Source organism: Larus michahellis, chromosome 5, assembly GCF_964199755.1.
Source record: "Larus michahellis chromosome 5, bLarMic1.1, whole genome shotgun sequence".
NCBI classification, from domain to species: domain Eukaryota; kingdom Metazoa; phylum Chordata; class Aves; order Charadriiformes; family Laridae; genus Larus; species Larus michahellis.
In genome coordinates this window covers 22141960-22214048 of record NC_133900.1, presented here as the reverse complement: position 1 = coordinate 22214048, position 72089 = coordinate 22141960, and positions in this window count along the sequence as shown.

Below are 72089 nucleotides of genomic sequence, written 5' to 3'. Positions count from 1 at the left end.
TGCAGAAGAATAATGGCCGTGATGATAATGAATAGTTTATTCATATTTGAGATGTGAAATTCCAACAGCATGCTAATTAGAGGAGGTCAGAGCACATGGGAATACAACATGAACCTCTTAACCTTGAAGAACGATTAAGGAACTTTTATCTTTTGTTAGGAAATTCTAATCAGCCTTGGAACGGGCCGCTTGATGTTCTCCTCTGCACACCATCCCCCAAATCCTTTTCTAGGTCACAGCTACTTCCTTGTCTTGCCGGAGTGCAGCTGGACCCAAGGGCCACATGTGCTCTCAGGTGGCCCGAGAGCCCCTCAGACAGCTTAAATATTTGTGAAAATGAACCAGATCAAAGAAGGAATAGCTTGGTGCCCCTGGGACGAGAGAGAATAGGAAGACCAAAGAAAGGAGTTACAGTCCTGGTGCACATCCTTCATGCCATATCGGACAGAGCGATTTGCACGGGGAAGCCCAGCCCAGAGCTGGAGCCCCTTCCCAGCTTGGGGAGGACAAGATAATGCCTTATCTCTGGCAACAAACTCTCCCCTCCTGAGGGTGATGGAGCAGGGCTGAACTGGCGCCCTCCAGGATATAACTCTGATTTGCAGCCATCAGGGCAGAAATTTTGCAATCCGTTCAGAGGGAAGCCCAAAAGCCATCCAGCTTATGACAGATAAGAGCAATGATAGTTTTCAATTACCAGTGTCACCTGCTTTGACTTGTTTATTAGCTATGCCAAAAAAAAAGAAAAAAGTTATTTTCCCTGAAATGCTCCAGTGGTTATTATACTAACTGGCTTATTTGCTATTTTCGTTTAAAGGTTTGCAGAGGTCTTTTATTCAAGTGTCAGAGTCCCATATCTGACTCTCTACATCATAATTTCATATTTTCAGTCTAAGGCTGTATGGTTTTCAAAAGCTGAAGCAAATCTGCTATTTTGGAATCGTCTGAGCATGAAAATTGTAACGTTTACACCCCGGGAGGTCTGATCTAACCTCCATTAAAATCGACTGGAAAACTCCCACTGATTTTAAGTGGGAGCTGGGCTGGGTCCCCACAAAATGTCTCTGATACCTTTTTGTATTTTGACAGCTCAAAAGTGGCATGGATTTAAGTTTCAGAGATGACAAATGGTATAGAGCGCTCAGTCTTCACTCAATAATGTAAAGGAAATTTCCCAGTCTGGAAATGATTGGCATGCAAAATCAGGAGCTACAAGCTTGTGAGGAGGAGTGACTAAGGTTCTTTTTCTTTTTTCCTAGGCTATTAAAGAGGCTGAAGCAGGGAACCGAGGTGGCCCGTTAAGTGGGAGACAGCAGTAGGAGAAGCAGGCACCCCATCCCAGGAGGAACGGGTGGAAGGAGGGAGGTTCACATTTCCTACCCTCTCTATGTCTCCTGCCTCTAAATCAGGTGTGGGGAGGTGGTGGGTGGGTTACGACGGGAGTGAGAGCTGGTTCATTCCGTCAATAAGTGAAATGAGTTACCTGTTGGTTACAGAAAGTGCAGAGGTTAATTAAAATTGTAATTGCCGTAGCCTTGGCAAACAGGTCAGAGCTTTCAATCAAGTGCGTGGCCGGGGGCTGGTGGTTTATGTCCCTGCTGTTGGCTTGTGTGAGCAGCGTACAGAAATGCCTGGCCAGCCGGTCCCCTCAGGTAGTCTCCTGTGCAGAGGCAAGCCGACGGCTTAACGCACGAATGGAAGAAAATTGGTTTCTGACCCACTGCAAAAGGATCATCATAAAGGGAACAGAGGTGAGCCGGGTCAGCTGGCAAACGCGGTCTTTGCAGCAGGCTGCTCCCTCTAGTCTGTACAAAATTGCTTCTCCTGTCTCTGAAAATTATCCCTGGCCAGAGGGAAGAGGAGTGGGGCAAGAAGCAAAGATGGGTATGCTAGAAACAGTGGTCCCTAGCTGGTTCTCCCATGACTGGGAGATCCTTGGGACCTACAGCTATGAATGATTTAATGTTGCCTGAAACACAATTTTCACAGGATCCGTCGCTTCCCTCTCCCCACACTTACAACACTGCAACCAAAAATCTGGGCTCGTGGTTGCATGTTGGTGTGAGCCCACTCACCCTCTCAGCCTTGAGCTTGCTTTTAATGGCTGTGGAAGCCACCACTGGCAAGGCACCGTCACTTGGAGGTGTGGTGATGGGAAAGATGTTGAGAAATCTCGGATCGCTCCTGGTTAATAAGTGAGGAATATTTCACTACATAAAAATATAAACTCTTCTTCCCTCTCATCTACTAGATGATGTGCTGTCCCATACCACCTGGATCCCGACTGGCTTAGCCTGCTCTTAGGTCTGACCTTCTCAGAAATGAAAATGGTTACGGGAAGTAAACAAATTTCCCTGCCGTAGAGGTTATTTACCCGTATCAGAAGTACTTTCGGCAAAGCTGAGTGAAGAAGTTCAGGTTTTTCTTTTCAGCAGAAAGGAAAAGGAAAAAAAAAGTTAAAATGCCGAGAGCCATTCAGAAAGAACAAAAGGGCATTTAAGACAAACAGAAAGCTTTTGAACTACATTTTCAAAGTGGCCTGAGCCGGGCATAGAGGCTGTTGATTTTTGCTACTCATGGATAGAAAAAAACAAGAGGATCCATGTACGCAACATTGATTTTCACTTGAAGGGTACAAGGTAGCGCACAAAGATTTGGCCAAAAAAAAGAAAAGTCTATCATTTAGGTGCACAAAGAATAGTAGCAAACCACCACGTTTGAATGTGAGGGTGAAGGTACAGAAAAATGAAGGAAACTTTTTGTGAATTGGAATCTTGGAAGCAAGTGGGAAAACACATATTAACGCATGGGATGAGTATATGCTGGAGTGTGGCTTTGATTAAGTTTTGGTTTATTAAAAAAATACCTTTAAAAATAAATTACTCCGCTACTGCTAAAAACAAAAGGCATCCAGTAAAACAGTACTTATTATTTATTGCACCTCCATAAAAATGACTAGCAAGTGGTGAAATTTGGTAATGGCTTCAACCTTTGTTACCAGCATACTATAATTATATTTTTTGTTATAATTCATTTACTGTCCAGCTGGCAATGAAAGATGTTATTTCTAGCAAAATGGAAAGTTCCTTGATTGAACAGAATGGTTTGGAATACAATGTTCCTCCCACAATAGGTCGCGAACCTTCCCGAGGGTCAAGGTCTAATTGCAGTAAGCAGTTGCTTAGACACCCAAGGGCACAAAGTATAATCATGGGACCCAGCTTCTCCTCATGAAAGATCCTTGGTCTCTGCAGCATCCTAAGGAGGAGTGGGGGGGGAAAAAGGTATACACAGCCTGTGTTTGCCATGCAGATGTTACGGCATTAACAACAGGTCATTTACAGCCCCCAAGTGAATGTCAAAGCTTTTGTTTGCATGCAGTGAGCACTCGGCGTCGGTGGAGCTGCCAAAAGCAATCTGTAAGGAGCTGGGAACGTCATTGACACCCAGCGCAAAGCCAGCACCAGGATCAATACCCACGCGGTGGCTTTCATGGCTCCGCGCTTGCATTAGAGCCTCCTTCCGCGACTTTCCTTTGCTGTAAACAGCAGCAGAGAAAAGCATATTGTTTTTGCAAGTCATACCACAAAACCTTTCTCCTCGGAGCAACAAAATGAGTCAATCGATATGTTGCTTTTCCCCTGCCTGGTGAATGCTCGCTCTTCAATATTTAATAGGCTCCTGGCAGCTGTGCATCTGGTGCCCTCAGCCAGGAGACCGTGACCGACAGGCTCCTTTCCCCTCCCGGCATCCCTCGTGTCGCAGGACGGCATCCACCAGCAATTCCCTTCTGGCAAACCTCTCTTTTGCTGCCTGCTTTGGGTTCCCCCATGCCTCTCATTTCCCTCAAACCCTGGCTGCTGCCAGGTGAAGGGTGCCAGGCTGTTCAGATGTTCAGATGCGACCTTTCCTCACCACGTTGTGCAGAGGTTTCAGTAACTCTTCCACAAGGCTGAAACCCCAGCCGTGGTCCCCCTGTGCCAGCTTCAGCAGCCAAAGCCCCTTCAGATGTAATTGCTCCCAAGCCACAGGTATTTGCCTGTAACTGATGGGGTCATGAGTTGAAGTGTGAAGAGGCCAATGTCTGATGCAACTTCTTTGACCTTATCGCTCTCTACAACTACCTGAAAGGAGGTTGTAGAGAGATGAGGATCGATCTCTTCTCCCAAGTGACAGGTGATAGGACAAGAGGAAACGGCCTCAAGTTGCGCCAGGGGAGGTTTAGACTGGATATTAGGAAAAATTTTTACACTGAAAGGGTTATTAAGCATTGGAACAGGCTGCTCAGGGAAATGGTTGAGGCACCATCCCTGGAGGTATTTAAAAGACGGGTAGACATAGTGCTTAGAGATGTGGTTTAGTGATGTTTTTTTGTCAGAGTTAGGTTGATGGTTGGACTAGATGATCTGAAAGGTCCCTTCCAACCTGTGTGGTTCCATGATTCTATGATTCTGTACCAGTACGGTCAGTGGAAAAAATCCTATTGACATGATTGGCTACAGATCAGGTCTTACATGTTCGAAGGAAACAAAATACATTTTACGTGATATTAGTAAATTCCTCAAGTACCTGGGCTGAGTTGTTCCTGTAATATTTTACTAATAAAGCCTCTTTACATATTTCTCAGAAAAATATAGCATCAATGCTAGCGCATATACCAATTAGCTGTGGAGTTTATTCAGCATATATGCACATTTATGAGAAAGATTTATGACATGCTTAGGAATTCCCTTAAAGAAATTATGTGCAAAACCCCCTCACATTGCTCTCAGGTGAAAAGCATAAAAGCTACAGAGTATGTATACATGCTCCAGACGTGGTTAATTTTACTGAAATCAATGGACTAGCTGTGGATTCGCAGCAGTGTAACTTAACAAAATTCAATGCATGTAACTTACGCAGTGTGCGAAATTTTCTGGAACACTTCAGAACAAAAGATGTTGAGTTATCTCCACTACACGGAAAATGTGTGCTTGAAAACTGTTTTTCTAGGGAGCCACAGATCTAAGGGAGAAAACAAACTACCTGTCCAACTGGAAGTAGGTGCTGGCCTGAGAGTCATCAGTTATCATAATCCTCTACTCAGCGACAAGACTGGATGCGTACGAGGATGGATTTATTGCCGCTGATGAGATCTCAGCCAGAGCGTTGTCAGAGCTCAGGCAACAGATGGTTCTCCAAGGAGCTTTCCCTAAGAAAACAGTACATATAAGTAAACGGTGCCTCTGTGTGTATATATGTTTATTCACATGCACATATATATACATATATCTCATTTAGTGTGGCTCTTTTTTTATCACCTATGAGTCTCTGAATTTTAAATAAACTGTGGACTAATGGTTTGATGGATAAAACACACCTATGCAACTGCAATAAAATTTTGCCTTTTTCTTGTCCCTGAGGTGGTCTGATACAGCAATGTTTCCCATCAGTTTTCCCTTCATTTGCCTATCTTTCTGGTAGAAAAGAGAAACTGCTTTTGACCTATATAATTTTGCATGCCTTTTCTGGACTGCTGATGACCTGCAGTTCCTCCAACCTGGTACCTTGCTGATAGCTGCACCACCCTCCCACACCCACACACTTAGGTGTCTCCATGCCTGGTTTTCTCTAACCTCAATGACAACAGTCTCTGTTGGTCTCTGCCATGTCTGTTTGGAATAATTTTCCCAGAAATGCCCCAAGTCTAAAGCGCTGACGCCAGACCACTTAAAGAACATCAACTCCTGCCTCCGTCCTCTGTAATATTACCTGTAACTCCATTCATCCTGAATTATTGCTGCCTTAAGTCTCATGCAACTACTTAACTACGTCTCCCTTGCCCCTCCTCACATCCATGCATGCTGGGGGAGCGTCTCGGCCTGAGACCCAGGGGAATATCCTCTGTTCTCAACGGCTCACCTGGGATCAGGCCAGACTGGTTCTCAGGTGTGGACAATCCTCCCCGTGGGACCAGACAAGCAACATCGTATTCATTTCATTTTGGCCATAACTCAGACCTCTGGGCTGTTCGCGTTATCTCTCTATGCTGTCACAACTCAACGGATCTTTTCCCAAAAGTCTCAAGGCTATATTTTTCAATCTCTTTCCAAGCCTATTTGCACTGTCTGCTGCCTTTATTCTCCTGTAAAAACGAATGACCTATATGTTAAAAGACAGCTGAGCAACCACAACAGTTCTTGTTTTCTGAAGCCACCTGCTATAGCAGCTAGGCCTGGTCTTGGCTCTGCTGCCTTGGTGGAGGTGGGAGTATGACTACAAAGCTGAGATATTGGGATTCCTCCCCTCAGCGTGTTGCACGTATGACTGCATCATCTATAGGACATCCTACATCTCGCACATGCGAGGTTGTCCGTGCCCAGCGGGTGCCACACCATAGCTCGGTGCAGGTCACAGATTTCTAATGTCATCCCTGATATTAGGGCGACAGTATTTGCTTGGCATAAATGGAAAATGCATCTCTTCTCGGCATAGGTAATAAGGTGGAGCATCCTTAAAATGGAGGATTTCCATCCATAATCACTTTATGATGGCCATGGAGTTGTCACTTGGGGGATTCGGTTGCCAATTTGCAACTGTCTTTATTATATTAGTATTTATGGAGCCCGATTAGTTTGGCTCTTTGGCACTTTCTTGACAGTTTGGAAAGAATATCCCACTGTGCAAGGAGAGACTTCACTTAGGTGCTGACACACAGCAAATATTTTTTAATCTCGCTACCTACATGTCATTAAAGGCTCTGGTGCTGAGGCTGTGACAACTGGGAAACAGAGAACTCAGTTTATAATTAAAGATCTCTTTTTATTTCCAACCAGCACCACATGTTAAGCACTGAATAATCGCTATAGTACCAATGATTATTTTTTTTTTAGGTATTGTTTCTATTAGAAATAAAATTTCTCCTGGGTAATCATCACTCTGCTATCACCTCTTTCTTCCTCCGATGCTGCGAACCCCTATTTGTGGTACTGATGTCACTCCAGCAGGAATGAATGGTGTGCGACAGATAACAGCAAATGTTTCCAAAGTCTGTTAGAAGGGGAGAAAGTGTCCCACTTGACGTATCTGCATCCAGCTCTCCATAGCCATCAGCAGGCCATAGAAAAAAATTCAGACCCAGTACCAGAAAGCGGAAGACTGTTCAATACAGAGTGTTTTACGTTTAACATATTATCACTTACTTCAACTGTAGTAAAGATTTTTGTAAGCTCAAATAAAAGTGGATTTTGTCCTCTGCTATACTTTGGTCTTCTTTCACTGCAAGGAAACTCTTCATGCAGGGTTTTATCTTCTGGTTTTAAATAATTTTCACATAAGATAGACATGTAATAAATTCTACTCTGAACACAGGGATAACAATGTGACCGGCATTCCTGCAAGTCCATCCAAGACCTGCTCTCAGCCTGGCAAAAACATCCTCAAAAGCTCCGAGTGCTTATTGACTTAGAGGGAAAGGATTTGGCCCTGAGATGATCTTTGGGTGGTCATTTTCTGTCCACGTGGCAAAGCATCGTAGTGCTTTTGATAGGCTAGAAGAGAGATTTCCCACAGCACGGGTATTCCAAGGTCTGCCACTCTTGGCAAACAACATATTTATTAGCAAAACATTGTTTTTCAGGATAACGTCCAGCACTTTGACCTTTCCCCCTCTCTCTTATACAGTCATTTTTCATCTCCTTTTCTTCTTGCCAAGCTGAAGACACTGTCACAGATTTTCCAACGCCGTGTAACAACTGACCAGCGCAACAGAAATTGTGGTCAACGCAGTTCAGGCCTTTGGGAACATAAAGGCATCTTCTGGATAAATAAACCAAAAATAACAGGCAACTCACAAGAAGGCTCTAGAGGCAGCTGGAATTTAAAACTGCAGAGAAATGCAGAAGGGAGGGGCCCGGGGAGCAGGGGGGGACACACTATGAAAATAGCCAGTAGCTTTTTTTTATTCATACCACTCCTGCGTCTGATGTGAACTTCTCACAGATGGAGGCATGTGATAAGCTGGCACCAAGGACAATTTTCTCTGTAAAGCAGAAATCCAACGATTTTCACATACCACCAACTAAATCATGCTGATGGAGCGATGTTGCAGACTAGATGTCTTTTTTTATTATGTCTTTCTTTTCCCCCCCCCCTGTTTTTCTCCCTGGCCTCTCTCTCCCTCTCACACATGGCCACCCTCGCACGCTGACAGCCCAGTCCCTGGCTCAGCTGCTCTTGGACACAGGCGCATCTCACAGCTTGGGATCCAGGCTTTGCCCCTGCCAAGAATTCCTCTGGGCTGACCGTAAAGCGTGGGGCTGACCCAAGTGGCACGGAAGACCCAGAAATGTCTGGGAGCACATTAATCTTCTGCCAGGAGGGACGGGGTGGCCCTGCCAAGCACCTATTGAATTACAAGCACGTGCCATCTTCTGTGGCGGTCCTGCTGCTGTTCAGCGGGCAGGACAAAGCCGGATCCAAAGAGGCAGTTGTCGTGGAGTCGGGCTGCGGATGCTCCGGCGGAGATGGCTGCGATGACAGATGGAAGAGGGGGAAGCATGTTTTCCAGATAGATTCCAGTCTTTCTACATCTTTGCTTTTTTCCATCTCTGCACGCTGTCTGTTTGCTTTCCTACTCGAGTCAGTCCAGAATTAGTAAAAGATAAGAAATCTCTTCTGTTAGAGTTGCTCCAGAAGCAGAGCAGGGTTTCACAGGCAGGTTTTGATGCTTGTTTTACACTGAACTGGCATGTACCAAGTAAACCTGTCTGCAAACATTTCTCCCTGTGTGCATACAGACCCGTAACAATGCCAGTCTCTATCCCGCTGGAAAACTGCTCTGTCCTACTCCCGCAGGGGCAGAAAGGCATGTGAAAGCCATATTTATTACATACATGAAAAAAAAAACAGAAAAAAGGAAAAAGGAAAAACGTTTGTAGATACTGAAGCGATACTTTGGCCGTGAAAACACTTCTGCACTGACTTTACTTCTGGGTTATATCTTAGCTGTCACTAGATACACGAAATCATACTCTCCCTACTTCATAGCCATCAGCCCCTTTCCTGCATTTATTTCACTGCTCTTCCAGATGGAATTCTTCCCCCCCACTTTTGTTTTAACTTTTCAGTTTCAATAGACAAGTCAAGAAATGTACTCACCAGTAAGGGAGGTCACTCTTTAAAGTGCATCGTTGTATTTCATTTAGAACTACAGTAACATTTATCGTCTCCATGAATTAGGAACTAAAAGTAATAAGTTTAATAACAAGTAATAATTATAGTGTATAATAATGCTGTTAAATTAACATAAATGATAAACAATATCTACAAGTAACTGCTAAAAAGCATGGGTTTTTTTCCTGTGTTAAGATTACCACATTATAAGGAGAAGAATCCTGTAAGATATTAACCATGCAAATCTATAATGCTAAAATATGATCGAAAAACTGCAAAAACAGTTAGGTGAATGAAAATGCAAAATAATAGTTCAAAACTACCCTTTTGCTCTGACCTTTTTTAATGTTGGTTTAGTTGTTTTTTTTTTTTAATCATACCTCATGCCTGACAATTTTCAAGGAAAAGCAGGGCTCTTCGAGGAGAAAGCCTGGGACAGGCAGCTGTGACAGCTGAATCAACTTTATCACGTAGGGACCAAGCTCTATTTCCTTTCTCTTGCGAAGAAATGTTTCCGATAGCAGAAACACTAATTTATATGGAAACAGCCGTAGAGTAGACACAAACCTGCTTCTTTTCCCACACACTTATTTCGTTATAACCAGAGTAATTACTACATTTTGATGTCAGTGTAAGTAGCAATTTGAGTCTTGTGCCGTATAATTTGAGAAGGCGGAGAACAGAATTTGGGAAACATAACTCCGGGCAAAATTAATGCTGATCATTGCTAATATTATTTTACGTGCTTTAGGGCTTGGGGTGCTTTTTCCTTTACTGTTTGTAGCTAATACACGGGAATGCGTGGCACTTCGCAATCCTCAGAACTTGCATGTACATTATTTAGTTCTATACAAAAGCCACTTCATCTGTGCAACTCTGGGATGAACTACATACATAGAAACTCAGGAAAGCTCTGGAGAAACTGAAGATGAAAATAGGGCGCAGTATACCAACGTGTCTATGCCAATATCTATACCAGCAATACCAGCATGATTTTACCTAAAATAAGGATTTGAAAAGAGATACTTAGAAGAGGAGGAGGAAGTCATGGGACAATGAATTAATGGCAAAGAAGGGGAGAAGAATAGTAGAATTAGTCACTCAAGGTGGACTATATTAGCAATTCTTCATATATATATATATATAAAAATTATATCACATATATATATAACTCTAATGTTATATATGCATATATATAAAAATCCACATTATATCACATATTTATATAACTCTAATGTTTGCCTACATATCAGAAAATATCAGTCAGAACCAAAAAGCTATTTCTCTGCTGAACCCTACAAGCATCAGGCTGCGTTCCTGAGAAGCCAACGCCGTCCTGATGTGCCTGTCCAGCACATACATGTTGACACCCTTCTTTGGCAAACTGTTCAATCTCATTTCTCCTGGCAAAGCAGGGGTTGACGGGGCCTTAGAAAATACTTTTCAGATGTTCTGTTTTTATCCTTTCTAAGGGTCTTACACGTTGCCTGGGCTCCCAGTGAACTCTGCAAAATGAAACTGTATTTGCTCTGTATGAGTATTTCAAAAGGACCCAATCTTCCAAAATAATGCACAGATGAAAAGTGAGATTTCTACGCTGGTGTGATGGCTTATCAGTGCTGCCCTGAGCTGGGATAAACAGTACCTAAAGGAGCAGGAATGGGAGGTGAGGTCCCAGGTGGCATCAAACCTACCGTTTTCCAGCCTGTAGCCTTCTTCCTACCGGGACATGGAGGCTTTGCTTCCATCTACTGAGGAACCGTCTGCTTCTGGCTTTGCACAGGAGGACCTCAGCATTTCCTAGCATCCAACCTGCCTGGCGTTTATCTGGTGCTGAGCAGCCAGCTGTCATAGAGCAGCATGCGGGGAGCTGATCCTGAAGATTTATGATGCATTTTTTGGTCTCTCTCTGGTCCATTTCCTTAATCATGATGCTGATTACTAGGGCAATTGTTTTTTAGTTATTGTTTCGTTTCATTTTACTTTCCTTGGAAACCATAATGAATCTTTGTTGTTTTTTTTTTTCTTCCCCTCCAACCTTTAAATGAGCTGCTCTTCTCCCAGGCAGCCGTAGGCACAGAGAACACCTTGCAGGCACTGTTGTGTTAAAGGCACCCAAGTGTGAAGCAAAATAATTAAGTGGGGCTGACATGGCTTGCAAAGAGGTTTGCTGATCTATCCATGACAATTAGACAGCCTCCGAGTGCTGCCCAGCCACTCGCAAGCAAGGCGAGTGTGTTCAGAAGGTAGGCTTTAGAGTATTACCCAGCAGAAGACTCATTTTCCTCCCAAGTATTGTGGTTTTTTTCTGAAGAAGAAGGGGCCGGAGGCTGGCAGAAGGTCAACCTTTGATGCCAGCCAGAGAAGGGGAGGGAAAGGTCTGACTCAGGAGTGCCCTCCCAATTATTTAGTTCTGCTTTTTCATTCCAGCTTGATCTTTTCTGCAGCTAAGGGCTATTTTTCAGGCCACGTAAGCATATCCACCATGCCAGGGAGACGTTGGGGGAGCTGCAGCAGAGCAGGTCAGGGCTGGCTCAGGATAATCCATGGACGAGCTGCTGGACAGGGTCTTGGGGCAGGAGGATGGGGGACAACCTCCAGCATCATTTGCCCCACATCCTTCCAAGTTTCCCCTTTCGGCCTCTCCCTGACATCTTCATCACCCACAATGGTCTGGTACAAGCCAACTGGCGTGTTCCTGCCATGACTGGTGCCTACGGGTTCCTTCACCAGACGTTTAGGCACCACGTGCCTCGCGATCCTGCAGAGGAGACACCGCCCACGTCAGCCGGGGAGATGTGGATGTCCTGCTGGGGGTGCACGTGGCCCCTTCCCCATACCCGCCTGCTGCCAACGTGTCATGGTTAATGAGTATTTTGTTATGGCGTTGCACCAAAATGTGAACATGATCCTCTCGGCACCACAGGATCGGAGCACCTGAGGCTGCCAGCGTAGCTACAGCTCTGCTGATCAGGACAAGGAGACAATTAACCTGCAGCTAATTTTGCAGCAAGGCTTTCGCTTCAACTTCTTGCCCCCAAAAATCAGGAAACTCTTGTATGTAGCTAATGAAAGGCGGCGGAAGAAAGGGTTACTAATAGGGCTAATTAACAAGTGGGGCTGAAAAAGAATGTCATGTGCTATAAATCAAATGAAATACAGCTTTTAAGCATCGTCCATTAATTACATGCTTGAATTGAACTGTATATGTATGTTACTCATTTATGGGGCAAATACAATGGTCCATCAGGCTCTTACTGAATACAAAGCTAAATTTGACTTCGGGGATAAAAATAGTTTTTTGGTGAAATTCCTGATATGAAGAACCAAGTGTCAGCATCCAAAAAGGGACAGGGTGCCTGCAATGTCCTTTGGGTAGAATTTAATCTCTCTTTAAGTCTAAAACCAAGAGGTATGTGTATACAGACAGGGATGGGTTAGATACACAGGGAGGATACAGTTGTACAGTCATAGTTCTATCTACCTGGATAGTATATTTGCAAATGCAAACATATATATATCTCCATATGTTAATTTATATTATACTGCAGCCAAAATAGCAGCGAATTTGCCAGTGTTTTACTGTACAGCCTTGGTGTGAATCTCCCACCCTCCCACCAGAGCCCCCCATTTCAGTGGGCAGGCAGAGAACACCCCTGCATTCAGACCGGCCTGGGAGGCACCCCGTCTCCCCCCGGCATACCGAAGAACTGGTCAGTGTGGCTTCATTTGGTGCTCAACCCAGACATCAGGTGTCTGATGTCTGAAGAGCTTCCCCCAGTATCTCCATCAACCAGTGTTTTTACCCTAATATTCAGGACGGTAAGGAAATTGCCAATGAAGTTTGCGTTTTTGTCCCAAACCACAAATTTCAGGAAAGACTGAAAGCACCATAAACAGATTATATATGCTAGCCAGCTATTCAAACATATCTCAAGAGTGGAGATTTTTTCCTGAGGAATTCCTAGGCTATAAAGGTAGAATAAGCATCTCTCAGTATATAGGTGTAGTATCGTCCTGTCCCGAAGCAGAAGCTCAGCTGGCAGATGCCACAGAATCTGGCTTGACAGTTTTATTCATTAAACTTTGCAGAGATACTGCTTTTTGTCCTGTGGATAAAAACACCATAGCACTAAGTATGGAAAATGATGATTCTAGGTTGAATTCTATTGAGCTCTATGTGACTTTTATAAAAATAGCTGTGTATGAATTATTTCTCTCCTTTTAAGACTTTGAGATGGAATTGCCACAAGAAGTTCTCATTTGTCATGATGAGATACCTCTCACCTCTCTCACTTTCACTGGCTGTTTTCAATAAAGTCAAGTTCTTCCTGAGGTTTCTAAGCCTTGGAGTTCCCATTGATGTCCACCATTTGCCAACAGCTGAGGAAAAAGAGGCGGCACAGATTTCCTTCTGTCCTCCCTGTACTTGGAATTTGTTGGGTAATTTTTAACTCATCAGTAACACTTGCTGAAAGATCATATGTTCATGTGTCATACCTCCCAATGACACGGACCTAAAATCTCAAACCTTTAGCAGCTTCTCTTTCCAGAAGACAATCTTTCAAAGAGCTGTTCTTCCTATTTTCTTACTCCTCTTCTCCTGATCCATTTAAGAGGAGAAAATCCCAAAGGAAAACAAAGAAAAAAACTTGACCCATTAGCACAAAAAATTTTCCTGGGAGGTGCTGCTGAATTCAACCAGTAGATGAGTATGAGGGACCTTAAAGGGTGCTCAGAGGGCTCGTTCTGGTCCTACAGAGATATATTTGTCACCTCTGCAGTTCTACTAGTGAAAGTAAGATGACTCCCGGTTTACACTGGTTCAATTCCACCTTGCCCCATGACTAAATGATGGCAGAGCCATCCAGTGGGACGTAATGGAACACTTCTTAACAGCTGTATCAGAACAAAAAAATATGGAAAACTGTGTAGGATTACACACCTCCTTAGCTGTATCCCAGCTTTTGTTGCTGAAATCCTTCCCAGGCACTCCAGCCCATGCCTTGGTGCATTTCTCCTCTCCCTCAGACTTTCTGAAACTCAATAGTTTGGAAAGACCAAAAATGCTTGAGCTAAAAGGTGATGAATTCTAACAATCTAACAAAATAACACAATTTCTGAAGTGTTGCTTTTTGTTTCAAAGGATTCCTTTTTTATTTATGTCAAGGAAGCGCTCTGAACTCCACGAATTCTGAAGTGATTTAGCCAAAGTTAAACTACTATCAGTTTCTGACAAGTAATCTTCAAACAGTAACATAGTGTTGGAAGAGGTATCTGGTCTATTTGGCAGGAATTAAGCAGTTAATGTTTGATCAGCTTGAAGTTAATGATATACATGCTATTAGTGCTTCTGCCTGCGTTCTCATAAAAATTTCAATATATCACCCTGGAAATGTCTGATTTGGTCCTGTGAGGGTAACTCTGTTAATTCAAGTGCCAAAAAATTTAACTAAATGTTCTTCCATTACATATATATATATATATATATATACACATATATATATATATGTTTTAATGATAAGCTGATGGGGGAAAGGCAGAGGAAAACTGAGAAAAGAGACTGCAGGAGTTAGTGGAAAGTATTCCCTCTGTTCCCTCTTCTTTGTGGCACCTTCCCTTGAAGGAAAGGAGGGCATGGAGATAAATAAGCCTCAGGTGAGCCTAAATTCTTCCCAGAGTTCTTCAGGTGGGGCTGTAGGCGTCTCCCTGTGGGGATGTCCATGCCCGGTGACATTTCACCGGTGGCAGATCACATCCAGAAATGCTTCCGCGAGCAGTGGCTGTGAGTGAGGACCAGCCCTGTGAGGTCTGTTCCTGCTTTCTTCATTCTAAGTGCAGAACTTCCTTTATCGTTGGTGGGACAGCTGCAAAATGCACACGTAATCCTAGAGGTGTTCCAATTAAGTTAATCAGCAACAGAGGGCAAGAGAAAAAGGTGACCATAGCCAAGTTTTTTTATTGTTAGGTTTTTTTACGTGAAGTTAATTGTCTTCTAAGGTTTGTGTTAAGAGTTTTATTTGTGGGCAGTAGGTGTAAGCATGCCCAGAAGTCTGGATTCTGATTGAATCGTTTTGGGAGAGTCTTAGTGGAGTATGTGAGCACGTTTCGCTCAGATGTTTTCTTTCCCTACAGGATGGATGAAAATTCAGATCTTCATTTACATGCTGAATCAAACTGCAGATCAGAATGAATGACTGATGAGATCCTGTACTTATTTACTGAGCTATTTATTCAGCTGTCAGAGGCATGGTATCCAAAATTAACCGTGCCACTACAATTTCAAGATCCTTGATAAAAGACAGTAGGAGTCTTGGGAGTTATTTCCCTTTCTGAATCACACACACAACTCCCACCTTCTGCAAATTTATGTTTCTTACGTGCTGTGGTTCTATTTTGACTGTGGTTAAACAGACACAGCAAACCTCACTTGGTATTAAAACCCTGACACAAAGGAAGACTAGCGAGTGTGTTCAAAATGAGCATTTGCTGATCTGTTATCCCTGATAACAGCCTAGTGATGTGAAAACCTGGCAGGTATGATAAGGAATGTGAGGCCTTCCCTGAAACCTTTGCAATGGCAAAGGCTTTCTGCAGTCCGTCGGTTCAGGGTCACATCTGAAACACAGTGAATGCAAAAGTGATCATTTGTCTTGACTCCAGAGAGGTTTGGATTAAGACCTGGGAGAGGGAATGGCAGCCTTAAGCAGATATTGGAGATATATCAGGGATTTTTTCTTGGCCTTGAGTCACAGACAGACATCTTCATATGGACGATTCTGATTTTCTGTGCTCTTAAGCTGGCTGTATGCCCAGCAATAGGCAAGCTGAGGACAGGGGGACTACAGCATTCCTGTCCTTCAGGCACATTTCCGAGACGCTGGGATATTTGTGTTCCCTATTACGAACTTGTGTTACATTTAGCGGAGAAGCAAGCATGAACTGCAGGGAGCATTGTATGTTGTTATTATTTTATAAAACACGGTGGCTAACGATCTCCTGTGAGCAAGCGTGGCAGCTTCTTCATCTTCTGGGCTGCATCACAGCCAACTTTCCTGCGCTTGGTGCTTTCCTCTGCTCCACTCACTGCTTGGTAATTAGCGCCTGCTCCTCCGAGGTGCTGGGCAACCACAGATTCCATTTGCTTCCATGGAAATCCAGGGCATTAAGAACCCAGCAGAACCGTGCTGTTCCACCATATGCCTGTGGCTGCCCCACCGTTGCGGAGTGCCACTTCCAGGGCAAAACAAACAAAAGGCAATATAATAAATCATTAATAACTCAATAGGACACAACTGTTCTTGTGAGCAGCTCGTATTTGTGCTGTTGAACCCATCCGGAGGGTGTTGGACACCCCAGCTGTCAGGTCACACGGAGCTATTAATGTCACCACCATCAAGACACATCCTGGAGCCGAGATGGGTGATGCTGCCATCTCCCCACTCAGAAAAGGGCTTGGGTGCTGGGTTTGTGGCTTTCTTCTTGCTGAGCCCACCAAGCAAGGCCAGCTCTTGCAATCAGCTGGATTTTGAGGGGGGAAGCCCTGGGAAAGTTGTACAAAGCTGCTTGCGAGCACATTGGCAAGCCAGAATGTATCTACACACACACATTTCTCCTTGGTCTGCAGACAGCTGAGTAATTGTCTCTCGCTTAATTGTGCGATACACATGGCTAACAAGTAATACTCTATTTAAAGAAACGGGCAATCCTCCTTCCCAGAAGCTGTTGTAGCACTGTGAACAAATATCCATAGGGAGAATGTTTTTTCTTTCTTTCTTTCTTTCTTTCTTTCCATTTCCTTTTTATTTTAGACTAATCAGAAACACTGCAGATTCAGACACCTATAAAAGCATGCCTCCAAAAGGAATTTGATTTATTTTCACGAAATGAATGTGTGGGTTTTATTATGCATGGCAGGTATGGTTGGCATCCAAGTATGAAAATTGCATTTTACACTGTAGACCCTTGGGTAATGAATTAAATGGCAACACAAACATATCTGCCATTGAAAAACGCCACAATATGATGGCCCTTTCAAAAAAGCTAAGTAAACAAACTGTAGGAGAAGTGCAGATAAATTTGTTGGTTTTTTTTTTTCTGTTTGTACCGCTATTATTCAGTGCTATTTACATCCTTTTTTTCTATCGAGGAAGGAGATGCCTGCATTAGAACAGAAGCTAAATTCTGGTCTGTCTCATCCCCGCAGCATCCTCAGACTCTGCTCCTTTGATTGTCCGAATGCAGCCTGGAGCAGACTGGGCCTATCTCTGATATCTCTGCTGGCGGTTCAGAGCCTTATCCTGAAACACCACCGACCCTGCAACCTTTGGTGCCCAGTCACCGGGCTGGGATGCCGGAGGGCACTGCCTTCAGTACAACATCCTCACAGTAGTTAAGGTGTGACTGACAGCAGGTGGCTGTCCCCCTGGTGTCCGCCTACCAAAGGGAAATTGTCCTCTCCCTTCTCTTACCTGTAGGCTGACTGCAGGTTAGTGTAATGGCAGTGTTATAACAGCACATACAAATGCATACGTCCCTCAATTTGTATGTTGGCTGTGACGGCCTGAGTTGGTGCTACCCTTCAAAGCACCACTTTGCTCTTAATCGTTAATATTCTTCAGCAGGAAAGCAAAATTTTAGCACCGAGCTCACACAATAAGTCATTTAATACAGAATCAACAGTGCTTTCGGGTTGGTAGATCTTTGTTTCACACTTCAGCGTTGGAGACAGTGAAGAGGGAATGAAGCAAATTAAATCGTGCTTTCTAAATTGTATCTTTCCACATTAATAAGCGGGAAAGCTTTAGGAATTGAATAAAGAGCTGGTAAGGGATGAGTGAGAGCTGAGACCGCACTGTGAGCTACTAGACTTGAGACTCACTATGTAAATTAGAGAATTACCAGCTGAATCCTCCACTTTTCCCCTCATTCCCATAATCTCCACTCTCAGGCTGTTACCAAGGAGAAGGGAACGAACTAGGATTTCCCATCATAACTACTTGCCCCTTTCTGGCCACTTATTTTTCAGGGAGCTCTGAAATAAATCTTAGATTGAATTTAATGTGATAGTGCCAGTTATAAAAATTTGAGGACAATCTTACTTTCACCAACACGTAGTGTGTATTCTTAGCCTTGACTGTCATGGAGCTTTTGGATTCTCTCTTGATAAAAGCAGCAATGGACTTTCCATCCGTGTCTACTCTTAGAGGAGTATTAAGAATAAATCACATACCTAACACCTATTAACCATACAGTGCCTTTTATCCAGGAAGCTCAAAGAGATTTTCTTTTTTTTTTTTTTTCTTACAGAAAATGTAAGGAAATTATCAGAATGTATGGAAATGTGCAGAGAAAATCCTAGCCAATATTCACGTTTAATATCTCTCTTGAAAGAGCGCATGTACTGATCGGAGGACAGAGCACGTACTAGATCCAGAGCATGTACTGACTGAAGCAAGGGGCTCTTGGCACGCTCTGGTGCTCGAGTCCCTCACGTTGACTGGAGGAGTTGTAAAGCAAATCATACAAAATACACACTAACATAAAATTGGACACTTCTTATGCATGATTATGAAAAGACTAATTTCATTACGTAGATGGAATAACTCCCCGATTTTTGCTATTTATTTTTCATTTCAATTTTGAAACAATGAGCACAAGTTTTTGTGGGATTGCCATCGTATTTTCTGCCAGATACATTTATTTTGACTCCAAAGCAGACATGAGTCTGACTTTCAGACGTGTCTTGGTTTTGTTTTTTACTGTCAGCATTGGTCTCATTTTTATTTGTATTCAAATCCAAAGGATAATTATAATTATATATTGCAGTAAATGATAATAAGGGATTTTTTAAAAAACAAGTGTTCAACATTAGCTGAAAGGACATTGTCAAATCTTAGTCTTGATTGTAAACCCAGAATTTTTTAATTTTACTCTGCGTTTTCAGTTTTTTCTATAAGAGATTGGAGAACTTGACACTATTTTAAAGTACTTTTTTTCCCCTACTTTCCAGTGCAATAGCTATACTTCAGTAAGTTCTTTTTCATATAATTTATCAATTACAACAAAATATTGCACCATGTCTAATCGGAAACAGAGGGACTTTTTAAAAGAAATATTTAACTTCTCAGAAACCAAAATACTTTCAATTACCCCCAAAAAATTGACTCAGAAAGCTGTTGCATGGGAAATGGGAAATGGAAAATAGGAGTCTGCTAATTCTTTTTTTTTTTTTTTTTTTTAATCCCTGGATTTCTTTCCCGGGAAGCATCCTTATCTGCCCTCTCATTTGGAAGATCGGTTCAATGTCGAAGAGGTGATACGGCACAGGGACCTTAGCACAAAGAGCACTAGAAATTTGTGGTGGCATCTCTGCATTCAAGCTATGTATGCATGTGTGTGTCTAAAATTGAGGGAGGGAAAAAGAAAGGGGAGCATTTCTTTTACGCAAATAAAGTCGACTCTTTCTCTGGAAAGCATTCTCACGAAAATATTAATTTTGTCAAGTAGCCAATTTTCTGTCTTTGATTAGCCCTGGTGCTAATGAAAGTCCAGTTCTGCAATTTGTGTAATGCAGAGCACAATCTGAGTCCTAGCTTGAGTTTGCAACGCTGAGGGGATATGGTTTCATTTTCTCAATTCACAACACGAATTCAATAAAACTATTCACATAAAGAAGGCTGCTACTTATAAATGCTTGCAGATTGAAGCTTTAATTTGAAAATTGAACGGTTTTGATCTGGAAATCATTTGGAATCAATAAGGCACTATTTTTACAACCATTTTTCTCGAAATGATCAAGCCTCAATGTCTAGAACTTTTTAAAATATTCTCTTATGACCATGCAAAAACTATTAGTTGGATTATGGTGAACTGGGAGTGATTTCTCCAAAACTGCAGGTCTGAGCTTGAACCAGAGGTGTTGGAACTGGAGCACTTGACAGCGCCGCCATACTCCATAGGCAGATTCCTTAAGACGGCATGTGCTAAGGTCTAAGGAGACTGTTATCTTGTAGCACCTACAGACCCCCTCGCAGATCTCTGCAAAAAGCTTTTTCCCCTCACTTGTCAGCATAAGTATAATGGAGAATCCAAAAGGAACCCAAGAACTAAGGACAATCCAGGGTGCACATCGTTAGAGCATCAGGTGAAAGCAAGAAGTGGTTTGATGGTTTTATCACCACTTTTTCTAGAGCTGTTTGCTTTCAGGTGTCTCCAGGGAGCTCTGCTCCTCATCGCCACCACCACCCCAGCTCTGGAAGCTGCACTGCCCTCTATGGTCCCTCATTCTCCTGCTCTTCCTCCTATACTGGGACAGTTTCAGACCAATAGTTCCACGAAGGGAGCAGAGAAGGGACACCACCCTGGCACTACCCTTCCTTGGCCTGACCTCCATCCATTTCCACCTTCTGGACAATGCTTGCCCATGCCATAGTGCAAGGAAGCTCTCGGCTCTGGGCAGAGAGGTGGATCTTCCTGCAATGGCACTGCCTGTGAGCCATTAAGCCTTTTTATCCTTCTAGGTTTGGAAGAAAATTCTGCTTTCATAGAAATTTGTTCAGGTTTGGCGTTTCAGTTTGTTTCCCCCCCCGTCTCTTCCAATCACTGTTGATTTTCCCAATGTCTCTTTGTTTTCCTTCTGTTCTTTCCACTGCTCCCACCGCACATGCTCATGGGAAATACACAGAAGAAAAGATCCTGTAGAAACAGATTTTCTAAAAAACAAAAAATAGCAGCTAATCCATTTTGGTCATCTGCTCTCTGATCAGCTGGCTCAAGGTGGTCACCTGTGAATAATACAACACCAAGCGTCTCATAAGCCAACTGTTTGCTTCTTGCTGGATCCCCGTATTAAGCCCTGATGTGCTATTTCTCATTAACGAGTTATCTCCTCTCCTATGAAGCAAGAAATTATGTCATTTCCTTCATTAATAATATTGGTCAGGATATATCACATTTAAAGCCATTTTTTGAATTCATCCCATATTTTAAATCCACACTTTCAGAGCTTGCAGCTGACCTGGCCATTAAGCTCTGCTAATATTTGTTCTCCGTGCTGTGCTGAGGGAGGAGGGATCAAGGGCATAGAGAGGAGAAATACGGGGCAATCTATCTTTTTTCGGTATTGCCAACAAAGCTTGACAAAAGGTCCCTGGGGTCCCAGGGCCTTTCAGGGGTTAAAAGGGGCTTATAAGAAAGATGGGGCAAACTTTTTAGCAGGGCCTGTAGCGATAGGACCAAAGGTGATGGTTTTAAACTAAAAGAGGGTAGATTTAGACTGGATACAAGGAAGAAATTTTTTCAATGGCGGTGGTGAAACACTGGCCCAGGTTGCCCAGAGAGGCGGTCAATGCCCCGTCCCTGGAAACATTCAAGGTCAGGTTGGTCGGGGCTCTGAGAAACCTGATCTAGTTCTGCAGGGGGGTCAGACTAGATGGCCTTTAAATGTCCAACCCAACACAGAGTATGATCTGATCAAAAGTCCATGTGAAATCATGTCATTGCTTATAGTAGCTGCTTCTTTTCCCCATCACGAAATCCAACCTTTATCAGAAGTAAGACCCTGTTTTTGTAAACAGAGGATGCTATTTTAGGATGTCTTGGTGAGTCTGCATTGTGTTCAGACAGCTGCTTGACGATTTACCTTGTAGTCATGTACTGAGCAAACTCTAACACTGAGCACATCATTCTCATCTGATTACCTTCCTAGTTTATTTGTGTGGTAATTTGGGAATCATTTAGATACGGTAGCCATTTAATCAACAATCATCTATAACATGAATATGATGTTTTCTAATTTTGTTTTCATGTACAACTCAGATGCAATGCCTCCATTGAATGTGAAGATTAATTATGCATTAATTAATGGCTATTTATAACAAAGGTCATCAAATTAGTTTCTGTGACCTCATTACCATGTTACATGCAATCCAATTAACTGATACAAAGGTTGCTTCAAATGCCTAATGTAATTTTAAAGTGACAGATTCTCTTTATAGGTACATCTGACATTTTCTACACTGTTGCTACTCTACTGAACAGAAACAACAGTGGTCTCAGCCTCTGAGAGTTGGATTTGGTGGATCTCCTTCAAGTCCCTTGGAAAGATTTGAATTCCTTTCTTTTTTATGTCTCCTTTCGCCTTTATCTCTCTCTTTTCTATATCAAACATTATTTGCACAGAAATATGATTTCTGAGAGCAGGAAACAAAGGACTACAAAATCTCTGCAAGGAAATTTTAGCTGTTAGAAAGGAGAGGAATGTTCCCCTTGTAGGCTCTCTCTGAAGCATCGCAGGTCCTACGCAATGCTTTGCGTGCACTGTGCAACCATATACCCGTTTCTGTTTTTTAAAAAAACAGGAATAACACAGCATTACAGAAAAAAAAAAGATACTTTGTGGGCATTACGGCAGACCAATTTAGTAATATTAAATGTCTTAAAACTTGTGTTCAAGTCTTTGCATGCATAAAATATATGTTACTCAAAACTAGCATGTTCCCCAAAATAAACCCTCAAGAAAGGAATAGTCTTCTTATCTACACAGTCTTCTTATCTACATTGGATGATAGTTAATCTAAGGGAAAGTGTATCTATACAGGTTAAACTGTGCTGAACCCCAGGTGGATAATTTCATTTAAAATTCAAGTAAGTTTTTTTTTCTTTCTTCAAAAACTAGCTTATCTCAATGCAAAAATGAACCTAAGTGATTCTTAGTAAGGGTGACTGGCATTGCCGAATCACAAGTCTGTGCACCTAAACTTCAATAGCGCATTTTAAACATACACCATCAATTGATTCAGAGGAACTTTTCTGACTCTAGATCAATTTGCATTTTCTGCCTATTTTTTCCAGAGGCAAGCAGGTCAGACCTTGTTGTGTGAAGTGGGCAAGGCCTAGAGCTCCTGAGGGCTCATGCTTGGTCTAGGGTCCCATTCTACACAGAGCCAAGAAATTCTTGGAAGCAAAGAAACTGTTTGCCAAAAGCTGCGTTTTATTTTTGCCCCCAGACCGTTCACAGAACTTAAGATGAATGCACTTAACAATTGCAGCTGGAAACGCTTTTGGGCAAGAATAATTGAGGCTGTGATCCTCCAAAGGACACAATAGCAAGGGCAGGCTTTTACCCAATGATCCGGTGACTCATGACACAGCACAGCTGCAGGACACCAAGGCACAACTTCTACCCGTGCCTAAAGGGCGCTGAACCTCTTTTCCTTTCCAAAAAAATATCCTAACTGTGGGTTATGAAAAATCCTGCAGCAGGCTCCTCTTGATTCCCTCTCTTTGGACCCCGTTGGACTTCTTTAAAAGCACTAAAATACATATTGAGGGAGGACCCAGAAGAGGCATGGCTCCAGGCCAGGAGGGTTGGTGGAGGAAGCATTGCTTGCAGTCCTCTGGCAGAAACCAACAGAAGCCTTTGACTCTCTTCCAGACAAACCCGGACCCAGAAAGGCAGAAATCTTGTTGTTTAGGTTTTAGACATTAACAGATATGTGTAAAGGAGTTTGGAATGTCCTTCATCTCTGTCATGCCCTCACTTTTATAGGCAGCGTAGAGAACTTCACAGTTGCCCACACTTGTCTCAAATGACCATGAGACCTAAAAATCTGGAGCCTGTCTTTGCTAACAAACCTCTATTGATATCGTTAAGAGTTTTGCAAGCAAATAATCTATCTCTTGCCATTAAAGGACTCCTATTTTTTATTCTAGTGGTAAATGATGAAAATTGATTGTAAGAATATGATTGTCCCGAAAAAAAAAAGAAAACCCTGCCGTGTGTTGCCTGATCCTTCTCCCTCCAAATGTGAATATTGACACTCTGGAGTGTTTAGCTGATACATGTTCAAGAGGTAACAGGAGAATTTGGTTAAGCAGTTAATCTGCTTGCCTCGGTCGCAGCAACAGCATGCAACTCACAGAAGAGCAATGGTGAAGTGACACTGTTGAAAAACAGGGTTTCAAAGGAGAAAGAGTTACTTTTAAAAAACGCAGACAGCACCCAGTAGAGTAATAACACCTTGGCTCGACTTGACTGCAGAAAGGAAGCCTGTGACGGCTGCATCGCACAAATGATATTGGCACCAGTATGAATGCAGGTGGGGGTTTTCTTCCTCATTTTATGTTCTTCTTCTTGGCTTTTCTTTGGGGGTCATTTTTTATCATTTTTGGAAAGTCAAAATCTTAACAAAGTGCTTGAAAAAGAAACAGTAAAAACCAGAGCATGACTGAAAAACTGGATGGCTAGAGGAGTGTTTTTTCATTCCACCTCCTTACTTATCTGCATTTAGCCACAGCATATTAACATATTAATACATGGAAATGCATATTAATAGTGCTCAGCTTATCTGCCAGGAGCAAAAAGCAGATGAATGCAGCATATAAAGGAGCAACGCTAGGTGCAGAATTCAAACCCATGTGCCTAAGAAGAAAACAACACAGCCTGGTCTTATATCTGTTGGTGGTGTTATATCAATGAAAGGAGAACTTAGCCGTTGCAGTTTAATCTTACACAAGCCATAGACCTATTTTGGAAGTAGCCGGTGTTAGGTATTAAGAAGGTAGCCACAAGGTTGTACAAAACTGTAAATTATTTGGCATTCTCATGCTCATAAATTTTAATTTTCTAAATAAGGTATTTGGGCTTGACTACCTGATTTTTTTTTTTTTGTTAGAAGACTCTTTTTCCCTGATAAATACAAATTAATGCATCCCTGAGATATTTGTTCCCTCTAAAAAAAAAAAAAACAAAACCCTTTCTGATAAAATCTCACTAATTTGACAGTATTCTTAATGGTTTGCATGAAAAAATAAAGGAGATAATCTCACAGGAAGATAAACTCTCCAAGTCTTCATCCCAAAGATAAAAGAAGCACTCAAGTATGCTGATGTTGTGCTGTTTCATTGCAGATCAATATACTGATCACAGCAACGATGGTAATTACAGAGTCTCTCTTCTGGGAGTGAAGCATCCTCAGCTCCCATGAAATCAGCAAAAGTCAAAAGCATTTGTCATCTTCTATCAGGAGGCTTTAGAACAGTGATAAGCAAGCAAATGAGTGAGCAAACACACAAAATCCAGCCACTGTTTCATAGAGGCTGGATTTTTTAAATTGATTTCTCCTGTTTCCACATACACACCTTTGCTAGAGGTGAAGTGCAGCATCATAGACAGTCTCCTTCTCTGAAGCTAACCAATGCAGAGACCATTTTAAAAATATACAAATATACTAAAAAACTTCTTTTTTTTTTTTTTGTGAAGTCACTTCAGGTCCCTGTATTGTGCTTTTTGACAGAGCAAGAAAAATAGTTCCATTCACCTATCTTTTTTGCCTCCCTGAAATTTTACGAGAAGCCACACTTTTCTTAAAAGTCTGAAGCTTTAATCTTTAGAAGGCATTTTGGCCTTGGGTGAAAAATCTAAGTGACATTTTTATTTTACTCCTCTATATTTAGAAAGACGTTTGCACTATAAAGAAAACACCGGACGCCCATGGGGACCACAATATTGATATTGTGGAAAATTCTGTATTTCCAAGTTGTTTTTTATCATGACTCAGAATATTTTGAGTTGCTTGGCGTTGATTTTTTTTGTTGTTGTTGATGTTAAATATTTTCCACTTAAGAAAGTGAAGTCAGAAAAATTTCGACTGGCTCTATCACAAAAGAAATTCTTCCATGCGGCAGATTTCCCTGCCACGCTCTGAGGAGCCATGGACTGGTCTCTAGGACTTTCCATCCACCATGGCAACCTGTTTTCTTTTGATCTTCTGTGGTTTACATTACAGGCTCTTTGAAGCAGGGGCTCTAACGCTGAGTTTGTGCCGAGAAGCAGCCATGATCCCTTTTAGAGCTATAAAAATAAATCTGATACAGTACTCTTAACAGCTTGTAACCCCAAATATTTAGTTGAGGCTGGCGAGACTCTCTCCCATAGGGGAAAAAGAGTTTGTTAAACTGGTAGCTGTTGCAAGCAGTGAAGTAGTCTGACATGTAGTGCCAGTAATTAAATGAAAGCTATTGTAGAGGATTTATTTGTCATGCTTTTTGATCAGAAGAAGAAGAAAGTGTAGCAGAACTGATATTTTCAAACACTTTCAGAAACTTAATTAATTGTTTTTGATGTAAGGGCAGAAAATATGAATTAAAGATATAGTATCTAAGTTTGTGTAAAGGATGGTTTCCAAAATTAGCAGGAGACAAATCTGAAATGTCTGAGAGGTTGCATTTTCTGTAAGCTCCTAGAAATATCTGATGTTAACCACAACTCCCTTAACCCTGGTTACTCAGGAATAGGACTGCGTGTTCCAGACGGCTTGTCTTCCTCATGAGTCTGAGAAGAAATAAATACACTAAGGATGGATCATACAGAAGTATATTGAAGTTTTTCTGTCTAAAAAATAAGGAGGGAGACAGAGGAGACCGAGAACCGTGTAACAAAATGTAGAAAATCTCTTGGGCTGTTTCTTGACTGGAAGGCAGATGCCTCCTCTCTCCGTCCCCGGTCCCCAGCCATCCACGGACACACTGTTGCTCCGGTCTGTGGAAACCAGGATTTGGGAAGAGGAGACTACTGTACTTCTGCTTTGGCTCCAACGCAGCATCAGGCTGTGAGTAGGGGCTCAGCTAGGCGAGGGGGGGTTATTCCCAGGCTCATACACTTAGACGCAATCCAATTTATTTTACAGCCCTAAGAAGGCGTCGTACTCAAATAACGTGCTACAGGCTTGATAGTCGTGCATCTCACACCCCGTGCCACCCTGCACACGTTCGCACAATCTGTGCATCACTTTGGGTGCCGGTCCCTTCCCCCTCCCTCCCTGCATCAATCACTGCAGGTTGCCACAGCCCAGCAGGGATCAGGCTTTTTTTTCTCTTGCTACTCTCCGATAGGTTTTCTGCCAAGGAAAATCAGCATTAGTCTCTTGCTAATGCTGTCATGAAGCTCAACACTCAGTATGCATTTATGGCATGACAAAAAGCCAAGGACATCTTGTCTGGGGCAGCTTTCCTGCTCCTAGAAACCAAGTTAGCTTTCATCTAGGCAGCCTGTGTGCCTCCACACTCCACACGAGTGCGCACCAGCTATGAAGGGGCTGCGGACACCATGAAATACAGTCTTTAGCCTTCAGATCAACAAGCGCCAAGGCTTCCCCTTGCACAGCGCTGTGCAAAATGAAGCGCATCAATCCAGATTTGACAGAGAACTTTTAAATGACAGGTAAAGGGGCTTTTAAAAATTCAGGAGGTGTGGGAATTTTTAGTTCCAAATTCTGTTTTAAAGAACAAAATATTTAGCCTAAGGAACTGTCGGGGTGGGAGAGTAAAGGCTGGAATGAGGCATGCAACTGCATGAAGAAGCACTGTGGCTGGAGGTCACACGCGCTGTCACTCCCGGCTGCCCGTGTCACAGCTGAGGCACATCATGGACATCAGCCTCCTGCTTCACCCTCTCCTTTCCTCCTTCTTCTTCCACAGATACACTCTCCCAGAGGAGGTCCAGCCACCTCATCTGTCCTAAATACTTGCAGTTCAGCAGGCAAAAAATTGATTAACCACCACACCATGTGCAAACAGATCACAGGCAAATGGTCATTTGTGGTGGCCCAGGAAGGTTTATCTAGCTTCTCACTGGACAGTAGAACAGCGTGAAGGAAAGGTCTCTGCAAGGCACGCCTTCAAAGGGAAGTACCAGGCTGAAAAGGAGAAATGAATATAGCACCAAGCCCAGAAGAAGTGAATATAGCACCAAGCCCAGAAGCACCCAGAGGCAGGTCAGCATCAATGTTAGGAAAGGCAGCACGAAGTGTGTCCTGCAGCTCCAGGCACTGTATGCTCTTCCCGGGTAAGGTTATCGTTAAATAAACGCTACAATTCATGGAATACTTTCAGATCCAAAAGAGAGACAATTAGAATAGGAGGAAAAAGCAACTGGGTTTGATCAATCATTAATGGTCTTTTCTGATTGCCCCCTTTGTGATTACTGTTTTTTAAAAAGTATATTTCCTTTTTTTTTCCAGAAAAACTAAAGATATAATATTTTTTTATCTTTAAGGAAGAAAAAAAAGAGGAAAAGGATGAGAGAGGTTGGCATATATTTACATCCTCCTGGCTGCATTTCAGAATTTCATCTTGTCCCCTTCCCATTATTCCTCACGTAAAAAAAAAAAAAAAAAAAAAAAAAAAGAGGCATGAAAAAAAAAAAATAATCCAGATCTGAGTGAGTAACCCTGGCTCTGCACAGCTTCGCCTGTTCCCAGCAGCAGGCACAGAGCCACCGGGCCACCAGGCCTTGCCCCAGCTGCTCCTCCATGCTGACAGACTCCCCAGGGTGCGACACCGTGGACGTGAGCTCCGACACGAAGCTGCACCTGCAGGGTGCAGGGGAAGAATGATTTGGGCTATTACTAGCTATTTAATGTCTTTCTGAGAGCTCAGACCCGCCACTCATTATTTTTTATACCACTCTCTGTGCTTAGGAGCACCGCACCGCGTGGAAGTTAGTGGGGGCTGCGTCTCATGAGGAACTTTTCAAAAGTCAGTCGTTCCCTCTTTTTTTTCAGAACAGCCTGAAAAGCATTTTGCTCCCTTAAATCGACCAAAGCCTATTTCCATTTACATGTGTGTTATTAGTAGGAAAACAGTTGGGAACGTTTTTCACAGTATTCATCTCTTGAATTACTGGCTTCTCTCTTCCCTGTTAGGGTACAAGGCCATTTTGGGCAAAATGGATAGTGAAGTTTAATAAACACAGCTCTCTACTGACTCCGCTTCACGCAAACGAGCTGGCAAGAATTAGAATCCTTAATGGAGATGATTCTATGAGTGATTCTATGAAGCCGTCAAGAGCGCAGGACGGGATGGGGCTCTACACGGCCCGCAGAGTCAAAAAGGCAGCTGATGGCGGCCTGGCCCGGCCCGGCCCGGCGGGGAGCGGCTGCCACATCCACAGGAGAGCGGGGCGTCCCCCCCGCCCCTCGCCGCCGCCGGCCGCGCTTCGACTTCACCTCAGCCTCGCTCTGCCGGCGCTGCCTCCGCTTCCCGCCGCCCGGGCTCCCTCTCCTCAGGGGAGGCACCTCCCGCCCGCTCCCCTCCCCCGGGAAAAGGGAGCCTCCCGGGGCGGGGAAGGGGCGCGCGGGCGGGGCCGCTGTATAACCCGGCGGCGGGGTCGGCGAAGGGTTTTCTCTGTGGTGTGTTGGGTTTTTTTCTGTTTGTTTGGGCTTTTTTTTTGTTTTGTTTTGATGGGGTTTTTCCCCCGTTTCTTTTGACGTGGTTTGTGTTTCTGGCAGTGTTCTGAGGGCAGAGCCTCTCCCGACAGGGCTGCCACCTGGGTCAGGGCCCGGCCTCAGGCCGCCATGCCCTCTCTGAGGTACCGCCCGCCCCTGCCGCCGCCCTGCTCTCAGGGCTGGGTGGGGTGGAGGGTTTAATTCCCTGTTTTGCGATGACAAAGCCGAAAAGATGTGAAAGATGGGATTCAGCTGAACTGCGGGTCTTACATACTCCTACCAGGACACCTCATGATTGAATTGAGGCTCTTCGTTATCTGAAACCCCAATTATAGAATCACAGAATCATAGAATGGTTGGAGTTGGACGTGACCTTGAAGATAATCCAGTTCCAACCCCCCTGCCCTGGGCAGGGACACCTCCCACCAGACCAGGCTGCTCAAAGCCCCATCCAGCCTGGCCTTAAACACCTCCAGGGATGGGGCATTGACAATTTCGCTGGGCAATCTGTTCCAGTGTCTCACCACCCTCACAGTAAAGAATTTCTTTCTAATATCCAATCTAAATCTGCCCTTTCCCAGTTTAAAACCATTACCCTTTGTCCTATCATTACACTCCCTGATAAAGAGTCCCTCCCCATCCTTCCTGGAGAAGAGAAGGCTCCGGGGAGACCTTATAGCGGCCTTCCAGTACCTGAAGGCAGCCTACAAGAAAGCTGGAGAGGGGCTGTTTGCAAGGGCGTGTAGCAACAGGACGAGGGGCAATGGTTTTAAACTAGAGCAGGGCAGGTTTAGATTAGACATTAGGATTCTTTACAATGAGGGTGGTGAGACACTGGCCCGGGTTGCCCAGAGAGGTGGTGGAGGCCCCATCCCTGGAGCCATTCAAGGCCAGGCTTGGTGAGGCTTTAAGCAACCTGATCTAGTTGAAGATGTCCCTGCTTACTGCAGGGGGGTTGGACTAGGTGACCTTTAAAGGTCCCTTCCAACCCAACACGTTCTATGATTCTATCATTCTATGATATTTAATGGCGGATGAAATGAGCTTTCTCCTTATTAGCGCAGTGGCTTATTAGAGCTGGTTGCCCGCTGTAAAGGGGACTCACCTCTCCAGCTGGTGCTGAAAAACCCTGCTCCAAAGGCTAACCTCAGATTCTCTCGTCTAGTGGTTTTACAGTAAAACTTCTTTCAGAAGAACCGCAGCAGTTGTCTCCCTGAGATTTGTGGTGTAATTTGCTATTTCATGGAGGTCGTTACATTCTCCCCTTTGATGTCACTTTATAGGGAGTCTTTAATGCTCCCCTCTTGCCATGAGTCAAAGGTTAAAAAAAAAGTCCTCAGGGTTCTTCGCATTTTCCTGCTCTGACATTGTGCCATACGTGTGATGCTGAATTCTTAGAATGGGTTTCCATGACCATTTCTCCTCCACCAGAATGCAACCATCATCTTTTGGGCTTCCCATTGGCTTGAGTCTGAGGTAAAGGAGATCAGGATGGGACATAAGGTTCTTCTAAACTTCTGTCTGTGTTAATTGGGATTTCAGGGTTGTTGCTTTGTGCAAGAAACTGAAGCAGTGACTGATGTTCCCTCCACCATGGCTTCAGAAGGGATAAGGAAAAACCCTGGGGAAAGAAGGGAGGGAATCCACAAGACTGTTGTGACACACAGAGGGAATGGGCTACTGCTGTGGGTCCAGAAAAGTCACACTTACACGCACACGTTTTCAAAGCAGCAGACAGCTGAGACCGATGCGAGTAGGTAGAGAAGACACGGCTGGGCTGTGAAATCAGCAGGACTCCACGGATCTGGGTCCTGTTTCCACCTCTGCTCCGCATTTTCTCTACCTCTGCTCATTGCTGGAACAGGCACTCGACTTTCCATGGCTCCCATCCGTCCTGGCCAAGTTCGTTTATCAGTTTTTACGGAGCAGCATCTAATCTGCACTTAAATACTAACAGGTTTCCTCTGTTACTTGACAGAAGTAAAATATTACGAACTGCGAGGGGTTTGGAAACTGCAGTGAAGACTGCCATAAAATATCTGAGTAGTAACTCACATAAGATAGCTAGAGATTAATGTATATGGTTGTGTGAATATAATTGCAGATCTTTATTTCAGGGCTTAAATATGACATGTGAAAAATCATATATTTGCCAGCACGGAAAATACCTTCTTATGCACGTGGCTTGTGGAAATCTGGGAGGACATTTTTAGCTCCACCTGCAGTAATTGGAATTTTAGCTATGGAGACTTCAGTAGATCTGGATTTTTCCTTAGCTTTTTCACTGGAGACAAAAAATTAGATGCAGATACGTACATAACGTTGGATGTGTAGTTGGCCAGTGGCCTGCGTTATATGATCAACGGGAGTAGCTGTAGCTATGGTATAACTCACAGTTACAGCCTGTAGTCGGTGAGAGGCACTGAGTAAGTCTTGTCAAACGAGCCAACAGTTTTCTTCCTGTCAAACTGAAACTCAGAATTCAAATCTACAGCAGCTTTGGCATAGGAATTATTAAATGATGCAACGAGAAAAATATCTGTTAAATACATTTACGGAAGGAGAATAGGAGAATTTTGGAAATTTTCTGTGCCTCTGATTTCTAAGTGAGAATTCTGGCAGAGACAGATTATAAGTAATTGATCTGTCTTAACATGGCCAAGTTTGGGAGTAACTCAGGAAGGTGTTTGTTTGTCATCATTACCTCCAGTAGCTCATCTGTACCCTTTGGTATATATGCATGGGCATAAAGACTTTTCTTCTGCAGTGAGACACAGAATGAGTTGTGTTCCCTTGTCCGTCTCCCTCTCTCTCTACGCTTAAAATACTGAGAAAAGACTTGCAGTTGGCCTTATCAGTGGCATCAGCATCTTTGATCCGAGAGAAAGGGAAGGGAAGGGGCTTACTGCAAGTGGCACAGCTCTCCTGAAGCAGAAAGGCTGTGGAGATGAGCAGGGGAGGCTGGAGCAAGGGCTGGTCACACCACAGAGAAGGTGTAACTTCTGCTTCAAAAGTCCAGAATGTAAATATTTTTCCGAATATCAAGGATTTAATTTTTTTAACTCATCCTGGAACAGAAAGTTACTAGGGAGACGGTGTGCTACTGGAAGCATGAAGTGACTGGAAAGGCAGCAGAGGATAGCAGAAACAGAGCTGGTGGGAAGTGTGCGGGGGGGTCCTTCGCCTGATGGCTTGGAGAAGACACTGGGTGGTGGGGATGATGTGACCACATCGGTTTGCAGGCAGGGGGGTGGGAGGGTCTCCCTTGAGTGAGGTGTGTGGCAAGAGTGAGAACCTTCGAAGTGGATGGTGGTGTCCTCTGAGACACTGGAGGAGCCACATGCCCATCTGTGTCCAGGTTGGATGGGGCTTTGAGCAGCCTGGTCTAGTGGGAGGTGTCCCTGCCCATGGCAGGGGGGTTGAAACTACATAGTCTTTAAGGTCCTTTCCAACTCCAACCATTCTATGATTCTATGACTGGGAGGGGTGGGCAGGAGAGAGCCCTGGTGGGTGTTTTTGGAAGGGACCTGAGTGGGAAACGGGCATCTTTGCAAAGCTGAGCTAGGGGAAGTTACAGCAGCAGTGAAGGGAAATGCTTGAGGAGGCAAGGGGGAGGGCTGCAGGGGATTTTTGTTGTCTGAGCAGAAGGCAAAGGCCAGGTATTGGAAGAAAGCTGGGGGGGGAAGAAGCCGTGGGTTTTGGGTATGGCATGTGCGCACAGCACAAAGTAGCCGTGGTTTATTTACCTTGGAAAGGCTTGCAGCACTTTTCCCTACCAAGAAAATTAAACAATGTGAGTGTTAAGTACAAAACTGTGTACATTACAATCACTTCTCAGGAGGCAGCAGAAGTGGTGTTTTAACTCTTGGCTCTACCCTCTCCTGAGGCCGCCCCTCTCTGCCTCAACACTCCTTTTGCCGGAGGCTCCGGAGGCCTAAATATCACGGTTGTGCCTGCGAGGTCCTGGTGGGAGCTGGCCTACCCACCACAACACCCCCAGCACCGCAGCCCGTGGTGGGCACCCATCCCTCCTCCAGCCTGCCTTGTCCCACTCACCCGTGCCACCAAGGGTCCACTTGCTCCTGGAGGGTCCCCCCCGCTCCCCCATGGTGATGGAGAGCAGCTCCTGCCCTGCCACATCAAAGTCTGTTTGCTCATATCAAAAGACTTTGGGGTCAATACGGAGCTATACAACACTTAGGTGTTGTCTGGCAACTTCCTCCGGTGGTGGCCACCCCCCTGCTGTGACAAGGGGGGTGATGGTGGGTTTGGACTTTCATCTCCGGGCCTTCATTTGTCTCCTGGATGAATTGCGAGCTAACCTGCGACAACAGGAGAGCCTCCTTTAGGAGCGACAGTGTGCCAAGCTGCTGCATTTCTATTCTTTCCACCCTGTGTTTCTGTGATGTGGAACTGCATGCATAATCTGTGAGGCTCTTTAATAGAGATGCTCGGTCCTTTGCTACACTCCTGATGTAAATTTCCATTTCTCATATTCTGTTAAGCTTCACTCCAGCGATGTACTCTTTTTTTTTTTTTTTTTTTGTAATATTGCTCAGCAATTCCTTGCGAGGCTCAAAAAACAGGTGAAAAAAATCCCAGTATTGACCTCTCGATCAGCACGCATAAAAAGGGCATTCGTCATGTCATGATTACTGAACTTCATAAATGACCTTATGAGGCCACTGGAGATAACTCACTAAAATTATATTAATTTCTTCTATGACGATGTTATTTTCTTCCGTGTGGTGTGAAAGATGATTAAATTAAGGTCATCTAAGGTCAAAATATCTATTCAGCAGATTTGAGCCCATTTCCACACACATGCTGTGTGAGCAGGGGTTATAAACATGACATCAATTTCAATTATATATACTGATGCCTAAGAGGTAATGAGCTGATTTAAGAGGACTTAGTACACTGTGCTGGAACACATTTATTCATTCGTGGACTGTGCAGGAAGATTAGTGCCTCCAGTGTACTTTGAAAATTCGCAGCATTTCAGGATATAATCAATAATACAGTAGTATAATGTTAATATAATGTGGTTCCACTTTTGTGATGCCTCATTAATCAATGCTATCAGCAATGCAACTTTGAACGGGCATAAAAAGTAAGGAATAATTAGTAAGTCTGCTTATTTATGAACAAGAGATCCAGAGTTTAGGAAGCGCTCTCCTTTTTCTGGTTATTGGCCACTCATTCGTGAAAACAGCAGAACTGAAGAAGTTCCACGTTAGTGAAACCATCGGCTTTGATGACAATAAGGCCGCCACACACAACAAAAAGCTGGTTGAATTTGCTTAATCTCAGCTTTTATTTGGAATAAAAAAGGATTTTTCTTTATTGGTAAATCAGATGATCAGACCTATTTTGATACCTATCCTTTGAAGAACAAACGGGAGCGCTGTTCAATTAATCTTCTAGTTTATGGAGAGCAGATTTTCACTTTCTATTAATTTTCATAGCTACAGATTTTTAATCTATCATAGCAGAGGATCTGCTCTGATATTTCTAAATTTGTAAAAACAAAACCGTTCCTGCGAAACTAAGTTGAAGTTTGATAATGTATTTCCTTCTAAACCCGCTAGTATTTTTAATCTAGACAGAATGTACAAAATGCATCTTTTTATAGATTTAAAACACCATGGTTTAAAAAAAATAAAAAGCATCAGGAGGGGCGAGGAAGGGAGTAACAGCATAACATTTTATCCCAAATTTCAGGAATGCTTCGGGTATTATTTTATCTTGAAGTAGTAGCTTCTAGAAGTGGTTTCTTTCTCTGACGCACTGCCCCAAGAGCTATCTGCTGCTGCGCTAGAGGCGCTTTGTTAATAAAGACAGTTCCTGATGGTAGTGAACAGATAACCTGGCTAATTGCAATCCAGGTGTTGGTACCGACTTTGCTGACTGTTATCTCATTTACTGGTACATGGCGAGAGAAAATCCCTCTACCCTTTTGCCAGCAACCACCAAGCCACGAGAAGGTAAAAAAGAAGCAGTAGCAGTTTTTCCCTTAGTAGTGAGAAGCCAACAGCCAGTTGGCTGCCAGTTTGTTAGAGGGAAAGTATGGAAACACCATCTTGCTCAAGAAAAAACATACTCTGAAGCCCGCTATCAACACAAGCAGCGGAATCGCTTGTCCAGCTGGGTTGCTGAGACACCTTCTCTGTGTCCCTAAGTGCTGGGAAAACCACTTCTGAGGTACAGATGAACCAGCCCATGAAAGGTGAACAAGCACTGGTCAAGATGCTGAAAGGCTGGGATGGCCGGATGGAAAAAAAAAAAAAAGCAGGGAAAATGAGAATTGCTTCAAATAAATAAATAAATTCCCTCCCAAGTCCTGGCAGATTTATCCCACTGAGATGCCATGTGTCATTTTGCCTGAGCATTTCACAATTTGCCTCCATAACTGTGTATTGCATTTACTATTTAAATCCCTTATTTTTAAATACAAAAATCCAGCAAATAATTGCCTGTTAGAGCAGTTGCCTATCTGAGAGTACATAATTAGTCCCTTCCCTCAGCAACTGCAACCAGCTACTGTCAGACACGGGGTACAGGAGAAGGTGTTTCAAAGGCTTGTTATTATGCTTTATGGCTTTTATAATAGATTTTTGAAAAAAAAAATATGATATTAATAATACCATCACATCCCTGGAGAAAGGACTTAAGAGCTCTGCCACTGTTTCTCCTGCGCTGACAGCTCGCTTGAATCGGTCCCTGTAACTGTACATCATAATTAACGAAAATGACAAGAAAACACCATGCCTGAGCCTTTCCATTAAAGAGGGAAAGTAATTGCATCCCAGCAGCCCTGTTCAGTGCCATGGAGGAGTTGGGCACATGAGGAAAGCCACCTCTACCTTTTTTCACTGGCTTCATTAGTTTTTCCAAGTTCATCTACATTCGAAGCAATAGTCTGGATGAACAGTAATAAAAGAGAGAACTAAGCTAGGAGAGATCACGCTGAGGCTCAGATTACTCGTTTCTCTTCCAGCAAGGATTTAAGGCATGCTTATAGCCCAAAACTGGGCTGTCCAGGAAAAAAACTAGCACTGTTCCCATGGATTTAACGTAGATTTTGGCAGAATGTGTACTAGACCGATGTTTAATGCTATTGTAAACCCTGTACCGAATTGTTCATTACTCAGCTGTGATGTGCTTTCCCCTTGGAAATGCTTTACCAGTTGCACACATGCTTCCCATCGCTGACATCGGCACGGGATTACTGCTGCGCAACAGGCGTCCGTCTCGGGAGACACGGATGCTGCAGCCCAGATGCCTAATTGCTGTTGACCGAGATGTATCCCACCTACATTTAAACAACCTGCCTGGGCACCATCGAATCCAGGCGGTAACATGGAATTCAGAATAGGCTTTGAAACAGTCGGGCAATTTGCCTGCTTTGAAATCTGTGCTGTGTTGCTGTGTTACTGTACCCCAGAGAGCGAACTTATAGATAGCTTGGTACGTCAACGCAAACCATATCTGTACCACTAGACTGCGGAACAGACCTGCTCTTCGTAAGTCCTCAATACAATTGATTAGGTGTGAGGAAAGGAAAATGAGAAAATTCTGAAAAATTGGTTTTTTGGCTTCCAGTTTGCAGCGGCTAAATAGCATGCAGGCAATCAAAAAAAAAAAAAACCAAAAAAAACCAAAACCCAACCCTCACAAAAAAATAATTCCAAGACAGAATATATATATTCAGCCACGTGTCCTTGCTGCAATCAAGCAATACAATAAGATATTTCATGTCGAGCATGCTTAAGGTTTTGTTATGTTTCCTACTTCAAGAGTATTGCTTCATCGAAAAGGAAATCCATTGGGCTCTCATGTGAGTTGAGGCAAGGGAAGAGTGGATTGCTGGCTTTTCCAGTCAAAATATAGTGTATAGGCAACCCATAGTTGTCCTTTCATTTATGACTCTTAAGTCTGACATTTCATAAGTCTTGCCGCGAACCAGCCGAACAAAAAGATGACCCGGAGGAGTGTGATCCTGAATGTTTTTCCCTCTGTTTTCTACCAGGCGAATCTCAAGATTAAAGTGGTGGTCTATTATTAGCAATCATGGGTCTGTTCTTGCCAAGCAGGATGATGGGATAAGTGCTCAGCATCTTCAGGGCCATTGGGCCTGCTTAAGAAGGAGGATTTGGAGATGCGCTCTCACCCCCTGGCCTCACCCTGGTCGTTCCCTGTTTCCTGATTTGAGGGGAGGAAGAAGAAGAAGACGGAAAGTTGGGTTTTGCCAGGTCCCTGCCCAGAAGAAAGCCCCCTCAGAGGCTCCCTGGTAGTGTTAAAGAGTTGGGCAGGGACGTGATTTGGGGCCCAGTGGCTCCCCCACCCCTTGCAGGGGGAAGGGGGTGTCTAAGCCCAACCCTGGGCGCTCCCCACTCCAGATGTCCCAGGAACTGCTTTTACCCAGTGTTTCTATTTAAAAGACATTTGAAACAAGCTTAACATTGCCAAAATAAAACTAGTTGCAGGATTTTTCTCCACTTACGCCCACACAAAATCTTTTCATTTGGAGGTCATTGCAGTGATTTAATGGTGCTCGACAGGGTTTTTTTTCACCAAATGTGGAACCAATCTGATCTCAGTGCTTACTTATGTGTTACTGGGACATATCATCATGTGGCACTGAGATAAGTTTGGCGTTAACAAAACCAGAGGATTTCTATTCTGTCAGAGAACCTATTTTCCCCTCCTCTTTTGTTTCCCATAAAATCCTGTTAGAGCAGAGCAGAGTTCTTTAAGCAGGCTGCAAATTCATTGAATCAACACTATTTGCGCCCAGCTTTTCTTCCTTACACTCCATTAGGAGCTGAAGCAGTCGCAGCAGAAAAGCTGGGCTATGGCAAGAAAGCAGAACACTGAGATTTTATGACCAAACCTGATCTGTGGACGTTAACTCCTGATGATCTTTGAAATTTCCTGAATGGGAGGCTGTAGTGAAGCCAACACTGGAGCTGATACCAAAGCGAAAGGATTGTTTTGCAAATGTTCTCGTATTTGTGCTAAATAATTTCCTTTTTTGTGTTTTATCCTGCAGCCTAACAGCAAATTAGCTATTAGCTTTGAGAGCCACGAGATCCACTTTGAAGACCAAGCCGCATCGCTGAGCTGATGTGTGATCTTGAATGATATTTCACTGTTTCTACACGCAAAATTGATCAAATGCTCCATCTTCCAAAAAAAGTTGCTGTGCAGATTCAGTTAATTTTGACAAAGAGTTTTTACCACAGAAAGAACTATTTCAGCAGATTCACCCTATAAATAGCATGGCCTTGTTCCACAGTAATACTTTTTCCATGCAGCCATCGTTATAAGCAACTTGGAAAAAATCTCCTGTTAGCTACCAATAAAAACAACCATCCGTTGCAATTTTGACTACGCAAGTAATGTCTAACTGCTCCATCTGTATAAAAGATGTTGTCCAGATCTCCTGATGAGGTATAGAACTTGCCCTGATTGCAATGGGAAATCATTGGCTGTATTAAGGAGAAGAAAAAAAAAGAAAGCAAAATTTGAAAAAATTCCAGTCCTATAATACAAAACCTCAAAAAACAAAGATGTTTGCCTTTTGCTTTCCCCCCATTTAATCTAATGCCACTGTTTCCCAGGACAAACCGGAGAATTCTTACCAAACTTACCACGGTCCCCAGAGATTTTAAGAGGTGAACCATAGTTTATTGGTTGAGTTATAGAAGTTACTTGTCACTGTTGTCCAGCTATATCAATCACCCCCTTTCAATGACTCTCAAGAGAAAAATTCAAGCTATCATCCTCATTAACGAGGTAAATGCCCCTGGGGCAACTGATAGTGGAAATATGGTCTTTTATTTGTCCTGCCTCCTGTGGACATGAAGATGTGTTTCACTATGCTGATGTGAGTTGTAAGTACAAGTAAGTACATTCAAAGGCAACCTCATCCTATAACTTTTTATTTCCAAACCTCTTAAAAATGAAAACTCTTCATTTTGAGGAGAGCTTTTAGTGGCTCCAGAGTCCATCTATCACAAAGAGAGCTTACTCAGTCCACCACCTCTGAGCTGTCAGCCATTTCGAATAGCTTTGTATATATGCCCTGGGATTTTGTAAGACATAAAAATGCAAGTTTGTGAACATTACGTAAGATTTTGTCTCCATTATATGCCTGTTTTTCTTTCACTGTCTTTTTAACCTTTACCTAAAAGCTGCCTCGTGTCTGTACTTACACACATTTTTCTTTCCCCGATAACCTTTCTTTCTGGCTCAGAACTAGGCACACTTAATGTGGCTTCCCTGCTTACTTATTTCTTCCATATATAATAATCACTTATCCATAAAGAAAAAACTGTAACAAGCTCGGGCAATCAACAGACCATGAAACTGCCTCCTTTCTCCCCATCTTCTGTAGAGCCTGGGGAGAAAGAAAAGTTGGAAGATCTCTTACAGACTTTATGTGTTACGGAAAAGTTGAGAAACTCACTTTTACTGCAGTTGAAGCAGAATATGGATCTCAGCTTCTGGGAACCAGACACCCATCCTGATACTGCTGTTGCTTTCAGATGGGATGGATAGTCCATCATGTGGCCTCTGCCCAAACCCCTGGCTTGTGCTCTTGGTCCCGTGTTATGTCAGGGTTGCATGTCCTTCCACTAGAAGGACATTGTCAAGGAGCATTTCAGCAGAGTCAAGTAAACTGAGATACTTCCTTACAAAGGCTTACCTGAGCCATTTCCCCAACATCATTACTTCCCAGTCCCCCGCGACAATAGTTTTTATATATTACAAGTGCCTTTATTTTCATCCCCTGCTTGTGTTTATGAGGACAGGGCAAGCTCAGGTTGGGTTGGAGACCAGAATGAAGCGTTACGCACAGGGATACAGAACTCGCTGAGGTTCCCAGGTGTCAGCTTAGTGCTGCTCCTCTAAATACTCAGGTCTGGAACATTTGGTTAGAGCTACTGAGGTCTGTTTATAACCCAAATAATGACAAACTTGACTTCTTCTAAGAATACCTACATATGGTTTCATGAGGCTTGAGACACACAGGTATAACAAATTCAAGTGTCAAGTACAAATAACCAAGTTTAACAATTTCACTCTTAATACAAAGCAGAAAAGAAGGGGAGAAAGGTAAATAGAACACCCATCCTGAGCATTTTCCCCTGTGAGAGGTATCTACCACTAGCACTCAGGTGAAAAGGTAATTATCTCCAGCTTACACTATGGTAAGATCTGGCCATCATATCAACATTTAAAAACTAGCAGTGAACAAATCTCTCTGCTTAATGACTCATATGCAATTTGAAATGGAAATATAATAATATGTTTGAAGTCTCTATTATGCATTTAAATAGATTAAAGAGAGACTAAACAATTAGTGATAATATGTGTGTGCATTAATGCAGGAGAGAATCAAGTCTTTCAAGTCTTTTAGATTGCTAAGAGGCCTCCCTGGTTTAAAACTGGGAGGAGAGCTAGCTCACAAAAGGATTAAAATACATTATCCTACAGGGTAAATTCATTATTCTTAATGCGCCAGGATATTTTTGATCCTCAGATGAAAGTTTTGCAGGCTTAGATAAGTAGATCATTTTGGATCTCTGAAGAATTAAAAGCAGATTTGTCCTTCAGGAGAACAGAAAAGGAAGCACACACAGGTCATGGAAGAACACCAAACATCTCCGCCCAACATCTGCTCAGATTTGTGGGGTGGTTTGTTTTGGTTTTTTTCAGCAGCGCCTTTCACGGGAATAAACAGCATGAGCTGAACTTTGGTTTTGGAGCTCCAGACCTGAGGAGGCTTTGGGTGGAGAAGCTCCTGGCTCCTGTGCTTGGAGGGAGGGGACTGTCCTGGGCATCGCCACTTGCCACAGCTTTAAAATCAGGTACCACCTCACTTTGGTACAGGCGTTGTTGGTGGTACCAGAGATGGGGCAGATGCCTCCATGGTGCTGTATCCTCCCTGCCGTGGCTCTGGAGCACCCAACTGATACATGTGCAATGGCTTCTTCCCATCCAGGAATGCTGACAGGGATGGGCTCTGCCTGGCTTCCATCAGAGAAGTCCTGACTGAAGCAATATGGTAATTATTTACTGTATAGAGCTTTTTAGAGAGTGTTTTGCTATAAATATTTAGTTATAACACTGCAATTCTTTCCCTAGCTACATGCTGCAAGCTGTAGGTAATCTTCTCTTGCTGTTATTTTTCCCCTCTCTCGAGAGCTGCCCAAAATAACTCAAACCAAGTCTTTGTGAAGAAATGGTTTTTTCACTACCAAAGAGGAATACTGTAACTTATGCCGAGTGGATGAGGAAGCCAGGTTCTGATAACCAAGTTGTAGTTGCGTAGGAAAACAGACGCTTTTCAGCTTTGGGAAACAAGTAAATTAAATTTGCAAAGGCACGATCTTTCTCGAACCACAAACAACATGCTGAAAAACTGAACTGAAGCTTTGAATGGAGTTGCCAGATATTTAAGCTGGGGTGGCTTACATTTGACACCAACCTCCAACTAAAAATGTGACTTTCAAAGGTGTTTGTGGGAGGGAGAGGGAAGAAAAAGGTACAAAAATTTTCTTCAGGTGTCTCAATAGGACCCTCGTTTTAAGAAGTACATTTGAACTTTTTAAAATATCTTGGGGTCTGGTCGCATACTTCAATGAAATTACTCTGTGGTGTGTGCCAGAGGCAGACCCCAGGGATGCAGTAAGAATTTAGCCGAGGAGATATTGATGATAGAAGACGTGGAGAAGCTGGACTGCCTTGCAGGGTGGCTACGAAAGGTTGCTTGAGCTGCCATGTCATATGACAAGTGTATCTTGCCTCCAGAAGACTATTAGGTAGTGGGATCAGGCCATTTTAGGCTTACCAGTAATGCACCCAGCCACCTCCTGGTCTGGCAGAGGTCCCCATCTCTGCCCATCCGATTTCTCTTTTGTTACTGAGGGAATCAAAGTCCCCGTATGCATGAGGTGTCAGTGACGTTTCTATTAGACCTCTGCCCAACAGTATCAACACCTGGAGAAATGGATTCAAAAATAGAACAGTGTTCGCAGGCTGGGGAAGGGCAGCTGCTATAAAGGAGTGCAAACACCCAAGGAAGCAGCCTCTCCCATGTGCTAATTTAAAACCCCCCTGTAAATGGACGGTAATTTCTACATTAAATATACATGTACATACCGTTAATCTGTTTGATAAATAATTCAGTGCTATAATGCCACTGAAAAAAACAGGGCGCTAAGCACGGATTTGGTAGTGCATTGTATATAATATTCAGCTTTATCCCTCTATGTATACCAAACCGTCTTTTCTATTTTCCACCCCTTTTATTTTATTTGATTTTTAATAAAGAAAACTGAAGCAAACTGCTCTTGCTTTTTACTTACCCCATTATCAAATGCAAACTAGTCCACAGCTCATCCCTCTACTATGAATAGTAGAGAATGTCTTTCAGATTAAACTTTAACAGACTTAAAGTCTAAACTGATAGGGATCATATGGGACCTTGTGGTGTCATATGTAGTGCTGTGACAAGCATTTCCCTCCCCTCTCTCCCAGTCTCCCCGGTGATGAACGGGGACTCCCCTCTGCAAGTGGGATTGCCTGGGACACCAGCCAAGGCAGCGTGGGCAGAGGGGGAGTCCCCTCCTCAGGACTGAAAGGGGGACGTTGTCCTTTCCCCACCATAATGGGAGGAATATGCTTCATTGTTGGCTGATGGGGGTGGGAGCATGGTTTATTGAAGTGCCCTGCTGCGCACGAGGGTTACATCAAACAGGACAGCATCCTGAAGACTTTTAAGGACATGTAATAGCTTTGCTTTCCCCTGGCATACAGAGATTTACCTCTTGTCCTAGACATGGCAAATTTAGAGTGGCGGCAGCCAGAGATGCTGCCGCAGCGTTTTGTGTAGAACTCCAGCCTTCAAAGCACAGAAATGGATGTTGTGGAACCGGGTATGTTTTGACATCAGAGAGCTGCCCCTGGGTGCTGCTTGCAGATGGAGGATGTTGACCTTTTGATGAACAGCTTTGATACTGAATCTATGGAGAGCAACATCCCTTTCTTTCCACAAGAAGATCTCTCCCAAACCCAGTACTTGCCCTTACTTCTCCCTGAACAAAATTGCACCCGTACAATCGGCAAAAGGGCAAGGCCCTCCTCTGAAGAGAACCTTGATTTATGATTATGTTCACAAATTAAAATTATGAGTGATTCAGGCATGTTGCCATTTCTCTGCGAGGACTCTAATCATGAGGGGTTTGTGAAACCTGAATGTTTGACAGGTTGCACGATTAGTTATTATCAGTCCAACAGTTTCTATCAGAAAGTGTAATTTATAATCAGAGCTCTCTGTTCCTTCTTCAGATGCTTCAATCACCCAGGTGGGACAGAAGCAACACAGGAGGTCAATGGCTAATCACACAGCCACCTGTGTGGCAGTCCTTTATCACTCGAGCATTATTCATCCAAACTGTTCAGAGCATATTTATTAACAAATACCTGCTATCATGATCATGTTCACTAATGACTCAGTTCCAGCCTGGGTAATTTTCAGAAGAAGGGGACAGGACAGTGGAAGAATTGTAATTGCAAGATGATGAGTTCTTCCCGCCTTCCCCTCCCTCGCCACTACGGGAGCTCAAAGGGGTAATTGGATATTCATATAGGAATAGGCTGAGAAGCTAAACCAAGCTACAGGTCAGCCAAATGCTCTATCTTTTGTTCACAGCAAACTTCAAATTCCTGTCGCAAGGCAATCATTTCCAAGATGGCTTTTTTTGGAAGGGCGTCACAGTTCCTGAGGTGCTTCAGAAATACCACAGGTAAATGCGAAGAGTAGGGAGTCTTTGGAAGAAAGGATTATCTGCACAGGGATTGTCAGTGCAAGTGGTATTTCTCCATACATAGCACTAGGAAAGCAAAGTTATGTAGCAGAACAAGGTGACGAGGAACACATGAAACTGAAAGCTACCTCCACGGGTGGTAATATTTGGCATTATCGTCAACATGAACTATGCAGCCAGTTAGTTGCCAGAGTACGTTAATGGGGGGGTTACAGCCCCTATCAAACATACAAGTTACTCAAAAGACTGAGCAGTTACTTCAAAGATTTAGGTGACTTCCTGACGTCCCTTTTTTTATTAATATATTTTTGTTTTAAAAGTTAACTGTTTGGTTTGGGGTTTTTTTGGTAGAATGTCAAATGTTAAAGCAGTTCCTTTTGTATGTGGTATATAAGGAGTACTGCAAATATTTATTTCAATGCTAAAACATGATTTCCTGCTTTTCCATTGTGACTAACGGAAAATACACTAGGATTTTACGAAATTGAGCTCATAGTACCAGAATGATTTTTGCTGTCTGTGTCTGCATTTCCCTGTTTCATACTATAGATTTTGTGCGGTCATTTCTAGAATTTCTTAACATGGCTGGTTTTTTTCCTGGAAGACCACTGTATGTACCTCAGTGAGTTGAGTTGCATGACAGGATTCCTGAATTTGGAAAAATAAGTATTTTCTATGACCAGTAATAGGTAGAAATCATTGGTTGCATTACAGGGCATCACAGAAAATGAACTGAAGCAATGAGGCTAGAGAGAAAAAAAAGGTATATTGGGCAAGTTGTTCGTCTCTTCATCTCCCTCCTTTCCTTTTTATGTCTGATAACCCTGAAAAATCGTTTCTCCGTCAAGGCACCGGCCAGGTACAGCATAAGCAGAAATAGGATGAAGTATGCAGCACCTGGCAACATTTCTGAACCTCCAGATGAAATGACAACTGGGAAAGGACCAGAAGGAAAGTGCAACTTCTGCAAGAGAATCCCTGTCATGTCTGCTAATTAATGCCTCCGGCGCGTGGACCCCTGTCCCTATCACACTGGGCAGAAGCTGAGGCTGTCAGCTCATTTGGGGCAAGTCACCGCAAGGGTTCTGAGGCTGTGATAACGCCTGCAGCTTTGTCGTGTCGTTTGCAACCCAGGACAGGATCCCCAGTGCAGGAAAATGTTCAAGGAAGGAGGCCAAAAAGAAAAAAAAAAAAAAAAAAGTGTTGGAAAACAAGAGAACAGAAAAGCAAAATCACATAGCAGTAAGAGGTAACAAGAAACACATGAAAATGAAAACTACCTCCATGTATGTCAATATTTGCCATCTCCAGCAGTATGACCTCCAGAACAAAGGCGACGGGTTCCCCGCTGCCTAGTGACAGAAACGAAAACAAACATTTCCTACAACCCAAGCCTGGCTGCAGTGCTTGCGGGTAATCTCTTATTTATATATTCTGCTCGGAGGATAACCTTAGCTCCAGAAACGCCTGGCATTTCAGCAGAACAAGCCCTTCTTTGGGAGGCGCACAATAGCCGAGCGGCGGGCGTGGGGCTCCCCGCTGTGTCCTGCAGGAAGGGCTGTGATTTCCCTTCTTGTTCTCTCCGCATTTGCAGGGGTATTACTCCTTATTCACGAAAACAAAAGGAGGAATACAGTGCATACATTGCCACCTTTTTCTCCCCTGCTTCAGCATATTTAGCAATTGCCGTGAGATCCCGTGCTGGGGAGATGACTTCTCGCCTTCCTTCTCCCGTCAAAAATGGATTTGCAGGATCATTCCCAGCAAATTAGTCAAATCAATGACTCGGTTGTCATTAGATGAGAATGTAACACAAAATCTCATTAATTTTCACATTGGCCCCCACAGAAACCACAAATGCCTGATGAAAAAATGCTTTCAATCCGGTAGTACCTGAGGGTGAGGTTTGGTGGTACTTCGAATTGGCCCTCAACCCTCACCCCATGGTCCCTCTCTTCCCTGCCCACACGTGTCCGCTCCCTCATGAGCACCCATGCCACCAAAACCACCTCCAAATCCTGTGTCTCCACCCGGAGAAGATTACGTTTTGGCTACTTTGGCTCCTTAACGTGCCTCAAACCTTAGCCACGTGAGCTGTAGGGATGCATGGCCAAGGGATCGAGGAGAGGAGCGTGGGACAGCAGTGGCTCTGCCTTGCTGGGGAGCGGCACGTTGTCCTCCATCGTCGGCTGTGCCCTGAGCAGACTGCTTGGCCTCTGGCAGGTCTCATGAAATTCAGGAGGAGGGTTGCTCCCCTGTTTAGGTAGGAGCTGCTGCTGTCACGCTGAACATCATGCCACAATTTGGCAGGCTCTCGCTCGCCCGCCCCTCCCAGTGTGGAACCTCCTGCTTATTTTGCTGCCGTACTACACACACGGATGAAGTCTTTTGGAATGTGTTTCCTCAGTGCTTTTCAAGGCTGGGTATTAGGGGTGGGAATAAATAATAATGCCATATAAAAAAGTGTGTGGCAGGGTGAGAATTGAAAGAAAAATAATTCTGCCTTCATTCCCCAACTGCCTGAATTTCCGCTTTCCGAGCAGCCCCTGCGGCATGGCCCCAGTGCGGTGGCAACATGGAAGCAAGAAGATGTTTGAGGAAAACCAGTCCCCACCAACCCTGTGCACTTGCCCAGGGTTGGTGAGGGCGTTCGGCTAACTTCCCCATCTGGGATCAGTTCCATCAGACGCCAGCCCCGTGGGTATTCTAGTCACTGGGGCTTTTATTCCTCTGCCTCTTGGGGTGCAGGACACCTCAACAAGGGGTAGATGCTGCCCTGGGAGGACCATGCTGTTGGTCTGGTGGATCACAGAATCGTTTAGTTTGGAAAAGACTTTTTAAGATCATCGAGTCCAACTGTTAACCCAGCACTGCCAGGTAACCACTGAACCGTGTCCCTAAGCGCCACATCTGCAGGTCTTTTAAATACCTCCAGGGATGGTGACTCAACCACTTCCCTGGGCAGCCTGCTCCACTGTTTGACAACCCTTTCACGACCGATCTCCCTCTGCTCTCTGCACAGGGACAGTGTGGGAAGATGGATTCATTTGCAAATGTAAATACCGGCTGTCAGAGAGGGCAAGGGATTAGCTTTACATATGAAGAGAGAGGTGGCGCTGCATGCTGTCAGGCTCATTAGGGAAGCAGGGCCCGTGTAGCTGGGCCATTTGGTAATGATCTACCCACTCCATCCTTCCTTTGTTTCTTTAACAGCCCTCCGGCTCAGGCCAGACTCCCTGGGCTTTGACATTTTCCCTTGAAAAATATCTATAGCCCTGCTCCATTTTAAGACAGGTCAAGAAATCCAAGACACATGGAAAAAGGATCTGTATGATATGAGGTGTATTTATTTTTACAGTAAACCTAGATGGAAAGGAAAATGTAACAGATAACGGTGTTTTCCGTGTACACACCACAGCCACCACCCATCACCGGTCACATTCTCCAGTGATGTGTTGCACGGGCACATGAAGAATCTCTGCTACTATTTATTATCTGGCACATCCTTCAGCCAAAGCAAGGGAAAACAAGGTAAAATGTATGGAACCAAACTTCTACCTCATGTCCCTCACCTGGGTCCAAGCTCTCAGGAAAAGCAATTCAGATAGGAGATAAGACAGCCCTGGAGGCACAGTTTTGAAGCTCAGGCAGATCTGAGATTGTTACCGCTGAAAGAGGCCCTCCCACTCTCCTCTCCAACCCTGGCCATACCTTTCCATTACCAGCCTTGTATCAGCAGTTGGAATCGCATGATCATGTGGCAAGCGTGATGCCAAAACATACCAAAAATCAGACCTGTAGAACAGTGGATCTCAGCAGGATCCATGGGCTGATTGCATTCATTGCACAGACACCTGATCAAACATGAAATATTCAGTATGAATGTGCTGCCGGAGGCGGGAGATTGCAGGTGGGAAAGGATGGAGAGTCTGCAGTCGGCATCAGGTAGCTGCACCCTGAAACACACAGTAAAAGCTAAATTACCTTGACAGAAACTCCTATTGTGCTACCCATCTTGGGCCCAAAGGGTGCTTCAGACCAGAACAGATGCAATACAGAACACACCTGGCACTTTCACCATCTAATTCCTGAATCAAGCCCAGAACTTTAGCTAAAACCCAATATTTCTTAAAAAAAATAAATAAATCATACACATTACCACTAGAGCTGTGGCTCACTGGCTCATGAAAGGACTCCCCTACCCTGCAGTTTCTCTCTCTTTCAAACCCCTCCCTGCCCCGCAGGTGTTTATACTAATGTAAAACCAAAATTCTCTTTAAGAGGTCTTAGCACCTGGTGAGCCTTTCTAAGGGAGAGGAGGAACACACATTTCTCACTAACGCAGTCACTAACACAATCTCACTAACACAGTGACTAAGAAAGTCACCAACTTTCTCTCTTCTATTCTTTGCCACATTTGATATTGGAAGGGTTCCTATTGAGCATACAGTAAGTATTATGCTTTTAGGAGGGGTTTCTCTAGGCAGGGAAGTGGGTGCTGGACAGACTTCTCTTCTCCCTTCCCTATTTAACAGGAGGAGAGTGCATTCTAGGCTTCCCTACAAACCTTGATTTTTAACAGGAATTAGGCTCTTCATAGCGTGAAGGTGAGGAGAATTAAAATCTTTTTTCTAGTCCTTCAATAAATGCATGCAGAAGGTTTTCTATTAAAAGTCCCTTTTCACATTCACACAAAGGAATTTGCATTTACATGGTGCCCTGATCGATCGGGAGGCCCGTGGTTTCATCACCTTTTCTTTCTGACTGTGAGAGGTGGGCTCATGATGCCCAGGTTTAACTAACCATAGCTTCTCATCCCATAAGAAGCAGAATTTTGATATTTTTATTAACAACTGCACATCTGCTTGTAGATGCCACATTCGGGTGTAAACAATAGTATATAGCAGAATATAAATTTTCTGTAACAGGTCATGGAAACAAGACATCATTCACACTACAGCTCAGAGAAGAATACATTAAAATACGTGCAAAATAGCCAAATGAGGTGTAGATTGCTATATCGCCGGGTTTATTTTATTATTTATTCGTTCAACTCTGGCTGATGGCTAATAAATCCTTATTATGCACCCCCCTGCACTGAGAAGGAAAATAATTTTATTTACTAGGAGAAAAGGATACTATATTACATCCCAGACCACCTAAGAGATTTTCCTATTTCTGTGGGTTCTATAAATGGACTTTATATTGTCTTGACAAGATGTTAATACATAAATGCATAAAAATTATTCTCTTGCCGGCAGCAGACAACTTGGCAAGAAAAAAAGTCTGAGCGGAATAGCCTGTGTTCTCTGAAGGCTGCTGAGATTCGGGATGGTGCCATGGCTTTTGTGAGAGGAGACAAGCAATAAAAAGGTCAGAACTGTGTGAAGAGTACAAAATAAATGGAAAGCATGGCAGTTCAAGTTTTAAACTAATTTTCATTTGGTTTCTCCTAGAAATGGTAAGAGCTGCAAAATACAATGGAAGTTTGCCCAAGACTTGAATTTAGCTAATCTTTTAAAACATACAATTAGCTTTTCTTAATCCAATGACTTTTCACTCTCACACTTTTCTGTTCTTCTGGTCCTTGGTATTCAGCATGCGCCATTACCATGAGGAAATGCAGAAGCAGGAAATATGAGGAATTTAATTAAATTGCAGATCTCCTTAGAAATCCATGCAATCTACTCTTGCAAGCCAAAAGTTGTTCATGACTGTTGATCAGCTTCTGGATCCATATCTGAAATATACTCTACCATTTTCTTCCATTTTATCATCTGCTAGGGTTTTTTTCTCCCTTTTCCAATCTTCCTTTCCTGGAAGAGGAGCTAGGCTCTTCATATAGTGTACAAGTAGATTTTCTTGCCCAGCAAAATGCTGCCTAGGTTCGGTTTCATTTTGGTTTCCCTGCAAAAGTGTCTGCTTTACTCAATTGAAGAGAGATGGAGAATTTTTCCAGCATCATGCCTCTTAAATTCAGGAGGTCTGCTAGAAATTCAGAGATGCAAAACTTCAGCTAAGTGATAAATTGCTGCTGTTGATTCATATCTCCTGGAAAATTAAGCAGCAATTTGGTTTGGTTTGGTTGAGTTTGGCTTTGTAAGTAGCCCGTACGCTGGGTTTCGTATTGTTTCAGTTAAAAGAATTCTGTTTTGGTAAAGCCCTCTGGTCCAGGGCTGTGATGGGTCTGTACCAACATGGTAGTTGCCACCACTGTGTTGGCACAACACTGGAAGAGGCTCTCTGTCCTCCATCACCTGGGCTGCCTCCCCCATTCTCACTGCTTTTCTGCCAGCCCAAAGTTTAATGGAAACAACCTTCCTTTTACTGAAAAGGGGAGGAGTTGGTCAAATGACTGGTGGTCGTTGGTCAAGGGCTGGTGTGTTGGTCAAGAAGTTGGTCAAGGGCTGGTGCTTTCCAGCGACCTCCCCTCCCACATCCAGCCCCACACTGTCCATAGTATTGCCACTATTGCGTCTCTCCCTCCAGAGGTATGCAAAAGCCAAGGCATAGTTTTCAAGCTTTGAACTTTAATTAAATAGGTGTGGGCTACACAGAGCAAATATTTCCTTTCACTCAGGCCACTGGCTGGAAGAAAGTGAATGAGGAGACCAGGTGTTATTTGTACTCTCCTCCCTTTAGGGTTTTTCTGCACTGTTCTGCTTATCCCGTCCACTCTTCATCCTGCTATCCATAGCCTCGGTTAAATATAATTCTTCAGGACTGAGGAGGAAGCCATTGGCACTGGGGAGGCTGGCAGACTCGATGGAAAACCAAACTGATTTGGTGAAACTGATGTTTGCTGAAGATATTACTATTGTAAGGCTATATGATCATGAAACCTTAATAAAAACATGGATTGCTGTCAATAATGCAAAAATGCCTCAGCATCCCTTCTATTTTTTGGTAAGATATTGTAAAGACAGGTATCAAAAAAGAGAACGGATGCTGTCTGTGTTTGCTTCTAGATGAAGTTTATCTCACTCTGCGTCGAAAATATGCAGGTTCCCTCCTACAAATGCCTTATGAAATAAACTGTAATCTTGACTCTACTTGACTTTAAAGCAAAAAGTTAGATAAGACTGGTAATCCAAGGCCATTCAGGGTTTCTTAAAATCCTCTGAACAGCCCTTTTTAAAAAAAATTTAACTTTTTAAACAAAGTTTGAGAGCCGACCCCTATGTTTCTTTATTCACCAGTTTTCAAAAGAAAATGACTCTAAACATATTCTCTGTTAAATAGAAGTTAATCCTACATGAAGAATAAGGACTTGGCTGTGAAAGTGGTTTTTTCCCTGCTTATAAGCCTCCTGGGGGGAAAAAAATGTAATATAAATGCATCAAAAACCTGATGCAAGAGTACTAAGTCTGCAAATACCTATGTCTGCGCTTATATGTGGAAAATAAGATCCCGACCCAACCAAAATCAGTGGGATTCCTGCCGTCAGCTCCAACAAGGTCACTGTTTCTCCCTGTGAACAGTTAGGAAAAAAAGTGGATATTGACTTAAGCATGTGCAGCATTAGGAGCCAGAACTGGAAACTAGTGCCGTCCAGTCATGCTCTGCTGTTTCCCAGGTGGAGACTGGCAGAGATGTAATGCCTTCAGCTTCAGGTGAGCTGAAACTTGGGTCAAAACAGGTTTTGGGGGAACTATCATCAGTCCTGTCTGTGGCAGAAGCACCGAGCAGCCTGGCAAAGGGAATCTTAATTTAGACAGATCGAATCCAACCTGGCTGTAAGAAGGAGAAAAACTAGATCCATGGCAATTTATTTCTTTTAAGCCATTGCCAGGCCACATTTCAAGATTTTCTGTAAACCTTTCATATCAAATGGCATGTCACGTCACGAACAGCTGCAGCTTCCCTGTAAATATTTTATATGACTTCGATCAAACATCTGTTTTGTTGGCACGCTGCAGCCCATGCTTGACCTTGACTCCTGTCAGAATGATGTGCCCCTCGGGGCATTTCCGCTTCTGGAATCGCATTTGAATAAATCACTGACTTCATAAATAGGGACATCTCGCCGACGGGTGTCAACGTTAAATGGATCTTCTCCAGAAAGAACAGCCTGGTGGAGTAAGACTTCCCCTTACACGTACTCATGCTCGGCTTCGGCAAACATGTGCGGCACATACGACGGCAATATGCAGGAGCAGAAGGTGTCCATCTTCTTGAAGGAGCAAGGCCTGAATGGGAACTGAGTGGTGGAGGTTTCTTCCAAAGAAAATCAAAACAAGCATCCAGAATGTGAGAGCTTTGGAAATAGCATCTTTCTGCTGCTCAGCAGGGAGTGAAGTTATTCACTGCCCCCGTGAAAATTACCTTATACTCTCCCTGTAAAGGTTTTGATAACTTTCTGCCCAGGTGAAGGTAAAGTGGATTTTTTTCCCCCCCGGAGTTTGATTTAATACCAGACAAAATATGTAGAAGTAGCGGCACTCGTACTGCGTGTATCAAAATGCAAACAGAGAAAGGAGTTATGAGTTTTATTACACCAGGACAAACGATTACAAGAGGAGAGTTGTGAAAACGAAGAGAAATAAATGGGACGCAGGCCCAGTTTGCCACCTTGTGCCAATCAAACTGCCATTCCCAACAGCACTAATCACTCAATATTTATCAGCCTGAATTTTTCCAACAATTCAAATTAAGGGTCTGGATTCTTGTTTCAGGATTCAGCACCTCTGTAGCTATCTGAAAAACTACCCTGTTAGATCAGCAGAGAAGATGCAAACTGCGCCTCAAGGGCGAGAGCTGGCCCCGCACGTGTCTCAGAAATGCCCGACACATTTGAAGAGAAGGTTCCACGGCAGGCACACAAAATCAGCAGAGAAGTTGCAAAGGATTAGGTGTCAGGAACTGAAAATCTGCAAATTTCAGGAGATGATCACGTGCCTAACAGGGATCCTAAACATGTTTAAAAATAGATGTTTCTCTGACCCGGGGGCTGCTGAGCCCCACGTCTGTCGCTGGGAGCCATCCCAATGCATTTCCAATTGCAGCCGCTGTTAGCAGCAATGCAAGCGCAAGCCTGGGCATTCTGTGAAAATGGGCCAAAGACACTGTTTTTCTTATGATAATGAATTGTCATAAGCTTATTAACTCTTGCTGATTGTGATGGAGAGCCAGCAGAAAACTTCACTACAATTAGGGGGGAAAAAGATAGATAAAGGTAGAAAAAGAGGTATATTTGATGGTCTCTGATAATGAAACTTGGCGATTCAGCTGTGGTGACTTTAATGGCTGAAGAATTATTCTAGCAACTTCCATAATATCTTAATGTTCTGCTAACAAGCTAAGTTGAAAAGGATAAAACCAACAGGTATTTTGCTCCATGTTTATCTCTGGATCCCGTCACACCTAACGCATAGAATTAAGCCCAGCGCTACCTTGTAGCTGGTTTGCTTTGGCCGGGCTCAGCCACCACTGGCGTTTAATTATCGCACCGCCCTGTATTGCTGTGCCGAGCCCTTAGTGCAAGCCTGGCACCGGCTCAAAACCCGCTCCTGTGTTTGCACGTGGGGCACATCCAGTAACACGGTCGATGGCTGTGGTCTGGGAAAGTAATTACAGCTATTGCGTGACATCAGCACTTAAGATTCCTGGCCATTAAAGTCTAATAATAAAGGCCAGGTTGTTCTAGTAGTGGATTTTACCTAAATTAATACAGACATTATTTGTGACCTCCCTTTCAGCTTCGCTGGAACTTGTTTCACCTATTTAAATCCAGTCAACAACGTGATGGAGGTTGGCAAGGGAGGCCACAACCCTCATGGGCCTCACCTCTCCCTTCTTTCCCCAAGCTCTCCTGGGGAAATAAACACTGCAAATGCCTACGGAAACAGCAAAGGAATCGCTGGTATGGAAAAGATCCCTCCCCCTGGAGAAAAATATGCTTATGCAAAGGGAAATTCTGCTGTGGGACTTGCCCTCCAGAACGGGAGGTGCTAGATGGGGGCTGAGCGGTGTGAAGTCGGTGAGGACTGCAGGTGAAAAATCTGAGTCATCCAAGAAGCGAGCAGCTGTTTTGGGAAATAAGTGACTGTCACTTTTTCACTCGGTCTTCAGGCAACTGAGTGTCCTGATCCTACGGTCTGCAGCAAGGCGTCAGGTTCGTGAGTTCGTGAAATGGGTAACGCACTTTGGCAGGTCAGAGGAGAGCAAGCCTTGGCAGGGCTCTGCAGGGGAAAATTTGGGGTTGCCTGCCTGCCTTGCTGGTGGGCTTCATTCCCTTCAGAAGCTTGGGAGGAAACTATCAGTATATCTTCTCCCACACTGCTCTCATTTTTATTTTTTACTCTTTTTTTTAAAAAAAAAAATCTTCTCTTTTTTTTTCACTTTTATCAGAAATTCCTCCATGGGCATGTTGGGTGTTTTTTTTTTTACTGGAGGGGCTCCTTTTATTTTTTTTGGATAAGGACAAGAGGTTGTGCCTCTCATTCCTAGCCTGGTAGTGGGTACAACCATCCCGTTTGGCAAACCTCCCTACAATCCTCCAGCAATTATGGGTCACATTCTTCAGCTATCAAAATAGCAGGTCTGAAACTTTTTTCAAGTGCTGCGGGTCCTACTTGCCATCATTTTGAAAGGTGTAAGGTCCTGCCTAGGCGAACGTTTCTGTATTGAGTCCTCAGCGCTTGCTGCAGCTTCAACCCCCCGGGAGGGCAAAACCCCGCGCCACAACAGGGGCTTTATGAGCGAAAAAGCCATCGAGGTTTCAGGTGATGAAAGGCGAGGTGTGCGTGCTTGCCCCTCGTGTTATACGGTTATACAGACGCTTGCTAAGAAAGCTCGATCTGTGTCAGAGCTGCTAGCAGATTTATGGCTCGCTTTGCAATGCTGTAGGTTATTGGGAGAACAGCACAGTAGCTTCCTGTGCTCTTATTTTAAAGCAGGTTTTCTGTTACCATCGATCAGAGAAGCCGTCTGTAAGCTGAGATCTTTCCAAGGCTTACGTCTGGATGTGAGGGCTCAGAGGAACCCCTGCATCCAAGGAAAGATGTGTGCTTCGCTCTGCAGGGGGGTAAAAATAAAGTCAACACAAGCAGTTTGTCCTTGAGCAACGTCAACAGTTTCAATTTCCCAGCAACAGAAGACTTTGCCTGTGACAGAAATGGCAATTGCCCTTCAATTCAGAGAGGAAATGGTTCCTCCATGCTCCAAATAAGATTTGTGTGCCTGTGCCCTACGTAGGGTGCAATACAGCACTTTAGGGATGCTCTTGCTAAGCTTTGCAGCTGCAAGTAGAAGTGCTCTCACCTGGTATCTTGAAAAACAGATTTTATTTGTGAAACATATGCCCAGTTTATATCCTAGAAAAGCATCTCTGCCTTCAAACATACATCTTAAAAAAAAAAAAAAAAAAAAAAGAAAGAATAAACCTTAGTATAAAACTTTGCTGTATATTTTCAGGCCCTGGTAAGCTCTCTGAGGAACACACAGAAGAATGGCAGCATCAGAAAGAGCCACAAAGACAGGGTCCGTGTGAATCTGTGTATCTAAGTGTTTGTCCCTTTATGTTTTTGGTGGCAGAGCCTACATTTCCGAAGTACGAAATGAAGCCTTTCCTCATGGCTGGGTGAGTTTTTAAAAAATATTTGTAAGTCAGCGAGTCCAAACCCACTTCCTTCTGATCACCTGCCTCTGCCCTTTGCTTAACACAGGACAAATGGATGTTCCCAGTTCCTACCCGTCGCATTTTATAAGGGATTATTAAGAGAAAAGCTTATTAATCTTGTCAAGTTGTTCAGAACACTGTTTGAAGGATTATTTAACAGCAGGTTCTCTCTTACCACCCCCACCCCTCATCCATTTTATGCCTTTTGGGTTTGCTCAGCAGTTTACAACCTTGGTCATGGTACGTTGCGTCTCCCATAGCAATGACAGTGCTTTCAGTGACAAGCGTTTGACATGCAACACGGAGCAAATATAGGAAAAGGTAGGGCTAAGAGGGTACTGGGGCAAAGACAGGGACAGCTTTGCTTTTCTTCGCATGCTAGTGAAAAGTGAACAGGGAATTTTAATTATCTACAGTTTTTGCAAATGAGATTTGGATTAGTTTTGGTGGCAGTTTTAAGGTAAGCATTTTTCTTTTTTTTTTTTTTTTTTCCTTTATAGTCTGTATATGTGTATCTTTCTCCAGGTTTCTCTCCTTTTTCCAGCTCTTTGGCTGTCCTTGGGTGCCTTGCGGTATGCCTTACCAGTAATTCATCTTTCCTCTTGCACAAACACCCTCCGTCTGGGCCTTCTCCCAAACTACATATTGTCTGTCGCGGGAATTGCATCTGATAATTTCTCGCCTTTATAATGTGCCGCTTTGGGAGGCTTCATTTCTCATGTGTGTGATAAAGCTAGTTTCAACAAGAAAAAAAAATAGATTGCAGGGTCACAGATTCCAAAAGGAGCCAACATTAGGTGTGCTAGAACTGACCTATATTAAAAACAACTAGAATCTGTAGCCCCACTCAGTTATGACCTATGAGGATCCAAAATAGTTTTTATGGGCAAGAAAACATATGTCCTGTAAATGACCTGCATCAAAGTTAGAAATAGTTGAATATCCCAGTGTAGAGTAGCGTTAATTTCACTGTTTTATTAATTAAAGACTAACTGCTGTCGCCCCGTGTTCAGGAAGATGCTTTGATCTAACCGTATGTCTGAGGTATGAAAGTTAAATGCTAAACGGTGTTTAACACATCTGATGATAGGTATGTTTCGTGGAGGAAAACTACAAAGTGATTATAGTAATAATTTGTGTTTCTTTTCTGGTGTGTTCTGAAATATCTTTTATCGTGGGAGGTGTGCTGTAATGGAGAAGGACTAAGTACTGCCAGCAGTTGATCACGGTAACAGGTGTCGTTCCCGTCTGTCAATCACAGACCTTTGTCAAGAAACTAGAGAAACAAAAGGAGCTGATAACTGTGAAGGAACAGCTATCGTGATGAAATAAAGCTTTAAAAAGACAGCGGTGAATGATTGTGGTTCTGTGCAAGAATGTGACTTGATCACGCTGTAGAAAATCAAAATACGCCCTGATGAGCCGAAATGGTTGCCTCTCGGGTGGCGTGGCTGGGCAGGTCACATTCCACCCCAAACCCAATCAGTGTGGCTGCGTGTTTCCATATATATGTAGGTACGTATATGTCTGCAGCCCTGCCCCAGCGGTTCTCCCCCTATTTCCCCTGCGCCCGAGAGGGCAGATCCATCCCCCGCTCCCCCGCCGTCGCCACAACTGCCTGAAGCTCCCCAAAATACCGAACTGTAGCAAAAAACCCCGTATACATCCCAAATTCACGAGGCACTATAAATTACTGATTTGAGAGCAGTTTTTTTCCTATATCTCCTTTATGGAAGGAAAAATAAAAGAGGCTGCAGATTGTTTTGGCCTCAAGAAATAAATCTGATGCTTTATAGATTTTCATGAGGTCTCTCGCGGCTCTCTTTTCGCAAATCACTCTGTGTTTCTGCTTTCTGACGAGCTGTACGTACATTTTTCCCTTAAGATATCCAGCTTTTCCTTTAGTGGAACTAAGGGGTCATAACTCTAGCTATGTGGCAAAGCAGCAGGCAAATATCCGAAGTCCTCTGATTAATATACATATATCACTGAGTTTCAGGCCAGAAGGAGAGTTATTCAAAATTACAAGCCTCCAGCTTAAAGAATGACTAACAGAAATGCTGACAGAAACTAAAGCTGCTCTAATAGCAAGACAGTGCAAACAATTGGAAATTTGTATGCCCTTGAACTATTAATTATTCTGCCTGGGAAGGATTAAAAAGGAGTTCTGACTGACCCAAGTTCTGCTTGGGAAACGGAGAGAGAAATGCAGTATTCCCTGAGTCCCTGACTAGTTTAAGAACGTATTTGTTAAATTTAAGACCTGCCAAAAACCCAGCTATTATTTTCTAGCTGCTTTGTACCCAGCAGCTTCTTATAAGAAGTGACTTATGGAACATTGCAGGGCTTTTATACCAGCAACAATAACCATCATAAAACTTGTGGAATATGATATTAGACTGAAATATCCGCAGCATGTGTTCTGACAACATTTGGTGTAACAGCGGAAGACCTATGAAGGGTTTTAATACAATTAACAATGCCATTAAAATCCCTGGGACAGCATTAAATTTGATAGACATTCTGTGAATAAAAATAAGTTATTGTTAGCTTTCCTTATTAAAGTCAAGTATTATTTAAAAAACTTGTGTCGACTTTCCCAGTGACACAAGAACTGAGTATAAAGAGTCCAGTGTCAGAGAAGTGTTAGACTCCTTCTAATCTTTACAACAATTGAAATAATTAATTTACTAACTCATTTTGGCTATGACAATTCTAGCTAATCTCACCCGAGTTGTCATTTGGCTTTGAACAGACATATAGCAATTACCATTACGGAAAAAATAATGATAAATAAAACCAGCCTGTCTCGAGGAAGGGCTTGGTAACAAAGCTGCCACCGGTTTAGGGAGCTGTATCTGAAATCTCTAAGGGAAGAAGCCACATTAACACTGTTCAACCACTACAGCTATTGCCACAGCCCTGTTTTTAATGGCTTTGGAAAAATTTGGGCTGGCTGGCGGATGGCTGCACTTGTGCTTTCTGAATCTCCCACCCACTGGGAATTAAATTACGGTAGGAAGAACTGGACTTGTTCTTGCAGAAGAAATGCAGAGACCATCTTTCTAGCCCTGATGACAGAGAATTGCCATCAATCACCAATCGGTATTTGTATGTCCCCAAAGGAGTTAGTGTGCTTAATCAGGACTAAGATGGACAGGAAGGAAGATTTATACAGCTCTTCTTTGGTATGCGGAATTAAAACAAAGCAAACAGGCAGAAACTGATTTCCAAGGCAGACAAGCAGTCTGGAACACTGTTTAAATAAATCAGCACGTTATTGATATGAATTGATTCATCAGCACAAGTAACAATAGGTCCAATCTTCAGCCTTCTGCAATTCTTTTCTTTTTTTTTTGTTTGTTTTTTTTTGTCTTTTCTTTCAATCCAGGCATTTTCTGAAAACTAATCTTTGGCCAGAAAACTAGAGATGATATTACTTTCGATATGGGCTACATTTTATTTATTTATTTTTTTTTTACATCTGGTACTTCAGTGCTTACTCAGAGATGACAGTAAAATGAACCTGCCCCCATCCTCCGGTGTGACAGCCCTTCCCCAGGGCAGCAGAAAGGCGTGTGTGCAGACCCTCTGGCCAGCCCTCCGGCCAGCCCCAGCTCCCCCCATGTGGAAATTAAGGCAAGCGGTCCCCGCGACCGAAACAGGGAGAGTGCTGGAGCCAGAAGCCATTGCGAGCCAGAAGCTGGGGCAGATGCCCCAAGGCTTTGTGAAGCTCATCCTGAAAACAAGCTTTTTCTTAACCCATAGAGAATTCAAGAGCTAGTCTAGTAGCAGAAGGAACCTCAGAAATTATTCCTAATCTAGTATGAGTTTTGCTGTTTAAACGGGAGCCGGCTTGTCATGGTTTCAGTTGGGATAGAGTTGACTTTTTTTACTGGCAGCTGGTATGGTGCTGTGTTTTGGATTTGGGGTGGGAAATAGTGTTGATAGCACACTGGTGGTTTGGGTTGGTGCTGAGCTCTTAAGGCTTTTTCTGCTCCTCACACCACCCCACCAGCAGGTAGGCTGGGAGTGCACAAGAGGTTGGGAGGAGACACAGCCGGGACAGCTGAGCCCAGGGGACCAAAGGGGTGTTCCATGCCATGTGGTGTCATGCTCAGTATATAAAACTGGGGGAAGATGAAGGAAGGGGGGATGCTCAGAGTGATGGCATTTGTCTTCCCAGGTCACTGTTAGGTGTGATGGAGCCCTGCTTTCCTGAAGATGGCTGAACACCTGCCTGCCCATGGGAAGCGGTAAAGTAATTCTTTTAATTCTTTGTTTTACTTTGCATGTGTGCAGCTTTTGCTTTGCCTATTAAAGCGCCTTTATGTCAACCCATGGGTTTTTTCTCACTTTTAGTCTTCCAAGTCTCTTCCCCATCCTAACCAGGGGAAGTGAGCTGCATGGTCCTAGTTGCTGCTGGGAGCTAAACCATGGCACAGCTAGAGAGACACAATCACAACTTCTTGCGTTGGCATATGTGTTTGGTGTGGCATGGCATGATATTGAGTTTCAGAGGTGGGTGGATGGGAGGAGGAGGGAGCCTGACTTTACAAACATGGTCCAGAGCCTAACTGCAATGGTGGTTACCAAGAGACCTTGGAAAAAAGATGATCTCCGCTGGGCGTCTGTCGCCACCACAGCAGCTACCAGGGCTGGTGCTGGAAGCCTTACTACCACCAAGGGTGATAGCCAACCATGAACACAAGATGTTTCCCTTGGGCAAAAGTTCCCTGCAGTCCAGCTTTGAGGCTCATGAATAACTAGATTAGGACAAGAGAGCAAAACAACAGAACCCTCCAAGTCCTCTATCCACCAGCAATAGCGCAGCTGCTCAGGCCATAACAGCTGTGTGGGCAGCACTGTTGATAGGGGTCCGACATTTCACCAAACCATTGTAAAAAATAGATGAGACGTGTATTACTGCACTAGGACTGACACCACCTTGGCATCAGCACAGCTGGAGAAGGAAGGCAGAGGTTTTGCCTGCCATATTGCACCTCCGGGGTGTGAGAACACTTCAGCTTTCAGAAAAGTAAGGCATGCATCCTTCCAAGGATGAAATTTTTTAGTGGTACAGTCCTCTTGAACCTTCTCAAATACTTCTGTGTGCACCCTTTATCTGCTGTGCTCTTCCCAGGCAATGTGAAGCTGTTCTGAAAGTAAATGGCAAGGTTTTTTTCCTCACTGCTCCGAAATTCTGGGAAGTGTTTTCTGTTTCAAAAATTGCTTGTTGGGATTGTAAATTCAAATTACTGCCATACATTATGGCTTGCCTTGGCAGCAGAGCAGAGCCACAGAGCCCAGGAACATATTTCATCCCGGGGAACGTATCAAACTTATGTATAGTAAGCTAGCGGCGAGAAAAATTGAGCCCCTTTGTGTGCCACTAGTCACAATCAGCGTCGATGTGCAAAAGGAAAACGTTTTCAGAGGCTGGGATGAATGAAGAATGATGGTAGAATGGTATTGTGGAAGAGAGAGAAGTTTACTTTCCATAGGTGCTATAAGTAGCCCTAATTGTCAAGGTGAAGGACGCTATATCACGTATATGAGACAAATTGATGGTAAAAGCCCTGGTCAGCCTGAGCTCTTTGGGAAAGCATTGAAAGCAAACCCCAAGGAGAGGCTCCAGCTCCAAGGAGGTTTGCTCCGTGGGAGCATTTGAACAAATTAATAGGGGACCAAATGATGAGGAATAAGGCCCTGGACAGGAAGCTATGTCTGGAGGCTTTTTGAGGGGACACGCAGGGAGCTCATCAGCCTTTGACTGTGCCAAGGGTAAGTGCAGATTGAGGGCTTTGGGTGTACCTTTGAGGAGAGAATGGTCCAAATAGCATGAAGGGCAAGAGGAGAGACCAATAACTCATGAGCCACTAGCTCTAATAAAACCTGAAAGAATTCAAATAGAATAGGAGCTCTGGCCTGAGTCCACGGATCTCATGTCTTTATTTATGAGATGTCATTGCTAAGTGAAACTCACCATAAAACATCTCCTGACATGGCCAAAAAGGGTCTAGCAAACCTCATTCCCTCTTCACAGTCTGGAGCACAGAGATAATCTCCCTACAGACACCCTGGAGACCGTTTACCCTGATCACGGTCCCTGTGTTTTTATTCCTTTCCATCAGGTTTGGTCTGTGGCTTTCTCTCTGCGGATGTAAGTCTTCTCTGAGCAGATGTTCTGCATACCTGTCTCTCATGTAGATATGCTACCAGCAATTAATTGGATGCAATGGTAGTGTTCTTTTTCTGTTCTAGATGCCCAGAAAGCCAGTCCTGCAAATCCCTTGAATGCATGTAACTGAAGTGATATATCCCTGTCAGAGTCAGATACGAGAGTTTTCATACAACCACTGGACAAAATCACGGGTCACCTAGCTTTAGCTAAGGGAACCTAGATTGCAGGAGAAAAAACACAGAGCTGCCGATGATTACAGTGCTTTATCCTCTGCTTGTGTTGGCTTTTTTTTTCAGTAGTGAAGCCAGCTTTATAGGAAACAGTTCATTATTCCTTATCAACAGCAAGAATTCAAAGGGAAATGGAAGGGTGGAAAGTGGCCAGCAGGTTTATCTGGGTTCATCTTCTTTTTCTGAGCGAAACAGCCCTTTTGCAGCTGCAGCTTCCCAGCCTACCTCTCTCTGCAGCGCACCGAGGTGGTGAACGTGTGCTGCAGGCACCAGGGCCAGGTAGCACCCATAGAGAGAACCCAAGGAGATGCCCCACTTCCCCATCTAGGGGGTCACCACCTCTGGCTGTTCTCCTCCACTGGTCAGGAAGAGGAAATTAAGACATTTTATGGCTATAGTTTAGGTGATACCCTTACTCGTCAGGTAAGGTCTCAGTATGCAGGAGTCATGCCCATCCTAACCCGTGCGCCCACTTCTCATCACCCGTAGCTGCCCTGGGCATGGTTAAGGGGCAATTCCCATGCTCTGGCAAACAGAGAAACACTAAGTATCCCCAGGTATTATTCAGGTCAGAAAAGTTTTTAAGTTACCAGGACAGGAAATTGGATGGGGAGGGGAAAAGGTGCCCTGACTCTTCCCTTCACCATCAAGACTAGGCAGAATTAAGCTGCCTGTTTTTTTTCAAGTAGGATGCGGTCACTGGTCTCATGTGATTTATCCCACGTAGGATGAGAGAATGGGTCATATGAGGAACAGCTTCAAGTCAGGATCTCAGCGGAATTGGTTTTCTAACTCAGTTACCAAAGCATTTTATTCTTCTGGGCTTTCAATCCTACCATAGCCGGGAGTCCCAAATCCCCCTTGTGGTAAGTGCTTTTTCACATCTTTGTAGGTGAAACACTGAAGTACCATTGAGCTCTCACCCTGATTTTTCTAATTGCGGAATCATTGGGGTGACGGGACCCAAACATGGGGACTGGGACTGTCCCATACACTGTCTTCTTGTCTCCAGGAATTTGAAATGTACAGAACAAAATGGAAGTCATTATTTCTCCAGCATTTTGCTATTCAGACCCCATATGGTTCAAACATTTTAGGGGAAGACATAGCCAGAAGACAGCACGGCCATTTCACGAAAGCCTTGGCTACAGACTGCCGCCCATCAATCCTCCGTGTCTGGAGAAGACCCGGCCGACAGTGGTGTCCCACCGGCTGCCTTGGTGGATTTACCGCTGCCCATCTTTCTTCCCAGGATCATCATTCAAATCTTTCCTGTCCTGTCCTAAAATGTCATTACGATGAGACAGATGAAGGGAATGAAATTAGAAGTAGAACCATAAAATAGCAAGCACAGTATAGTCAGAAAGTAAGTTTAAAGGTTATTGGTCTCCTTCGGACTTCTGAGAACATAAATGGTATTCCCTCCTTCTGCCCTTGCTGTTTGTAAAATTAAATTACTAGAATATAATATCTGGTTTTATCTACTCTTATTTTGGATATGTTTCATTAATCCTCTATTAACGCTTCACAGCTTGACTATTCTTAATGAGAAACCTTAATCCTGGTGTGGGAAGGAAATACTGGTGGAGTGAGACATGCGTGACTGTGCAGCTCCAGCAAGTTAGACGGCATACCGTCCCATGCTGGAAAAAGGAGCTGCTGAAGTAAAACTAAATATTTATACTTGCAAGCTAAAAGCAACCGGCTCTTTTTAAATGTCCCACACATAAATACGGAAGTGTTTATTTTATGACACTTTGAGGCTCATGAAATCAAATTAGCATCAAATGAATTGGCTTGATATTAATGAAGGAAAACAGAAAAATGAGATCTACAGTATTTAAAATAGGTATAGCTTTTATATATGCTTCTATACGTGTACGTGCATCTTTAAAGAAGGAGGCGCAAGTTCACTGAACTGGCACAAAGAGAAGCACTTTCACCTCCATTTTATACAGAAAGGGTCAAATTGAGGCACAAGGAAGTTGGTATCTTTGGTGTCGCTCCGCAGCTCAGCTGGTAACAAGAAGAGGTGTTGCTAAGTCTCCTCTCACACTTCCCCCTCTCGCATGTGGGGTGCTTTCTCCTGTCTTTGCCTCAAATATTTGATCAATCAAGTTGTGCCGCAGCCCCGGCTTTATTCGCCCATGCAGAGCATCTTCACAGGTACGTGTTATGGAGTACCTTCCCAGCTCTGCAGTTGGGAAGGGTTATTCATTCTCATGGCAAGGGAGCAGACTTGTCACTCCTCCAGCCTCATCAAGCCTGCAGCAGCAGCTGCAGCTATCCCGGTTATGAGTGAGAACAACAATAATCACAATTTTTTAATCCCGTCATGGATTCAAATGTGCCTTATTCAGTCTAAGCAGCAACAGCGATAACTCCAAGGTGGATAAATTTTGTATATTTAATAGATAAATTTGCTTTCCACTGAGGGGGGACAGGACTTAATCCCAGTTTATGCTCCCCAGGGAGGAACTCAGCTTCCATTAGAGGTGGGTCTGGCACCACATGCATGGTGCATCTCGTTACACAAGAGGAGCCAAATGGCACAGTTGTATCTAGACTCTGTAAAACTGTCGGAATAACCAGCAAAGTGCAATTATTTATGATCCACGGTTCATTTGTTTACAATAATGTTTTGCATAACAAATAAATGAGAATTTTGAAATCTGCTTGTGCACAAGTTCATGGTTATGAAAAGTGGGGAGGTTCATCCAATAAATAATTTACTGTGAATTAAACATTCATCACCAGTACTAGCAAAGCAATAAAAGTCTTTGTTTGCAATCCTTTTTTTTTTTTTTAAATTGTTTTTTGATGATGGATCTAAGCCATAAGTGTACATGTAGACTTTTAATATCTTCAAGGGATTGTTTTCACCCCCTGAATTTTACTTCAATCTACTATAAAACTAGGAGATACTTTGCAAAGCATACATCTAAATACACAGACCGGAGAGACTCGACGTTTCAGTGACTTGGGTCTTCGACCTCGAATCAAATAAATCAAATCAGAGAAACATTTACAGTGAAGAGATACTGAATCTGTGTGAATTGTGTCTAAAATGTAAACCAATATATCTTTTTTATTAGTAGTATTCTTTTCTCTTTTGGATGATGGGCGAAAATGCATGGTCAAAGTCACTGGTTTATTGCTACAGATTGTTAAAATCCAAGCGTGTCTGCAGGCTACTGCTGAGTTTCACTTGCTTTATCTTATAGCTATAGAATAATTTGCAGCAATTTGCTGCAAGGTTTCTGAGATTTCAAAAGAGCCAACAGTTTAATCCAGGTCAAGTGACTTTGGTTTTATTTACTATTACACAGGACCTTCTTTTTGCAGAAGAATACAGATTTTTACAAGTATTCAGATGAGGCAAATATTTGATGACAATTACTGAGAGGAACAATATTTTCTCAGAAATAATTTTCCTTCTCCAGGGGAGGAAAAAGAAAGTGGTTTCATTTTTGTGGGAAATAGTTGAAACATGAGACAAAAGCGTTAAGCGTTTTTTGTGTGTGAGTGTAAAGCTATCAGAAATGTGGTGTTTTATTGCTTTTGGCGCTGGCACACATTGTTTTCCAGCTCCACCGTTCGTGTTTCAGCGCATACAACCTTTCACAACGTGATACGCATGTAACTTTGGTTATCTTATGTAATATGAAATTCCCAAGAAAGAGGATGGGATGACTCGGATGGATGAAGCGCAGCCACACAGCTGGCCAGGAGAAGACAAGCTCTTCTGCTTCTAAAGCGCGGTGCATTTTGATGCTCCTCGTGACTACGGAAGAACGAAGCCCGCAAGATGTATGGTGGCTTTTGCTCCCCATGAACCTCCAGCAGGGTTGCAGAGAGGCATTAAAACTTTATGCGTTTTGCAGTAGATTCAGTCCAAAAAAGTGGGATTAAAAAGTCTGAAAAAGTGGGAAAAGTTAGTTACATCCTAAAAGCGGGGTGTCTGAGGTGGACTGCATAAGTCTCACAGCTTTTGACGCAAAGATCAGCCGTCAGCCCTGACCGCTCGTCTCCGCAGCAGCCAAGACTCAAACCAGAATTCACATGTTCCACAGGCAGCAGCTTATTTCTGGGTCAGCCGTAACCTTTTCCTGCTTGTAATGATGTCGGCTGCTCTGCGGTTATCTCCAGCTTGAAGAGGGCTTTTTGCATATTTTTGCTTCAGTCTGTCACTGTAGGAATAGAAAATGTAGCCTGCCAGTATAGAGCGAAAACGTATGTGTTTGTTGATCTGGTGGAACTCAGGCCAGGTCTGTTATTGGCTTTGCTATTGGCGTTCTAGTATGAGAACAGAACCTGCCTCGTTGAGGCGGATTTTCATAAAGCATTTTTAAATTATTTATATTCCTTCTTCAGGTATTAATTTTAAGGACTGAGAGAGGTTTGGGCCATTTGCATTAAATATATTAACGTGTAGCTTGGAGAGTATTTCTGGGCACGTATGCTAAATTTGAAAATCCAATGTACTTGCAAAATTGCAAGTATAAATCAAACAACAACTAAAGCATTTCCTCAGACCAATGGTTTTAAGTGCTCTCAACAGCTGGAAAAAGTACAGACTCTTTGCTATGCAAAATTGGCGTGTATGGATTTGGAGCATAGACAGACCTTTGCTAAACTACAGCAATCCGTCATGTTTAAATGTGTTCATTGTTAGCAGGGCACAAGCGTGATTTGATTACCATGGTGTTCTGAAAAAAAAAAAAAAAAGAAAACTATGCCCGTATTGAGAAAGTCAAGAAAAGAAAGGGTTTTGGGAACCAGCTTAAGTTAGAAGGGGGAGTTGTGGTTGTCATCTCCGGCGTTTTCTGTTTTGACTTTTTAGAGGTTTTTTTGGAGAGAAATGGACAAGAAATTAGCAAAATATTTAAGAATTCAGGAAAGCACATGACCTTCAGAGGGAAATTTAGGACTGCAGCACATGAAGTCCTGAATTATTTATATAGTTCATCATCAATCTTAGCAGTTAAAAATAGCCCCTTAATTTTTTCCACATAAATCCTCCCGGGGTGCTGGGCTGCCTGAGGCCACTGGGGGAGCCCGTCCCATGCCTCCTTGTGCCCCTGGAGATGCTACAACCCAGGACACCCAGAGAAGGAGCGGGGTGGAGGGGCAGAGGGGGGTTATAAAGCTCCCTGAATGGGGAAGATGTGGAACAAAACAGAGAGAGCTGTGAACTACTTAGTGATCGCTGATCCCACTTCAAGTCTCCGTGGTATCTTCTGTGGCTGGCTAGATGAGAAATCCAGCTAGCTTGCTGAATTAATTGCAGTAAGGCTTGCTAATTTTACAGTGCAATGAGGTTCACTCTCTAGAACATCCAACTCCTTCAGCTTTACTTGGAAAATTCACCTTCTATGAAGCAAGAAGTTCAGGTTACTTCCACCAGATGAGTTCATTGAGACACTCCACCCAAAATAGCTTTTGAGTTAGAACGAATGACCACAGTTTTGCAAGTACCTCCTCAGTTACCGGTGTGCAAGGAGAGGACCTGGGTACCACGTGGAGGAGAGCTGGTCCAGGGTGCGAGCCCCCATGCAGCATGTCCCTCATGGACTCCACCGACAACCTGCAGCACCTCAGCAGAGAAAGGCACACGCCTGCTGTGTGCCGAAGTGGTGGAATTGCCATCCCTGGAGGTATCTAAAAGATGAGTTGACATAGAGTTTAGCGATACAGTTTAGTGACGGTTTTTGTCAGGGTTGGGTTGATGGTTGGACTCGACGATCTGAAAGGTCCCTTCTAACCTAGACGATTCTATGAATCTAAGATTCTATGATTCTATGATGTGGAAGGATTATCAGTTGTCCCGAATCCAGGGAAATCAGCCTGTGACCATCAGTAAAAGGAATTGAAGACCACAATTGCACATCAGTGCGGACCTCTGGTGCTCATAATGGGCAGACAGTTGCAGGAGACGAAAGCAGATTCTAAGTCAAAGATATTTTCCTTTAGTTATAACACACATGGGAATTAGGAATAATGACTGTGTCCTGGCACTTTGATAGGAGCCTGGGGAGAAAAGCTGCCAAACGCAGTACTGAAAAACAATGACAAAGTATTTATCATTTTCAGCAACAGGCATATGCTAAGTTTAACTATGCAAATAGCCTTAGGTACAAAGGTCTTGCATAATTAATGAAACTAATTCCTGTATTCTTATTGCCCAATACAAACAAGTAAACAAAAACCAAACAGTGAGCAGTTCTGTTCTATTCTTTATGCTAATGATGTTTCTAAAATTCCCTAAGTGCAACAGGTATTCCTCTAAACTTGGGAAAGAAAAAAAGAAAAATGAGCTGGTAGGCAGAATCCAAGTAAAATCTTCATTTTCTAATAAATTTTCTTTCCTTTGAACATCGGCGTTCTTTTGTTTTCCTTTCCAAGATGTAGCTGTAAACCAGTTTATCAGATACAAATAAAATTTTCTTAAATTCAGCAGAGGAGAATAATGAATTGGTTTTATAGGCCTATAAAACAATCTGAGTCTGTGGGCATTTTGAAATAATGGTGTCAATTAGGATCTGTAATGTATTCTGGGAGATATCATAAGAAATGTGGCAGCAAACTCTTTTTTTTTTCCTTTCAAAATGATCACCTGCAATATGCAATAAAATGCTAGGATGTACTCATAAAAGAACCATTGCAGTATCCTCCCTAATATATATGCAAATATTTCATCACTTTGAAACTTTGAGGCACACGAGAAAGCTGTTAGAAATTAACATCAGCTTCCAGTTGCCATGTAAATCAAAGCAACGGCTCTTCTCTAAATAAAGTACCTGATTAGGGAAGTAAGCTACTTTGATTAAATGCTGATGGGAATTGGCCCTGCTCGGCATCGTTGCTGTCGACAGGCAGAGCCTGGCTCTCTTCCTTTGCAAACGTTGTTCCCAATCTCGGGACCATCGCCTTTGCGAGGTGAGGACTTTTGCAGTTTAAAGGAAATGATTGTCCTCTTTGGTCACCGCATCAAACTGGGTACGTTGTTCTGGGGGAACCCCAGAAGTTGAGAGGGGATGGAAATACTCTAGTTAAATCCCTTTCCTCTGAAAACCTCTGAAAACCTCTGAAATCACAGACAGGGGCATGTTCTCTGCTCTTTCTACCAAAAAGTCTGATAATTCTGCAGGAGACTTCACACTTCACAGCAGCAGGAGGCAGCAGGATGCCTACCCTCATTAATGCATTTCTGGGATAAAGCAGCCTGGAGGAAATAATCAACATTTTTCCGAAGTTTATTTAAGTGGGAAAAAAATACATATTTCTCTTTAGGACTGAGTTGTCACAACAAAATGACTACAGGGAAGACCGAGCAGAAGGTCAGGAAGGTCAAAGTACAGTAGTGCCCACTGTGATGGCCCAATGGGCAGCATCCATTCAGGAGCAACGGTTGCTCAAGAGGCAGCTTGTTTTTTAAGGTCCATAAAGTATGTTCTTGCCCTCAACGGGTGGAGAAAACGATCATTTAATCTATTAAGGAAGACTGTAAATGCGGAATCATTTCCTCCCAACCAGACAGGGAAGTACAGAAAAATGGTGGTAAGAACCAAAAGATACAGACAGGGCATCAAATTCATTTTCACTTGTCCTCTTATGTATGTATGCTTTTCTGTGCATAATCAGCCTTTTTATCCATCCCTGCCAGCGGAACGTTGAAAACAGTACCTAACGCTGTACAGAACTCAGAAAATCAGGCAAGCTCATGAATGAAGTGGTTTCGCAGCCTGCAGTTTGTCCTGCTGGCTGTCTGGTGTTGCCCTGCCACCCTCTGTTCTCTAACACAAACGAAATGGCATCGTGGGCGTAGAAACGGACACTCTGCAACAGCTCGTCTGAGCTCCTGCCCTGCTAATGCAGCCTCATTCCCCACTGGCAAGCAAGTGTATTCTCCTTCTAGTCTAACTTTAAATGTATCAAGTAGTGAGGCTCGGGTGGAAGTTTATTTCACAGGATAATTGATTTCGCTGTCAGAAACAGAGCCGAGAAAATAACTCACGGCAAATAATGTGTTCAATGAAGGAAGTTCCTTCCCTCGCTCGTGCTCATCGTGGTAGCAGATCATGAGTCCCTTGACCGCATTCAGTCTTCGGAGTGTTTTGTACACCGGCTTGCCAACAAGCAGAGGGACGATCATTGCAGGTGCAGCCTTCCAGGGCTGCTTGGGCTGGTTATTCATAACATTTCCTTGCTGGACAGAAAACTCACATTCAGCAGGAGGATCTGAGCAAACCACCGAGGCTCATAATCTCTCAGGAAAAGAAAAAAGAGGAGGGAACACGAGTGAACGGCCAAAGGCAGGAAGACTCTTACTGGCAAGGAGGACACACGTGTGGGATATGAGCTGTTTTCCAAACGCCTCCACTATATCTTCAACACCATGAAGACAGGTGGTTTGCTGAGGCAGCCTTGTTGACATCCAGCAACATTTCATACTGAATCCCTGTCACTGTGAATCATCATCGCTCCTGCACTCGTTTGAGCACTGTATAGACCCCAGAACTCAATACTTCTTCACATCTGTTTTAGACAGGGTCCCTAATTCATGGCAGAGCTGAGAACAGGCCCTGGATATGACCCTTAGATCTTTTGGTCCGTAGTATTTCTGAAAATTTTCCAAAGGATGGCGTGTCAAGGAGAAAAAAGTGAAAATTTCTGCCTACTGTGAAATTTCAGAAAAGGAAACCTTTTTGCCAACTGAATGTTGAACATTTTAGAGCTAAACTCCAAGGAAAGATGGACCATGTGCCAAAGCTCTACTCTGTTTTTTGCAGAGATTAAAAGCCGTAGTTTAGTTTGCATTAGGGAGTGTGTTTACATATTCTTTGTGAGTTATATAGCATAGAAAATGTTGCCCATTAAACAACTGTCATTGAAAGCTCACGACTCCTCTCCAAGAACTAACATTTCTTTGCCTTGCCTCACTGGGGAGGAGTTTATGATGTACGTGCTCCCCACATAAGCCATGGCGTTGCTCATTCCTGAGGTGAGATGTCTTATTTTTGGGCAGATGTAAGGGGGAAATGGTGGGAGAGCAACAAGGTTACCAGTACTGAGGAGCAGTGCCTTCAGATTTAGCTTGGTTTTATGAAAAGCAAAACACACAGGAGAGGAAAGAAAGAAGGAACACAGGTTTTGGCTGCAGCCAGACGAGCAGACGTGGTTTATTAGCTAGTGCAGAGCCACAAGGACAGGAAGGAATAGCTGCTCCTACCAGCAGCATGGGAAGTCCGGCAGCGTGGGGGCTCGCATTGACTGCTTTTATATTCCTTCATGGGAACAGCTACTAACTCAGTCCTGCTGATTGCAAAAAACAGGAGTTTCATGCTTTGAGGAACTATAATAATGCCTTTGTATGTGCTTATACTATGGAAAAAAAGGAGAGGCAAGGCCCTTGCTTTCACGTTAGAGATGAGTTCCGGGTAAAACTAGAAACGGGTTGGATGCAGTGGAAATAATTCAGGTAATACATTTTGTTCCCATGAGGATGCCTTGTTCATAAATTTCTTCTGGATCCTGCAGTCCTGTGGTGAATTATTGACTCTGCTTAGCCCCCAGAAGCATGACTGATTGGTAGGAGAAAGCTCCACTGTGGTCTCCAGCCCTCTGCTCCTCTCTCCACCTCCCATGTCCACCTCTGGTGCCACAGCCCTGCCACTTGGGAAGGAGGCGCCAGGCACAGGCTCCGCTGTCTGGAAATGCTAAGCAGGGAGGCAGGACCTGCGGAAGGGTCTTTTGAGGGTGGTTTAGTGCCTAAGTATTTTGGGGTATTTCCACAGAGTGGAAAATGGAAAAAGCTGATGTTCATAACAGCAA